Below are 72089 nucleotides of genomic sequence, written 5' to 3' on the forward strand. Positions count from 1 at the left end.
TGAATCAATGTTGTCATAAAGTCAAGCAAATTCACAACTGGGAGGTCTCTTGCGTGCTTGTTTGCTGCATTTACTGATTCCGCAATATTCGATGTCATGGTCATGGTTCTATTTGCCTTGGAATGCGCCCGGGACCATTTATCATATCCAATATCCATCAGGTATATTTTTACTCTACTATCAATAGATTCTACCTCTGCCATATGTCTGTTGAATTCTTCAACAGTGTATGCTCTTGCTAACGCAAAGTATACTTCTTTGATTTATTTTTGGTTCTTCCTGAAGTTCGTCTTTATGTTGTTCCACAGATGGAACATACATGCACAATGAGGGACTTCTGGATAGACAATCGAAGTTGCTCTCCATATACTATCATGCATGTCTGATACAATGCATATTCCCTCTCTTTGTCCATAGGTTTCTCTGAATTGCACGAAGAACCACTCCCACGATGCATCGTTTTCCGAATCAACAATTGCATATGTAAGGGGCAGAATTTGTCCTGTAAAATTAAAGGAAAAAATATTAGTTACAACACACAATGTTAATTTATCATTTCATATAGTAGTATAGTCATAGGTAGGTGCAGGTATGTAGCAAAATAATTATATACTCTGTTGGTATACTTGTATACCATATTGGTATCATATGATATTTGAAAATCTTTTTTGCAGCTTTAACTGAATGTAATTGAATCAGTACTGATAAAGCACATCCAAAAAGCATATGGTATGGACTTAAGCTACATGGAAGCATGGAGATCAAAATAAAAAGCAACGCAATTGTCGAGAGGACACCAAGTGAGTCATACAAGAAAATACCAACATATCTTTATATGTTAGAGTACGCTAACCCAGGATCACTAACACGACTACACACTGAAGTAGATGGGAGCTTCTTGTATGCATTCATAGCTATATATGCATCGATTAGAGGATGAATCTATTGTAGGCCAACAATTGTAGTTGATGGAAGTTTTTTAAAGTCAACATATAGAGGGACCATACTCACGGCTTCCACGCAAGACGCAGAGGGTAAGAATACAATCCAATTACATTCAGTTAAAGAAACAAAAAATATTTTCAAATATTTATGATACAAGTATACCAACAGAGTATATAGTTGTTTTGCTACACACCTGCACGTACCTATAACTATACTACTATATGAAATACTAAATTAATATTTTGTGTACAATCCAATCCATCCTCTAATCGATGCATATATAGCTATGAATACATACAAAAAGCTTTCATCTACTTCAGTGTGTAGTCGTGTTAGCAATCCTGGGTTAGCGTACTCTAACATATAAAGATATGTTGGTATTTTCTTCTATGACTCACTTGGTGTTCCTCTCAACAATTGCATTGCTTTTTCTTTTGATCTCCATGCTTCCATGTAGCTTAAGTCCATACCATATGCTTTTTGGATGTCTCTCTAGATATCTGTTGGTGTATATATGGTTTTTGGGTCAACAAGTTTATCTTATACTACAACTGCAACAAAAGCTGAGACAACTTATTTTTGTGAACAAAATCTCTTATCATTTAAACAACTGTGGACAGAATTGAAATCCGTCACTTTGAAAAGATTTGATGCTCGCAGGCTTGATGCTTTAAGTCTCCAAGTGCATCTTTCATCCACGCATTCAAGGGTATACCTGTTTATAATACAAATACATTTATATATCATATTTTATTGATAAAAAAAACACACAAATCCGTACAATTCTATACTCACATAGTATACTCATATAACATACCTATATACTATATCAGTATCATGTTTTACTGATAAAAAGCATAGACAAACCATCACAATTCTATACTCACATAGTATACCGATTATACATATATATTATATTGGTATCATATTGTACAGTTAATAACAAACACACAAATCAGTACAATTATATACTCACATAGTATACTGATATAACATACTTATATACTATATCAATATCATCTTTTACTGATAAAAAACACAAACAAACTAGTATAATTCTATACTCGCATAGTATACTGATTTAGCATACTTATATACTATATCTATATCATCTTTTACTGATAAAAAAATACAAACACAAACCAATATAATTCTATACTTACATAGTATACTGATATAGCATAGTGATATACTATATCGGTATCATATTTTACTGATTAAAAAACACACACAAACCAGTAGAATTATATACTCACATAGTATACCGATATAGCATCCTGATATACTATATAGGTATCACATAGTTATTTACTTGAAATAATGCAGACGAACCTTCTTGGGCATGATTTATTAACCCGATATTGATATTTTTCTTTAACGACATACTGTTTCATAACGAGAGCCAACAGGTTCTTGTCTTTGTGAATTTGTCCTTTTTCAACTTTTTGATGAAATTGATTAGTTATGATGTTTGTATCATCAAGTTCTATACCGGTGTCATCTCCTTCTTGCACATCAAAAGTACTAATCATATCACTGCTTTCAAATTGTGTAATTTCTGATGAAATTGTAGCAACATCGAAACTGGAGGTGCTTACAGCTATAGTATTTTTAGCAAACGACACACATAGTGTGAGTGTTGTCATCCCTGCACTTGATTTTTTCAATTTCATGTAAACACTAATACTCATATTGCTGTAAATTGTAATTGGTGGATATTCTTGAGCAATAGCATACTGAATAACTATTGTGTTACTGTCCTTTTGCAGTTGCTTTGCAATTTCTCTAAGAAGTTGTTCAAATTTCCAACAGGTCTTTATTAGAATTGCATCAACATGAAAGTTTATGAAATTATGGTTATCATCCCATTCTCCACTATACTGCAGCAGAATTGGTATATTTTCCATGATTCTAAAGTTATAACTACTTTTATGTCCAAAATTGAATCTCGACAATGCAAATTTCAACAGTGTTGATATCAAATACTGAATTTCAACAGAAGATTTTTCGAAATCAAATCAGCTGTTATGATTCAAACCTTCAGATCTCCAGATATCCAAACTGAGAACAGAACTTTCAGCTAAAAATTCAGAAGTTTGAGCGTTAAACTTCTGTAATCTACGAAATTAATAAGATGCGAATTTGAGCATCAAAAGTTTTAGCATCTCCCAAAGTCAAATCAGAAACTTCTACAAAATTTAAGGAGAAAAACTCGAATTTTAAAGAGAAATCAGCATCTTCGCTCTATTTTTTCACACTTCCGATCTTCAAATTAGGGTGGCGATTTTCAAATCTTCAACAGATGCTGGTGGAAATCTCAATTTTTGTGCGCTAATTTATGAAATTTTGAGCAGCTTTTGCGTTTTATAGGTAGGGCATTAGCGTGAGATAGTTATTTTGAGATACTCATTTGTTTATTAAATGGGTATAAGATTATAATTATTTAATGGGTAGAATTCTTTTATGGGTAGAGCAGGATAAATATTTTAACTTTTATAGGTACTCCTATTTTTTCCCCTTTAAAGAAGTTGGAAGCGTTGCGGTCCCCCCTCTTTGTTTTTCCAAGAAAAAGGAAAAAGAAAGAGACGTTCACTTGCCCAACCACCCAAAAGAAATGGGTATTCACTTTTAGCTTGCATTCCGTAGTCGAAAAATATATAATTTTTTTATAATTTTTGTATATATATATATATATATATATATATATATATATATATATATATATATATATATATATTCGACTATTATTTTGAGAGCGACTATACAATGTCATTGTACCCAAAAAATAGTATGGGTAGCCATCTTTTTATTGAAAATTTTCAAGTCAATTATAATACTCGCCTTATTTGTCCATGAAGGCTAGTTTTTCTATACCTTTTCACTTCAAGGTGGACGAAAAGATGATTCTAGAAAAGCAAAAATTAAAAAGAAATAGTAAAAGGGAGATGATTCTTTACTCTTGCTTTTTATACGTTAGAGGTCGGAAAGGCTATTATTTTCTAAAAACATAATAGTCGATAACATGTATATATATGTATATGTATGTGTGTGTATTATATACATACAAAATAATATTCTTATACGTTTTTTGACTAGCGAATACAATTAGTTTCGACCGACCGGATAATTTTATATTTGGAATTTTTTCCTTCTTATACAATATTTGAAACTTATTTATCAAAATTGTCCTAGTTTTATATATTACCCGTCCTAAACAAGAATTATTTATAAATTATATATAATCTATTATTAGTGTCTTAAATTAGGGAGTTTAGTTATACCATTTTTCTTTTTTCTCTCTTCTCTTTTCTTATTCTTGTAACATTTCCGTAGTTGTCACCGTCAAGAAATTACATTGCTTGGAACCTACTTTACTTTGGAACCTACTTTACTTTTTGGGCGTGTACTCCTTTTTATTGTTATCATCGAGTAATTGTTGGTCTTGCTGCAGTGATATTTTGCATTTGTACATCTTTTGGTAGGATTACCTTTACACTTGTGATCTTATTAGTTACTGCATTATTATTCTAATTGAATTACTGAGTCATAGCACTGATGCCAATCCATACCAAATCTGAGACTTTTGCTTGTAATTTAAAGTTCTTATACTATTTTTGTAGAAGCGTGCGACATTCTAGGGCTATATAGGCTTTATCTTGTTGATTTTATCCTATACTCTACACCCAATTTTAAAGTATGTAAACTATAAGTAACCTTTCTAATATTTCTTTTTCAAGGTTAGCAAAATTAAGAAGAACGAAACTAATGAACTTGGGACCAAAAAAAAAAGAAGCGGGTAAGTTTGGAAAAACATGTAACACATATGGTATTTTTTTTAGCTTTATTACATAGTTGCAATTCTCCTTTTATGTGATTCTTTGCAGAACTTCTGAAGGATGTAAGATCAATTATTGGTAAAGAATACTTGGCTTGTGGAAAGATGAATCCTTAAAGCCTTGCTGCAGAATTTATTTTGGAATTTAAGGGAATTCGTTTAGATTAGGAGTGAATTTGACATAGTTCCATGTTAAAACTAGTGAATTTGACATAGTTCCATGTTAAAACTACTTTATCTTTTATGATTTAGTTTGAAATACGTTTTATTTGAGATATAACAGGTCATTTGATTTAAACTCTTAACTTGTAAGGAGAAACCTTATTATGTCAGTTACTATGTTCTTTAAATACAACGGCAGAAGAAAATATTTCTTTTTCATATTTGTTACATTGTGTATAAAAATTGACATTTATGAATGCCCAAATCGAATTAATATATATTTGAGTCACGACGAAAAAATAAATAAAAGATTATTATTCATATTTTAGAAATTTGATATGCAAATTTTAAAGTGACATTTTAGAAGATTTAAAAAAATGTCACCAAAAAACATTATGCGACATTTATTTAACATCGTCGTACCCTTACTTTCTTGTAGTGTTTCTTTCTTTTTCAAGTTTTAATTTGAAATTCAGCCAAAATCAAGTCTAATCTTCACCAAACACCCTCAAAATTGAGATATAAACTGTACACAATATTCCCAATTGCTTGCAACAATACTCCATCTAAATAAATAATGGATTTTAAAAATCTAAGTTCGAATTCAAAGTTTCAAAGCTTTTTAATGGCTGTCAATGGTGGAGCGTCAAACACCTTCAAAATTTATTGATTGGCAATTTCAATTTGAATACCAATTGTGCAACATGAAAGAAAATTGCTAAGTTAAAACTCTATAGTAAAACGATTGAAATCCATTGATGAATTCCATTAAAACTATATATAACATGAAAGGATAAAAAGTAGAGAACATCAAAGGAAAAAAAATTGGGGAAAGAACAGAGACGGAGAGATAGAGAGACGGAGAGAGAGATGTGGGAGAGAGAGAGAGAGAGAGAGAGAGAGAGAGAGAGAGAGAGAGCATGAGAGAGAGAATATGGATGGGAAATAACTGATTCCTTATTCGATTCCTAATATAAAAAGATACTCATTTAAAACTTATTTGTATATAATGGGTAAATTGTATATGGCCATGTAATTAGGTTAAAACTTGATTAGAGAGGGTAATAAAGTTTCATATATAGTATAAGAAGGTAAAAATTCCTTTATTTATATTTAAAAATTTTACCTCCTATAGCAAAGGTATACAACCTATTTATTATAAATCAAAACTATTTTAAAATATTATTTTTAAAGCTACTTTTTATATTTTATAACAAAATAGGTATTTATGGTATACCCTACCATTAAGGCGTGAAATACGCTATTTATGTGTCACGACCCAAAATCTAACCATGGTCGTGATGGCGCCTATCGTGTTACAAGGCAAGCCCATTTCCCAAAATATTACTACTAAATCGATTATAAGAATTTAATAAAACAATACCAATATTTAAATTTCTCATAAACTAAATCAACTCTAAATATAATATAGAAAATACGGAAACGAGCCCCAAACATCGGGGTGTCACTAAGTCATGGGCATCTAAAACTAAGAACTAAGATATATAAGCTGTCTAATTGTCCAAAAGAAGAAATGACAAGAGGAGTAACAAGGTCCTGCGGACGCTAACAACTACCTTGCAGTCTCCAAAGAGAGCCGGCCTGAACTCAACGATCGCCGAGCTCTAACTCACCTGGATCTGCACATAAAGTGCAGGGTGTAGTATTAGTATAACCGACTCAGTAGTAATAGAAATAACTAAGGAACTAAGCAGTAGTGACGAGCTAAGTAAAACAATCCAATTATTTATTTTTACAATTTAAAAATAAACAGAAATAAACAGGTAAATTCCATAACTCAGTAAATGCCACAAAGAAGTTTAACAGATAAATACAGTAACAACACAAATAAATACAACCTCATAGGAGTGTCACTCCATCACTCGCACTCAACACTCAATACTTAAAACACTCAACACTCTGCGCTCACTGGGTGTGTACAGACTCCGGAGGGGCTCCCAAAGCCCAAGCGCTAAGCACGGACAACTCATGTGCCATCATATCAATACCTAGATCCGCACGGTCAACTCACGTGCTACGCGGGTAACTCACGTGCTACGCGGGTAACTCACGTGCTATGGTATCAATACCTGAACCCGCATGGTCAACTCACGTGCTACGCGGACAACTCACGCGCTATGATATTAATATCCTTACAACCAGGCCCTCGGCCTCACTCAATCATGCACCTCACTAGCCTCACCATCATCAACAAATAAGGGAACACAACCCATATCAAGTATCACAACATATTAGTAAATAATAGAGACTAAGGTAAACATGTACAATAATTTTTATGACCGAGTACAAATAATGTGAGCATGAATAAAGTCTAAGCATGATCTCTAACATGAAGGCAAACAAGTTCAACAACAAGTAACTACGTAAACACAGATGATGGCCATGAGGCCTCACGGGACGGACCAAGTCTCAATCTCTCGAGGTATACATCCACTCGCCCGTCACCTAGCGTGGGTATCACCTCCAAACAGTCATACGAAATCAAATTCTCCGGGTTTATACACTCAAAGCCAGAGTTAAAACTGTTACTTATCTTAACAGCGTAAAATCCTACTCCGGGATGCCCTCGTCTCTGGACTCGGTCTCCAAAAGCTCCGAATCTAACCAAAAATCAGAATACTACTATCAACATAGTCTAAAGAATCGAATTCCACAATAAAAACTACATAAATATGCCAAAAATCCGAAACCGGCCAAAACCCGGCCCCCGGACCCACGTCTCAAAATCAGTCAAAAATAGTAGAATAATAAATCTCGTCCTCTTTTCAATCTAACCATATAAAATTCATCAAAATCGGACTCCGTTTGGTCCCTCAAATCCTCACTTAAACTCTCAAAACTCAAACCCTAACTCCCTCAATTTCACTTTGAAATCATCAATCAAATCTCAAAAATGAAGATGGATTTATGAAATATAACCAAAATTGAGTAGAGAACACTTACCCCAATCCTTATGGTGAAAATCGCCCAAATCCGAGCTCCCCAACTCAAAATATGACCGAATGAACAAACCCTCATTTTATATATTTTTTTGTCAGTTATTCTGCCTCGTTTCTTATGTCAAACGATCCCGAAACTCGCATTTTATGTCTCCAATGGTTTCCTTGTGAAATTTTAGTCAAGTTAGGCTTTTGAATCACTCAATTTGACCTTATAATGAAGGAGATATGTAGGTTTTAATATTTGCAAATCGGGCAGATTTTTAAATACACCGTCAGTGGCAATTTCGTAATTAATCTGAACAATCTGGCAACCTAATTCTTAATAAAATTACCATAAAATCCTCATACGATGTCCAAATTCGATAATTATTTTTGCTACGGGTCCGGAATTACGATACGGGTCTAATGTTTCAATCAAAAAAGAAATGGAGCTCATTTGTTCAATATGATATCATTTATGCATGAAGAAACGATGTCGAAACATAAGAAAAACGAGCGCAACACAACCCAAACCTATCTGAAACTTACCCGAGGCCCTCGGGACCTCAACCAATAATTCCAACAAGTCATATAACACTATCCGAACTTAGTCGAACCTTCGGAACACCCAAAACGACACCAAAACACCAAATCAACCTCGGATTCAAGCCTAAGAACTTCTAAACTTCCAACTTTCGCCAATTCAAGCCTAATTCTACCACGGACCTTCAAATTATATTTCGGACACACTCCTAAGTCTAAAATCACCCAACGAAGCTAATCGGACCATAAAAATCCACATCCGAATTCGTTTATTCATAAGTCAACTTCCGGTTGACTTTTCTAACTTAACTTTCTAACTAAGAGACTAAGTGTTCATTTCACTCCAAAACTACTCCGGACACAAACCTACTAACACAATAAAACTCAACACCGCTGAACAACACATAAAGAAGCAAGAATGGGAAAATAAGGCTATAACTCTCGAAACGACTGGCCAGGTCGTTACATCCCCCCCTCTTAAACAAACATTCGTCCTCGAACATGCCAAGAGTTGTTCTCAAAACCATCAAGAACTCTCTCCGAACCCCAATGGCAGAAAACCAATCCGTCAGGATTAAATCCTTCTAACTCAACCAAGCTACGCAAACCACTAAAAATCCAAGGACATTGCCACAAAACACATGTAGAACTCATTACCTGATACACACCCCAAGAACTAATCATACCCATTACCATACCGATCTAACCTACTACCAAGATGTCCTTTCTATCCGAGTTCCTTCTGAATTACCTTCAAATTAATACTTTGCCCCGCCATAACACCACAATCCTCACCCCAGACTCACCACACGAGACCCAAGCATAAAATCACACTGCCCTAAGGCTCATAAGCCGCTGAATACTCTATTAAATAACCCCAAAATTACCACAAGCATGCGCTCACACAATCAACACCTCAGTGCTCAAGGTACAGTCAAAACTCAGCCTCATGTCCTCCAGACTTGCCCGATATCAACACAATGAAATCACATCTCGCACCTCATCTAGAGAAACAAGCCGTCGATACACAACTGATATCGAGCACTCATGTGCGCATACAAATGCGTGGAAGGAATTCAAAGAGTTACACTTCAAGATGAATCAATACCACACGAAAAGAATTCAAGAATGTGAAATTTTCCTAAAGGTTTGCACCCTCTCGAAGATAAGTACAGATGTCTCAGTACCGATCCGCAAGACTCTACTAAACCAACTCATAACTCGTGAGACCTATGTAACCTAGGCTCTGATACCAACTTATCACGACCCAAAATCTAACCATGGTCGTGATGGCGCCTATCGTAATACGAGGCAAGCCTATTTCCCAAAATATTACTACTAAATCGATTATAGGAATTTAATAAAACAATACCAACATTTAAATTTCTCATAAACTAAATCAACTCTAAATATAATATAGAAAATACGGAAACGAGCCCCAAACATCGGGGTGTCACTAAGTCATGAGCATCTAAAACTATGAACTGAGATATATAAGCTGTCTAACTGTCCAAAAGAAGAAATGACAAGAGGAGTAACAAGGTCGTGCGGACGCTAACAACTACCTTGCAGACTCCAAAGATAGCCGGCCTGAAATCAAGGATCGCCGTGCTCTAACTCACCTGGATCTGCACATAAAGTGCAGGGTGTAGTATGAGTACAACCGACTCAGTAGTAATAGAAATAACTAAGGAACTGAGCAGTAGTGACGAGCTAAGTAAAACAGTCCAATTATTTATTTTCGTAATTTAAAAATAAATAAAAATAAACAGGTAAATTCCATAACTCAGTAAATGCCACAAAGAAGTTTAACAGATAAATGCAGCAACAACACAAATAAATACAACCTCACAGCAGTGTCACTCCATCACTCATTACTCGCACTCAGCACTCAATACTCAAAACATTCAACACTTTGTGCTCACTGGGGGTGTGTACAGACTCCGGAGGGGCTCCCAAAGCCCAAGCGCTAAGCACGGACAACTCACGTGCCATCATATCAATACCTGGATCCGCACGGTCAACTCACATGCTACGCAGGCAACTCACGCGCTTTGGTATCAATACCTGAACCCGCACGGTCAACTCACGCGCTACGCGGATAACTCACGCGCTATGGTATTAATATCCTCACAACCAGGACCTCGGCCTCACTCAATCATGTACCTCACTAGCCTCACCATCATCAACAAATAAAGGAACATAGCCTACATCAAGTATCACAGCATATTAGCAAATAATAGAGACTGAGGTAAAAATATACAATAATTTCTATGACCGAGTACAAATAATGTGAGCATAAATAAAGTCTAAGCATGATCTCTAACATGAAGGCAGACAAGTTCAACAACAAGTAACTACGTAAACACAGATGATGGCCATGAGGCCTTACGGGATGGACCAAGTCTGAATCCCTCGAGGTATACACCCACACACCCGTCACCTAGTATGGGTATCACCTCCAAATAGTCACACGATATCAAATTCTTCGGGTTTATACCCTCAAAGCCAGAGTTAAAACTGTTACTTACCTTAACAGCATAAAATCCTACTCCGGGATGCCCTCGTCTCTGGACTCGGTCTCCAAAAGCTCCGAATCTAACCAAAAATCAGAATACTACTATCAACATAGTCTAAAGAATCGAATTTCACAATAAAAACTACATAAATATGCCAAAAATCTGAAACCGGCCAAAACCCGGCCCCCGAGCCCACGTTTTGAAATCAGTCAAAAATAATAGAATAATAAATCTCGTCCTCTCCCGAGTCTAACCATATAAAATTTATCAAAATCGGATTCCGTTTGGTCCCTCAAATCCTCACTTAAACTCTCCAAAACTCAAACTCTAGCTCCCTCAATTTCACTTTGAAATCATCAATCAAATCTCAAAAACGAAGATGGATTCTTGTAATATAACCAAAACTGAGTAGAGAACACTTACCCCAATCCTTATGATGAAAATCGCCCCCAAAATCGCCCAAATCCGAGCTCTCCAATTCAAAATATGACCGAATGAACAAACCCTCATTTTATATATTTTTCAGCCATCTATTCTGCCTCGTTTCTCATACCAAACAATCCCGAAACTCGTATTTTATACCTCCAATGGATTTTTTGTGAAATTTTAGTCAAGTTAGGCTTTTGAATCACTCAATTTGACCTTATAATGAAGGAGATATGTAGGTTTTAATATTTGCAATTAGTGGCAATTCCGTAATTAATCTAAAAAAATCTGGCAACCTAATTCTTAGTAAAATGACCATAAAATCCTCATACGATGTCCAAATTCGACAATTCTTTTTGCTACAGGTCCATAATTACGATACGGATCTAATGCTTCAATCAAAAAAGAAATGGAGCTCATTTGTTCAATATGATATTATTTATGCTTGAAGAAATAGTGTTGAAACATAAGAAAAACGAGCGCAACACAACCCAAACCTATCCGAAACTAACCCGAGGCCCTCAGGATGTCAACCAATAATTCCAACAAGTCATATAATACTATCTGAACATAGTCGAACCTTCGAAACACCCAAAACGACACCAAAACACCAAATCAACCTCGGATTCAAGCCTAAGAAATTCTAAACTTCCAACTTTTGCCAATTCAAGCCTAATTCTATCACGGACCTCCAAATTATATTCTGAACACACTTCTAAGTCTAAAATCACCCAACGAAGCTAATCAAATCATAAAAATCCACATCCGAATTTGTTTATTCATAAGTCAACTTCCGGTTGACTTTCTAACTTAACTTTCTAACTAAGAGACTAAGTGTTCATTTCACTTCAAAACTACTCCGGACCCAAACCTACTAACTCGATACAACTCAACACCGCTGAACAACACATAAAGAAGCAGAAATGGGAAAACATGGCTATAACTCTCGAAACGACTGGCCGAGTCGTTACATCATGTTTTTTCTCTCTCTTTCTTTTAGTTAATACACGATTCTCTCTCAAAATCTCAGCAAAAAATTTCTTCAATCTCTCTCTCTTCCTTCTCTCTCTTCGAGCAAAATTCCTCCTAATCTGGTTGAATGCTGGAATCGCTGAACACGATTGCTAGATCTTAATTTTGCTCAAACTAATTAAAACAAGAACATGATTCACTTCTTGAGATGAAATTCTGCTAATTTTCATGAGGCAGATTGCGAACAAGAAGGTCATGCTTTGGCATAGGAGAAGCATGGAACACAATCTTCTCATCTGGAAGCATGGAACTTTTTTCTCTTTTTTGTTTTTTTAGTCACATACAATGATATAAATGTATTGTATTCTGTACAAATACACTCAAATATATTATATTTTTATATAAATATATTATTTTTCACCTGTATTTATGTATTCCCAATATCTGTATTTTTTTAATACAACCGAATATCACCGTGTTTTGTGATTTTTTGTTATTTGAATAGAGTCGAATTGAATAAGGTGAATTGAATACAATGTATAATAGTGAATATCTGTGAATTAAATACAACGTATACAATTAAATTGAATAGAACAATATACACCCCATTTTCTTGATTTTTTGTTATTTGAATACAACTGAATTTAATATAGTGAAATTGAATACAATTCAATATTGCGCTTTCTGTTATTAAACACCCGTAATCACTATTTTTAGGCGGATTACCTCACTATATTTATAAATACAGTCGCGCGAATACATGAAATACATAATTAAACATCTGTAATCCCTGTGTTTTTACCTCATTGTATTTATAAATACAGTCGCGTGAATACATAAAATACAGAACAATAGCAGCGAAATTTATGTAGAATTGATTTTGTTGAGTTATATTAGGAATGTATCACGTTAATTGATCCTCTTTCCGTTATCAGATAGCTGGACATGCCTATTTTAAAGGTGATTGTCGTTATTGTATTCATGAATACATGACGCGAATACATTTGAATACAGTCGCGTACAGCTGGACTCCCCTGTTTTTAGGCAATTTTTGCTACTGTACTCATGAATATAGTAGCGCGAATACAACGAATACACAACCGTAACAACTGAATAGTAGATATAGGAAGTAATTATGTATATGTTAGCTATAGAAAGTTAATAGTCAGTAAACAATAGTGGTTTCTGAAAATTCCTCTTTATATTTTGCCCAAATTTTGTGACCGTCTGGTCGGCAGAGCATCCAGCCCAACCCATTTCTATCCCTTTGTGGACCGTAAACATCCAGCCCAGGAAGAAAATATGAAGTCACTCTATACTAGTCATTCCTCTTTATCTCTTACCAAATTTGTTATTCGTTAAAATAAAAATAAAAAAACATGTGTTGTTACGCTCAACTTTACCTTATATTGGGAAACCAAAAATCAAGGAAAAGGGTAATCTAATTTATCACACTAGTAATTCTATGTTGGATTAAATTAATTTCATGCTAATCATTTACTCAAACTTAGTTGATGCTGATTAGCTGGAGTATATAATCCCTATTATTTTCTATTAAATAATGCTGAAAACTACTACGTAATATTATGGTTAGCGTACAATTAAACCACATAACTCTCTCTCTTTCTCTCTCTATTTTGAGCATGAAATAATGCAAGTGTACAACGTCAATCATTTAAAATTTGAGATAGACTAACCAAAAGTTTTCCACTCACAAGTGTCACAACCACTTAATCGAATCTTGAATAGTTAGTGTTTGAGGGGAAGCTAATTTGACAAGAAAATAAACCAATCATTATGACAACCCAGATAATAACACAAATGATTATCATCTACTTTTGATTAAATTAACTAACCTTTTGTACAATCAACATATATGAAAAAAAGCTCTTTCCCTTTTGTCAGTTACACATTCGGCTCAATAGAAATTGATACTCTATCCGTTCACTTTTAATTGTCCACTATTGATTTTGCATATCCCTTAAGAAATAGTAATAAATAAAATATATAATTTATCATGATACTCATATTAATTGGTGTATAGTCTTGAAAAATGATTTAAAATAAGTAATTAATGCTAAGAGCAAAACCGAAAAAATAAATTATTTTTACCTTGATAAAGTGACAAGTAAAAATAAAAATTTATTTTTGAAATACTTGATAACTAAAAGTGAACGAATGAAATACTATTTTAATACTAGAAAAGTAAATCTTTCTATGTATAGTATAGAGAAAATTGAAATCCATTGAATACATTATAATATAATAGACGTACAAAATAAATGATAAAGATACCAACTCCTTTTTAAGAGAGATCAACTGGCTACTACCCCTCGGAAAATTATTTTAAGCTAATGTAGATGGTTTTCCATTGGAATCTCTAGCCAAAAAGACATAGGAGGAAAAAAATTCTATCTTGTGCTTACGTCAAATCATACTATTAAATTGGTTTCAACATTAGCAAATTGATTTTTGTTAGCAAATTTTAAGTAGTTAGTAATTGGTCCATGGCAAGAGGACAAGGATAGTGGAAAGAACGTAAAAAGATGATCCATTTTTCAAACACTTGATCACCAAGAAAAATCCAAGAATAGATATAAATGGGAAAGATAGATCCAAAATATGTTGACAAATTCCATGTCTCTCTCTTCCCATGTCAGTTAGTACTAATTATTCTTCTCTCTCTCTCTCCTTTGTACAGAGACACAGTGGTCCCACCAGATCCAAAATACTCCATCCTTTCCGCATTTCGATTTTTGCCATGACTTTGGACAATCTAACAAGCTTCCTTTTTTCTTGGCTTTATAGACTCTTTTTTGTTAAGTTCCAGTTTTCTCTGAGTTAAATTTTACTCTTTTTGAGCTATCTCCTCTTTCTGGTTGATGGGGTTTCTTGGATTTCTTTGGTGTTAGCTAGGAGCTGGAGCTAGCGTTGAATGAGATACATCTTGCTGGTTTTTTTTTTTGTTCTGAAGCTGAGCATTTTGAAAAAGACTTGATCTTTGGTAATTTCTTGAAATTCTGTTCATTGTCTTATTTCTGATGACAATCTTAGTGGATTTCTCTTGTAAAGGTCCTCTTTTTATATGTTTTATCCTCTCGTTGTTGCATCTTTGCTTGTGTATATTTGCTGTATTGGGAAGTTGGTGTTGTTTCATCTCTCCTCTTTCTATTTTTTGAGTGTCTTGTCTTTATCTCTACCTTTTGTGTGTGCAAGTTTTGTGACTGTTAGTTCTGTCTTTGGATCTGTGCATTGTGATCTTTTTACCCTTTTCAACGATTTTGTTCTGAATTTTGGTTTCAAAGTACTTGCATTTTCAATTCTTTATCTTAAGACTATGATGTATGTTTACAAGTTTTTGAGGTAAAAAGTCAGATGGGGTTTTCTAGTGTTGTCTCCAACAAGTTCTTAATTACTCTAATTGGGTGTTTCAAGGATGAGAGCAAGTGTAATTTTCTTTTGCCAAGTGCCAACAACTAATAATATCTCCAAAATTCCTTACCATATTTTGTTGTCTACTTAGTTGGAGAAAATTGCTTGGTAATATTTGGCTTTTCTTTTTCAAAAATTTTCTGCTTTTCTTTTTCAATATGTGCTGCTAAGGCTACATTGCTGAGTGCTTTTTCCCTGGTTTTTGCTTGCTTAACTGTGGTGTTCTTCTACATCTCCTTCTATGCCTCTCTGCCTTCTTAAAGTTAAGGGTAAGGTCTGCGTACACACTACCCTCCCCAGACCCCACTTGTGGGGGCTGCAATGGGTATGTTGTTGTTGTTGTTGTTCTACATCTCCTTCGTTCTATTTCCACATTGAGTTTGGACGAGTTTACATATCTTGTTAATTGGCTTTATGTTTTTTTGAACTCCAACTTGTGGCAGATGACTCGGATTGAATCTGAAACAACCACGACATATTACATTCTTAAACATGAAAAATGATGACAATTATTCTTATGAAAACCAATACATGCCAACCAAGCATAAACTTAGTTATATTTCAATGTAATTGCTTTGTTGTGTGAGAGTTGTCAAAAAGGAAAAATATAGGTGACCTTACTTCGTGATGCAGATGATGCTCTTTATTTAGGCTGGAGCTTAACCTCTGTTAAATTCTGTATCAAGTACTTGTTTTGTTAGCAAATTTTATTATCCAATAGAAAGAAAGGTATCAATTTTAAAGTGCTAACACTAATTTGACACACATTCCTCTCCCTCTGATAGTTTGCTCTTAACCGAATCTCTTGATGCTCTAAATTAGTCTTTCATGCTTCCTTCACCAGGTTCCAAGTATTCTGCATCCGTTCTGACCTTAAGCTCAGTGAAGCAGAGAAAACAATGGAGAAAATGAAACATGCATCTTTTAATTTAGTATGAGATTGCATATTCTTGACAACAGTTGATCTTCTTTTCGATATAATTCTCCTCATCACATGAAAGTCAGAGCAAGACTCAAGTAAATCTTTTGGTGTTGTAAACAAGAAAATTGAATCTTGAAGGAGAGAGAAAATACGTCAAATAGAAGATATCTCGAGAGTGGGAAGCTTTTCATCTCTCTCCCTCAAAGGAGGGAAAGAAACATGCGTGACCACTTTGTGAGCACTTCATTATATGCAGTTTTATTAGTACTTAAAAGGGGTTCCCCGTTTCTTAAGTTATGTGATGAACGTAATGTGCACTATCGTGTTTTATTTGCATGTTACAATCTAAATTCTATAGCCTTTTGTGTTTCAGGGAGGGTAGAAAGATGCAGTGCACTGGATATCTCCCCGAATATTACTACCCAAGAGATCATAGTGCAGCCCCGAGTGGTAGTTCATGGTCAATATCTCACAATGATATTACCTGGAACAGTAGCAGAGGCTTCAATATTTCATTGCCTCAATTCATGCTGAACCAGAACCAGGATTTAGTTCATCAAAAGGAAATATTGAGACAGATGATACTCAGGCATGAATCAACATTTAGATATCAGGTATACACCTGAGCTGTTTACTGTCATTGAAACAGATTATAGTCATGTTCTACAAAAGTGTCTTTATTTGACTGAATCTTCAGTTTGCTTTTTATGCAAGTGAATTATACTTATATATATCTATTCCTGTTCTCATGTTTTAAAATAAACCTTCTGAGATGTTACTAGATTTGGTGATTCTTCTTCCTAGATTCTCTCTCCTTCATTTCATTTTTTTGGTTGACAAATCTAGTTATTCAGTAAGGACTCATATTGCCGACCCAAACTTGCTTGGGACTGAGGCATAGTCGTTGTTGTTGACAAATCTAGTGTATGCCTGCTATATGTAAGTTTGCATTTAGTTTCTGATCAAAGTTGGGTCTTTCTCAATGGTAACCTTGAGAGAGTGCTTCATTACATGGTGATTCACTAAATGCATCATGATTGAGCAGATATCTAAATGTGTTCTCTTCAGGTTATGGAACTCCATCGCGTATATGGAAGACAAAGGGAATTAATGGATGAGATTAAAAGGAGAAAACTAGTGGAGGATCATTTACACTTTCAGGCCGAGTCAAATACATTTATGTCTCAGTTAAGGTCCGAAATTTCCGGCAAAAGCTATTGGCCCATAGTAAACCTCACAAGCATCGAGCCATATGCACCAAGTAAAGAAATGTTTCAAGAGTCTTCTAATTCTACCGGTAAGACTGTGCAACAAGGTGGTGATTATTTTTCAGGACGAAATGTCTCAAAAGAATGCAACTTATCATCATCGAAAAGCAATGTATCAAGAAAGAGAATGTTGGATCTTGAAGTTCCAGCAGAAGAATACATAGACAATGAAGATGGGGAGCCATTTGAAGAGGAAAATCCTGTTAAAAAGCCCAATATTATGATCGCAGAGCTTCAACCTCAGTGTTATTCTAAAGTCAACTTTGGAGATTCATCGATTTCTCTCTCAAGTTGCAGGGGCACTTCTCTTTTGTTTGACCTAAATGAACCCGTACAGCCTGTTGAATCAGAGTGGCAGAATTCTGCATTTGAATCTGAAAACATTCACGAGGAAATCAGGGAAAATACATGTGAACACATCGCTGCTGTTAAAGACAATAAGGTCTCTAACTGCACTAGTTCAGGGAAAGGCATGGACTTAAATTTGACACCTCCTAACCATTTGTCTGAATACCAGTCTGCGTCTACCTCCAACATTTCCCGTCTTAATTTCCCTGAAGGAAGAAATGTAGAGATTCATAAAAATTCTGAGGTTCTTGACATTAGCGTTGTTCCTGATTCTACAACTGAATCTAGAAAATGTACCAGGGATAATCACCTTATAGCTGCTAGAATTGATAGCAAGCTTTCAACAACTAATATTTGCATTGACTTAAACTCTTGCATCAAAGAAGAGTTTTTATCGTCTAGTCCAAGTGAAGCAACAACGCCTACTGCAGAAAGAGATATGGAAGTGGAAGGTCCTGTTAGCCCCGAAAATAAGGAGTGTTCTCCACCTAGAGGAGATTCTCAGGACATTATGATTGGTACATCACTCCATTTGTCAAAAGGAGGCCATAGTGATCTCGTTGAGGAACTTGACAAGGTTGCAGCTGATATACTTATTTTTATTTCATCATCTGCCGTTCAGGGGTATTCAAAGACTGCCATCAGTGAATCATCTGAAGCTTCTAATAACTATCTAGGTTGGCTTGCTGAAGTTGCTGCTGCTTTGGCAAGATTTCCAGAGAATGAGGTTGAACAACGCATGGAAGTCCATTTTGAGCGTGATATATCTCTTTCCGATAGGAATGATTGCAGTCGGACTGTGAAGCTTAATCTGAGAGAGTCAGTACCTGCAGTTGACTCTCTTTTGCATCAGGCAAATGAAAAAGATATTTCTCCAAAAACATGTACGTGGAGGAAAACTCCGAGTAGGATGAGTTCCAGAGCTAGGAGACGGTCCAATGATGGAAAGAGGACAATGTGCTCACTCCTGCAGCATACTCTGGATACCAAGCATGGAATCACAGACAGATTTTTGAAAGGCTGGGGGCTGACAAAAAGGCGGCAAAGGGCTCGGAGAGCTCAGTCTTATATTTGGTCTTCTTTTTCTTTTTTAGCTGATGAGTAATTTAATGGAGATTATGGTGGTGACACCACCTATATTATAGCCTCATAAGTTAAGTTATAGACTTAATAGTACAGAAAGTTGATTGCCAGTATTATCAATTTTTGTCTTAGAAATGTTATGTACAGATATTTAGCCTAGAATTCATACAGGATACTTCACTTAGTCCTATGGAACTGTTCACATTCAAGTTGTTAATTACAGAAAAAACCACATTTTGGTTCATGGCACTTATTGAATTACTCCACATTAGTTTGGAGTGAACTGTTTCTTTTCCTTTTTCCCCAGGGACTGTTCATCCCAAGTTAATGAAGCTAGATAATAGTATCCTGGGGCCAAATTTGAAATTCAAAGATAACAAGTTCATTTTTGACTGCATCATTTTGTTCCTTACTTATTAGGTAATCTCAATGAGTTTGTTTAAAAAATGAGTTTAATCATAAAATCCTAATTCAAAATTTTATAAACTTAGTCTGAGAAAAAAGCTTGTAAAAAGGAAAATTGATAATAATACAAAATATGTGTTTGCAATAAATCAATGAATATAAGACGCGTGTCTTGCATATGAACTTTTATCACTTGATATGATTAAATAATATTAATATCACTTTAATTTGTAAGTCTTTAGGTTAAATTTCTTTTGATTTAGTATAAACACCAAGTACACAGTATAAGTATTTTCCTTTTCCTTTACTTATGGGCAAGTTTTCTTCTTTAGGTTAGATTTATTAAACGCTTGGTTCAGTTTCAAAACTTTGGAATCAAACCAACTAATATTAAATGATTGACAAAACTCAAACGGTTTGATATGAATTAAAATCTACAATGCACAAGGATTAGGACTTTTTCTATTTTCACTTTCTATGTTATTGGAATTATTCTGTGATTTTCTCTTTCAACAAAAATAATCTCCTCTGCTATAATTACGCTTGTTCTCACATAAATTTATCAATTCTGATTTCTAACAATAATAAGATCAAGCTCCTTTCCACCACTAGATTATGAAGTTCATAATTCTAAACCTCCCCCTTCTTTCTTATTCCTTTCTTTTCACAAAATAAAATTTCAACCAATTGTTTGGGGTCCCTCTTCCTTACATGTAAGGAACAGGTACAATTTCGACTCCTCCCTTCAACTAAACATTTTAAAAAAATAAATAATTCCAGATGTTTTTTATTTTCTTTATTTGGTAGTTATAAGCTTCTTGATTGTCTTGTTTGTAGAATTGAGTTATGTTTTTTGATGATCAAAAACAATTCTGTATCTATTTAACTCTATGATAATAATCTTTTATTTTGGTTGAATATTGCTAACACCTTTGCTACTTGCATGAATGTCTCAATGGTATGATTTATTTATAGCCCTCTCATCCAAGCCATATTCATCCTTTCAATTTTTAGATTTTATTTTTTGAATATATAATCTGATTTTAAGGGTAAGCTAAAGAAGGGGAGGACAATTGGGAGATATAGTTCTTGGAATATAATCTTTTTATCATTTAGATGAAGGGAATTATAGAATATTTTATTTTATCGTCGGAATGTCATGAACAAGAAGGAATATAAAATTTCTGTCAAAAATGGATAAGTTGATTAAATCTTGATACAGAAACATCTGTGCTAGATCGATGTTCTCAGCCTCGATAATGCAACAATAACAAACCCAGTGTAATCCCACAAAGTGGGGTCTGGGAGGGTAGAGTGTATGTAGACGTTATTCTTATCTTGTGAAGGTAGAGAGGTTGTTTCCGATAAAGTTAGTAATAATTGTGAGCGCGGGGATTTTTCAATTTATTGTTCATTAGGTGATGACAGTTGTGAATCCTCCAGTTTATCTTAGCTACTGTAGGTTATGAATGTTATTAACTATGCGGAACTAAATGTCTATCATTTTCCTTTTTATCTGCATTTTATGACAGAATGTAGACTTAAGTCATACAAAGCAATGGATGAAAAAGCATCCCCACCTGATCTTCAACAGTTAACATGTCCTTGTTTCTATCTATTTAGGATGCCAAACTTGTGAGGTTGACGGTTCAAACAGCACTCGGCTACTTCTTGCTTCCAAGTCCTGGTGAGTACTCTTTGTTTTGGATCATATCTTTTAGAAGTAAACAAGAAAACAATCACAACAAAGTATATTCTTAATATTATTCTAATATTGGATTTGGATGCGTTTAAATGAAGCAACATGGACGACAGTGAGGATTCATCTAGCGGACACCAACTTGCTTGTGATTTAGGCGTTGTTGTTGTTTCTGTAAACAGAAAAACAACCACAAGAAGATTTTTTGTTGCTTACTCTGAACCCTCTATATCATATTGAACTTATCTGCAGGGGTGTTGGTTTGTGATTTCATTTCCTTCTCTTAGTACAATGGCTGATATGTCTTGTGGTATACCTGAAAACCTGGACAAAATTGAGCGTGTAGTCAGTCGTGTGAGAAGGAACTCAACCGGTAGCCTAGGATTTGAAATGGGTGGATCCAAGGTCTTGTCACGTTATCTTGGCGTTCCAACAGGTTCTTGTCACGATATGTGCAAGTCTGGTTTTGACCATGATTCTCCAACAAAGGCAAAGATTCCCCGGCCCACAAGATGTGGAGCAACATTAGGAAAAATCTCAGAAACGAAGAAACTACCAAACTCAACTAAACAATCTTCAGAGATCAAGAGCCAGAAAACATGTCAAGTCAATGGACGTGAAATCCCAACATCCACCAAAAGATCAGATGCTTTTGTAAGTCATCAATGTGATTCCAAGCTGAAGCCTTTAGAAGAAAATGCATCAAGAAGACATCACAGAAGATACAGCGACATCTTTATACCGGGTAGGTCTTCAAAACTTCACGAGTCTTTATCGGAAGGATCAAGCAGTAGACAAAACCACAGCTGTAAAATGGACAAGGACGGTGGATCCTCCGTGCTAAGCAAGAAAAAGAGTGTTGTTACCTCAACTGTTTCATTGTCTCCAAAATCTTCAGTGAAGAAGGTATCAAGCACAACATCCACTAACAACTCCCCAAGAAAGGCATCTCAACTTAACAGTAGGACTAGTCTTACACCAAGCAAGACTGCACAAATCAATCATGAAAATGTTCCAAAGAAGACGTTGCATCTTAAAGAAAATAAAAGCCACACTTCAGGGCTTTCTCAGGAAAATAGTAATGCCAAAGAATTTTCTTTGGATCGAGATAGTCCAACACGAGGTAAGACGGCTTCATCACCATTTTGCAACCGATCTTCTCCTCTATCTTCAGGTGGCAGTAGCTCAAGAAACATTGGTACCACCCAATCTTCCATTTCCTCGTCTTCAGTGGTATCGCTACCATCAACTTCAGCAAATGAGTCTTTTAACAGTGATGCAGCAGGCATTAGCACCGGACAAACTGGAACTACAAACCAGAAACAAGACATAAAACATCAAAGGGGGGCTAGACAAGTTGGCCTAGAAAATGAAGATTGCAGTCCTAAGATGCTCAAGTTCAAAGGGGGAAAGACAACTGATTCCCAGTATGAGAAAGACAGTAGTCCAAGGAGACTAAAATATAGGCAAGTCTCCATACAAGATCATGAGCGCGAAAATGAAAATGGTGATCTTAGAGGAAAAGGCTTGAGCAGATCTATTGCTGATGACCATTCAGGTACTGCTAAAGACCAAGTTATGAAAGTAAATCTTCGGCCCCAGTCTATAGAAGACATTAAAGAAGCTCCAAGTTTGTTCAACAATGTGATTGAAGTTACTGCAAGCAAGCTTGCCGAGACCAGGAGAAGCAAGGTCAAGGCTTTGGTGGGTGCTTTTGAAACTATAATTTCCCTTCAGCATCCAAAATCCTCTCCAGCAATTGGGAGATCATAAACTTACTTTTCTCTTTTTGACACAAGGAATCTGCGAGGGAAGTGCAGGAATTTAAGCAGTATTTGTATGATACTAATACGTTGTTACTGTCGTTGTGACTATATTACTTTAGCTAGTTATAGGGATTGATCACTCAAATTTGATTTCTGATCGAGTTAATGAGTGCTTAGGACAGTCAATTTGGTTGAGTCTTAAGACATTCTTGGATGAGTAACTCACCCATGTTAAGCTTTCAGTAGCTGAGGCACTTGTTAGCGTATTAACTCTTAACATCAAGTACTGGATTTTTTTCTGCATAAAATCATAGTCCAGATTTCTCTGTTGAGGGGCACATGCCGTTATTTGCTTCTTAGTCTTGAATTCTATATGTCCACAAAGAGGGGTGTGTGGGGGAAAGAAACTTTGTATCATGTTTTCCTGTTATTGTTAGTCCAAAATGAAAGAGTTTCTGCTGTTATTCTAATTCTTTAGCCTGTAAGTATTTGTTCAATGAACATCAGAAATTGAGAAGAATTACTCTGAAGCCAAGTAGAAACCAAAATGCTGAATTTATATGCCTGTTTATCAAACATTTTGTAACTTTACAAGACAGGAAAATGAAAAAGAAATTCCATCAATAAGCAGAACATAATTAACTGCTTGCAGTAGTAAGATTTTCACTCTATTTTAAAAATTAAGAGTTTTGCTTCATTTCATCTCCCGTTAAAGAGTCCACTAAAAACCACACTGTCTCCTCCTAATGATGCCTCCCATTCTGTGGACGAGGTCCTGATTTGAGATAACGCAACAACCACCTCCCGCATTTCTGGTCTGTTAATTGCATTTTCACTTAGGCACCAGTCTGCAATTTCTCCCATCTGTAGAGAGTAATCAGAAAGTAAATGTCAGCTCTAAATTCATAGTTTACTGGATTTATAAAAGGCGTAAGAGACTTGAACATCAAGATATATTTAGATGGCCAACCTTGTATACATCTTCCAAGGGATAGCATCCCTTTATATTTCCATCTATAAAGGATTCCAATGCTGACTCTGGATCCTCATCTTGGAATATTTCTTGAATCTGACCATTCAGCGGACACACTCTTTTGTTAATGAAAGACTAACTATGTTGAAATAAACATTGGCCTATATAAACTTAAGCTGTAACAAGCAAGACAGTGATCTCCTGACATCTCAGTTATTCTCGTTTTAGGTTCTTTTTGTTTTTTCATATAAAATTTTTGCTATTCCATCATGTTCTAAAAAGTGTCAATTTTCTATGCTAGTCAAGTAGTCGTTGATGTGATAGTGTTTCATTCTCTATGCTAAATGGTTGACTTACAATTGAGATGAGTGATTTCATCTTGTTAGGATCTCCATTTTCACGAATGAGTGCACGTTTGCCAGTTATTAGTTCTGCAAGAACTACTCCAAATGCAAAAACATCTGTTTTGGTAGTTATCTGCAGCTCTTTCACAGATCTGTAACATATATGAGACATCAAAATGGATTTGACATTGCTAGACAATGAGGCATTCCATTATAAAAAACAAATAGATTGACTAACAAGATGTGTAAATTCAGATGCTTACTCAGGGGGAAGATATCCTGGTGTTCCAACTAGGCGAGTCGCTAAGAATTCATCTTCATTGGTTCGACCAACTAGTTTTGCCAGACCAAAATCTGCAACCTATTAGAGACAACTTTCTTGGATGTATGTTTAATGAAAACTATAAGAAGTTCTAGTCCACTTCTGATTAAAAAAATATACACGTTCTGTTAGTCCCGCCAATATTGCTGTATTTGAAAATAATAATTCTGGGAAATATAAGTTATCGTAATGAAACAGTAATTAATTCGAGCCCACTGAATTCACAGTGTTTCCTTAAGGAATTTAATCCTCTCCTAGTACCCAAGGTTATTGATTATTTCCTCCCAGGATAGAACGAATCACACACTGGTGTAGCGGTACTTCAAACTCCAGTGTTTCAGCGAACACAAAGTTCGGTAGCAAATCACACTTACAGTTGCTTTGTTTGAAGTTAAAACAATGCAGAACAAAGGAGTAGAAACTCAGAAAATCGTATGGAAATGCTGAGAGGAAGGAGTGCAATGTATAGCCAAAGTTGAGCGTTTTCAGTTTTGTGTATCTTTCTTCAACAGCTGCTGCACATATTTATAGTAGTCAGCTTTGAAGATGAACGACCCTCCACCCTCCATGGTGGAACATGCACTAGCTTGTTTGTGGAGCAAGCACTTGGCCATGGTGGGAAGAGCATTAGGCGGCTGCTATTGCAGCTGGTGGTCAATACACGGATTGGAACATATCCGTTACAAATGCGGATAATCTTACGTTAATATTTACTATTAACAAATAAATTTGGTCCAAAAAATTAATCAATCAATTGATCATTTGACCAAATCCAAATCCAAATCCAAATCCAAATCCATCCGAAACCGAAGCCGAAACCGAAGCCGAAGCCGAGCAGAGTGAGCGACGACGACGACAGCGCGAGGCTTGCTTTCTTCTTAACGCTTTAAGAGCTACAAGAAGAGCAATTATATATATACCCACCAAAAATCTTTTCCTCTTCCAATATGGGACAATGTCTCATTGTCAAGAGGGAAAAACTTAAAATTTTACTCAAAAATTTTATTTTTCCCTCCATTTCCTATTCACCCCCATTTTAAGACTATTTCATCTTAAATAACAAAAACCTCAACAATCCCCCACATGAATGGGAAATGGCTATATCACGGAAGTATGCATGGAAAAATTGTGTGATTTGCAAGCAAGGATTAATCGCATCTGGATAAGTAGGTTTCCCTTTGAACTTTCCGTAGTGAACTTATGTCGGATATACTCGGTCAATCGGTAGATTTGATATCTTTGAACCGTCGATCTTTGGTTTAAACATAAGTCACACAATCAACCCTTAACCGTCTTTGGTTCTCATTGATGTGTTCGTTTCAACCATGAACACCGCCTAGTTTTATAAGTGCGTAAAGAACTGGCCTTACAAAGTTCTCCTTGAAGCGGCTAACACTTCACACTTACATAGGTGATTCCTAAACGTGTCATCTTGTAGATACACTATTTGATATACTCCGTATCAAATTTAGAAATCATGAAAAAACCTTAATGCTTTATCCTTGGTACTGAACATTGTCTCATCATGAGAACGGACTAAAATTTTATTTGACAATGTTGAACCGTCATTAATGACTTTGTTTGATCTCCTTGAACCTAGATCTTGGGATCTCCAGTCTCCTTTAATGTACGATTCTTTCTTTCCGCAATCCCATTAGATTGGGGCGTGTAAGGGGCTGTTGTTTGATGAATAATTCCATATTCTAAACATATTTCGTCAAAAGGAGATTCATATTCACCACCCCTATCACTTCTTATCATTTTTACTTTCTTGTTAAGTTGTGTTTCAACTTCATTTTTGTATTGCCTAAATGCGTCTATTGCATCATCTTTACTATTCAGTAAATAAACATAGCAATATCGAGTACCATCGTCAATAAAAGTTATGAAATACTTCTTTCCACCGCGAGATGGTATTGACTTCATGTCACAAATATCTGTGTGAATTAAGTCTAAAAGATTTGAATTCCTTTCAACTGACTTATAAGGATGTTTAACATACTTAGATTCCACACATGTTTGACATTTTGATTTTTCGCATTCAAACTTAGGCAGTACTTCCAAGTTAATCATTTTCCGCAAGGTTTTGTAATTGACATGACCCAAATGTACATGCCATAAATCATTTGACTCAAGTAAGTAAAAAGAAGCTGAAATATTATTATTGTTTTCCACAACCATTACATTTAGATTGAAAAGGCCCTCGGTGAGGTAACCTTTTCCTACAAATATTTCATTCTTACTTATGACAATATTGTCGGATACAAAAACGCACTTAAAACCGTACTTAACAAGAAGTCCAGTAGAGACTAAATTCTTTCTCATTTCTGGAACATGAAGGACATTGTTCAAAGTCATGACCTTGCCAGAAGTCATTTTCAGAAATATCTTCCCATATCCTTCAACTTTTGCTGTTGAAGCATTTCCCATATAAACTATCTTTTCGGGTCCAGCAGGAGCATAAGTAGCAAAAGCTTCTCTAACTACACAAACATGGCGAGTGGCTCCAGAATCAAACCACCACTGTTTAGGATTTCCCACCAACTTACATTCAGAAAGCATGGCACAAAAGTTATCAATATCGTCATGCTTTACTACCATGTTTGCTTGACCCCTTTTCTTGTCTTTCTTCGGAGCACGACACTCCGTAGATTTGTGTCCGATTTTCCCATAGTTGTAGCAGTTTCCACTGAACCGCTTCTTGCTTGGGTTGTATTTCGGAACAAAAGCCTTCTTCCTCTTTTTGTTATCTTCAACAATATTTGCTCCCATTATTGTTGAATTTCCACGGCCTCTCCTTTCAGCAGCTTTATTGTCCTCTTCGATTCTCAACCGAACAATGAGATCTTCAAGAGACATTTCCTTTCGTTTGTGTTTCAAATAATTTTTGAAGTCCTTCCACAACGGAGGCAACTTCTCAATCATTACTGCTACTTGGAATGCTTCATTGATGACAAGACCTTCAGCAAGTAGATCATGAATAATCACTTGCAATTCCTGGAATTGGGTAATAACAGACTTGCTATCTACCATTTTGCAGTCCAAAAATTTTGCGGCAACGAATTTCTTCATCCCGGCATCTTCAGTTTTATATTTCTTTTCAAGCGTATTCCATAATTCTTTTGACGTCTCCACGCCACTGTATACATTATACAGATTATCATCCAGTCCGCTAAGAATATAATTCTTGCATAAAAAAATCAGAATGCTTTCACGCTTCAATCACGACAAAGTGTTCATTCTCTGGAGTTTTATCTGGCAGATCAAGAACATCTTCCTTGATGAACTTCTGTAGACATAACGTAGTTAAGTAGAAGAGCATCTTCTGCTGCCAGCGCTTGAAATCAATCCCGAAAATTTTTTCGGGTTTTTCTGCCGGTGCCAACACCGGTGTTCGGCTTGTCGATGCGTTGGCAGTCACCATCGGAACAGCTTGGTTTTCGCTTTCAGTCGTCATTTTTTTCTGTAAAAGAATGACACAAACAAACGTTTAATAAACGTTTTCAAACTGGAGTAAAAATCACGTAGATTTTAATCTCCAACAAAACGCCACGAAGGCTTTACTCTCCAAAACGGGAGTACACAAAACCACAAAGGTTTTAGTTTGCAGAATAATAAGAATAACACAAATACAGAAATAAATATTAAATTTCTTAAGATTGTTAGTCCCGCCAATATTGCTGTATTTGTAAATAATAATTCTGGGAAATATAAGTTATCGTAATGAAACAGTAATTAATTCGAGCCCACTAAATTCACAGTGTTTCCTTAAGGAATTTAATCCCCTCCTAGTACCCAAGGTTATGGATTATTTTCTCCCAGGATAGAACGAATCACACACTGGTGTAGCGGTACTTCAAACCCCAGTGTTTCAGCGAACACAAAGTTCGGTAGCAAATCACACTTACAGTTGCTTTGTTTGAAGTTAAAATAATCTAGAACGAAGGAGTAGAAACTCAGAAAATCGTACGGAAATGCTGAGAGGAAGGAGTGCAATGTATAGCCAAATCTATTGAGCGATTTCAGTTTTGTGTCTTGTGTATTGTGTGTGTCTTTCTTCAACAGCTGCTGCACATATATATAAATAAATTTGGTCCAAAAAATTAATCAATCAATCATTTGACCGAAGCCGAGCAGAGCGAGCGACGACGACGACGGCGCGAGGCTTGCTTTCTTCTTAACTCTTTAAGAGCTACAAGAAGAGCAATTATATATATACCCACCAAAAATCTTTTCCTCTTCCAATATGGGATAATGTCTCATTCTCAAGAGGGGAAAACTTAAAATTTTACTCAAAAGTTTCATTTTTCCCTCCATTTCTCATTCACCTTCATTTTAAGACTATTTCATCTTAAATAACAAAAACCTCAACAATCCCCCACATGAATGGGGAATGGCTATATCACGGAAGTATGCATGGAAAAACTGTGTGATTTGCAAGCAAGGATTAATCGTATCTGGATAAGTAGGTTTCCCCTTTGAACTTTCCGTAGTGAACTTATGTCGGATATACTCGGTCAATCGGTAGATTTGATATCTTTGAACCGTCGATCTTTGGTGTATACCTAGACAAACATAAGTCACACAATCAACCCTTAACCGTCTTTGGTTCTCATTGTTGTGTTCGTTTCAGCCATGAACACCGCCTGGTTTCATAAGTGCGTAGAGAACTGACCTTACAAAGTTCTCCTTGAAGCGGCTAACACTTCACACTTACATAGGTGATTCCTAAACGTGTCATCCTGTAGATACACTATTTGATATACCCCGTATCAAATTTAGAAATTATTAAAAAGCCTTAATGCTTTATCCTTGGTACTGAACATTGTCTCATCACGAGAACGGACTAAAATTTTATTTGACAATGTTGAACCGTCATTAATGACTTTGTTTGATCTCCTTGAACCTAGATTTTGGGATCTCCAGTCTTCTAGGTAGAGTTACCGCCACAATGACTTGTTCTCGGCCATAGCCCCATTCCCGTTGATGATTTCTCAACTACCTCTCTAGTTAGGCCTTTTGTAAGTGGATCCGACATATTATCACTTGACTTTACATAGTCAATCGTGATAATTCCTCTAGAGAGTAATTGCCTAACGGTTTTATGTCTTCGTCATATATGACGAGATTTACCATTATACATAACGCTCCCAGCCCTTCCAATTTTCGCTTGACTATCACAATGTATGCATATTGGTGCCAACGGTTTGGGCCAAAATGGAATGTCTTCCAAGAAATTCCGGAGCCATTCAACTTCTTCACCGGCTTTATCTAAGGCTATGAATTCAGCCTCCATTGTAGAGCGGGCAATACATGTTTGTTTGGACGACTTCCAAGATACCGCTCCTCCACCAATAGTGAATACATATCCACTCGTGGACTTAGAATCAGTTGAACCGGTGATTCAATTTGCATCACAGTATCCCTCAATCACCGCAGGGAATTTACTGTAGTGCAAGTCAAAGTTCTGGGTATGTTCTAAATATCCCAAAACTCGTTTCATTGCCATCCAATGAGATTGGCCTGGATTGCTCGTATATCGACTCAGTTTACTTATAGCACAAGCTATATCTGGTCGTGTACAATTCATGATATACATTAAGCATCCCAACACACGAGCATAATCCAATTGTGATATGCTTTGGCCTTTATTCTTTGCTAATGCAAGATTCACGTCAATTGGAGTCTTTGCAACTTTAAAGCTCAAGTGCTTGAATTTTTCAAGTACTGTCTTAATATAATGAGATTGTGACAATGCCAGACCTTGAGGAGTCTTATGGATCTTAATTCCCAGAATTAAATCAGCAACTCCCAAGTCTTTCATATCAAACTTGCTATTGAGCATACGCTTAGTAGCATTTATGTTGGCAATGTCATTACTCATTATCAGCATATCATCCACATATAGGCAAACAATGACTATGTGATTTGGAACATTTTTAATGTACACACATTTATCATATTCATTTATCTTAAAATCATTTGACAATATTGTTTGGTCAAATTTCGCATGCCATTGTTTGGGTGCTTGTTTTAGTCCGTAAAGAGACTTAACAAGTCTACATACCTTCTTTTCTTTACCTGGAACCACAAACTCTTTAGGTTGTTCCATGTAAATTTCTTCCTCCAACTCTCTATTTAAGAAGGCCGTCTTAACATCCATTTGATGAATTTCAAGACCATACACTGCAGCTAATACTACTAACATCCGTATGGACGTAATTCTTGTAACTGGAGAGTATGTATCAAAGTAGTCTAGACCTTCTCGTTGTCTATACCCTTTGACTACGAGTCTTGCCTTGAATTTATCAATAGTACCATCATCTTTGATTTTTCTCTTAAAAATTCATTTAAAACCCAAAGGTTTATTTCCAGGAGGAAGATAAACCAATTCCCATGTATGGTTGTTCAATATGGATTCTATTTCATTGTTGACTGCCTCTTTCCAAAACAATGATTCGGAAGAAGTCATAACTTCTTTAAATGTTTGAGGCTCATTCTCCAATAAGAAAGTCACAAAATCTGGTCCAAATGAAGTAGACGTTCTTTGACGTTTACTACGTCTTGGATCCTCCTGATTACATATACTTTCTTTTGTTTCTTCCCGAGGTCGTTTAGATCCTTCACCAAACGACTCACATTCCTTTTTATACGGATATATATTTTCAAAGAGCTCAGCATTATCTGATTCTATAACCGTATTATTATGAATGTCGGGATTTTCTGATTTATGAACCAAAAATCGATATGCTTTACTATTTGTCGCATATCCTATGAAAACACAATCAACGGTTTTCGGTCCTATCTTTACCCTTTTGGGTTTAGGAACTTGCACTTTTGCCAAACACCCCCACACTTTAAAATAATTCAAGTTGGGCTTCCTTCCTTTCCATTTTTCATATGGAATGGATTGTGTTTTGCTATGGGGCACTCGATTTAATATTCGATTAGCCGTAAGAATGGCTTCCCCCACAAGTTCTGTGGCAAACCAGAACTTATCAACAACGCGTTCATCATCTCCTTTAATGTGCGATTCTTTCTTTCCGCAATCCCATTAGATTGGGGCGTGTAAGGGGTTGTTGTTTGATGAATAATTCCATATTCTAAACATATTTCTTCAAAAGGAGATTCATATTCACCACCCTATCACTTCTTATCATTTTTACTTTCTTGTTAAGTTGCGTTTCAACTTTATTTTTGTATTGCCTGAATGCGTTTATTACTTCATCTTTACTATTCAGTAAGTAAATATAGCAATATCGAGTACCATCGTCAATAAAAGTTATGAAATACTTCTTTCCACCGCGAGATGGTATTGACTTCATGTCACAAATTTCTGTGTGAATTAAGTCTAAAGGATTTGAATTCCTTTCAACTAACTTATAAGAATGTTTAATATACTTAGATTCCACATATGTTTGGCATTTTGATTTTTCGCATTCAAACTTAGGCAGTACTTCCAAGTTAATTATTTTCCGCAAGGTTTTGTAATTGACATGACCCAAACGTACATGCCATAAATTATTTGACTCAAGTAAGTAAGAAGAAGCTAAAATATTATTATTGTTTTCCACAACCATTACATTTAGATTGAAAAGGCCCTCGGTGAGGTAACCTTTTCCTACAAATATTTCATTCTTACTTATGACAACATTGTCGGACACAAAAACGCACTTAAAACCGTACTTAACAAAAAGTCCAGTAGAGACTAAATTCTTTCTCATTTCTGGAACATGAAGGACATTGTTCAAAGTCATGACCTTGCCAGAAGTCATTTTCAGAAATATCTTCCCATATCCTTCAACTTTTGCTGTTGAAGCATTTTCCATATAAACTGTCTTTCCGAGTCCAGCAGGAGCATAAGTAGCAAAAGCTTCTCTAACTGCACAAACATGGCGAGTGGCTCCAGAATCAAACCACCACTATTTAGGATTTCCCACCAAGTTACATTTCAGAAAGCATGACACACAAGTTATCAACATCATCATGTTTTACTACCATGTTTGCTTGACCCCTTTTCTTGTCTTTCTTCGGAGCACGACACTCCGTAGATTTGTGTCCGATTTTCCCACAGTTATAGCAGTTTCTACTGAACCGCTTCTTGCTTGGGTTGTATTTCGGAACAGAAGCCTTCTTCCTCTTTTTGTTATCTTCAACAATATTTGCTTCCATTATTGTTGAATTTCCACGGCCTCTCCTTTCAACAGCTTTATTGTCCTCTTCGATTTATCAACCGAACAATAAGATCTTCAAGGGACATTTTCTTTCGTTTGTGTTTCAAATAATTTTTGAAGTCCTTCCACAACGGAGGCAACTTCTCAATCATTGCTGCTACTTGGAATGCTTCATTGATGACAAGACCTTCAGCAAATAGATCATGAATAATCACTTGCAATTCCTGAACTTGGGTAATAACAGACTTGCTATCTACCATTTTGTAGTCCAAAAATTTTGCGGCAACGAATTTCTTCATCCCAGCATCTTCAGTTTTATATTTCTTTTCAAGCGCATTCCACAATTCTTTTGACGTCTCCACGCCACTGTATACATTATACAGATTTTCATCCAGTCCGCTAAGAATATAATTCTTGCATAAAAAAATCAAAATGCTTCCACGCTTCAATCACGACAAAGCGTTCATTCTCTGGAGTTTTATCTGGCAGATCAGGAACATCTTTCTTGATGAACTTCTGTAGACATAACGTAGTTAAGCTACCGGAAAATTTTTCGGGTTTTTCTGCCGGTGCCAACGCCGGTGTTCGGCTTGTCGATGCGTTGGCAGTCACCGTCGGAACAGCTTGGTTTTTGCTTTCAGTCGTCATTTTTTTCTGTAAAAGAATGACACAAACAAACGTTTTCAAACTGGAGTAAAAATCACGTAGATTTTTATCTCCAACAAAATGCCACGAAGGCTTTACTCTCCAAAACGGGAGTACACAAAACCACAAAGGTTTTAGTTTGCAGAATAATAAGAATAACACAAATACAAAAATAAATATTAAATTTCTTAAGATTGTTAGTCCCGCCAATATTGCTGTATTTGTAAATAATAATTCTGGGAAATATAAGTTATCGTAATGAAACAGTAATTAATTCGAGCCCACTAAATTCACAGTGTTTCCTTAAGGAATTTAATCCCCTCCTAGTACCCAAGGTTATGGATTATTTTCTCCCAGGATAGAACGAATCACACACTGGTGTAGCGGTACTTCAAACCCCAGTGTTTCAGCGAACACAAAGTTCGGTAGCAAATCACACTTACAGTTACTTTGTTTGAAATTAAAACAATGCAGAACAAAGGAGTAGAAACTCAGAAAATCGTATGGAAATGCTGAGAGGAAGGAGTGGAATGTAGTTTTCAGTTTTGTGTATCTTTCTTCAACAGCTGCTGCACATATTTATAGCAGTCAACTTTGAAGATGCATGAACGACTATTAACAAATAAATTTGGTCCAAAAAATTAATTAATCAATCATTTGACCGAAGCCGAAGCCGAAGCCGAGCCGGAGCCGGAGCAGAGCGACGACGACGGCGCGAGGCTTGCTTTCTTCTTAACTCTTTAAGAGCTACAAGAAGAACAATTATATATATACCCACCAAAAATCTTTTCCTCTTCCAATATGGGACAATGTCTCATTGTCAAGAGGGAAAAACTTAAAATTTACTCAAAATTTTTATTTTTTCCTAACAAAAACCTCAACAAGTTCTAAATGTTATATCGGTGTACTTGAAGGAAGAGTCGAAAGAAGGCACCTTTGCTCTCATGGCTTCGTCCAGTAGAATGTTGCTCGTTTTTATATCACGATGAACATACCGAGATTTTGTATGGTCATGGATATACTCAATACCCCTTGCAGTATCTAAAGCAATCTGTGTTCTTGTAGTCCAACTTAGAGGTTTATTACCTGGTTCACAACAAGTTGATGTAAGCTACCTAATTATTCTGCATAATTTTTCTTTTTTTGCTTTTCGAAATCTTAGTTTTCGATGTGCTTTGCAGGGTTATAACTTATACAGTTTGTGAACTTCAGTTATACTACATGTCACATTAAATCCTGTAGCAAAATGAGGTCAAAGTTTGAATTTACATGTTATAAAGAGTACCTTTTAGCACTGGTTGATGAAGATGTTCATTGAGAGAACCATTTGGGATGTACTCATAGACCAAGTAGAGGTGATCATCCCCACTGGCATAACCCAACAGCTCCACCTACAGGATGAAACTCTTCATAAATTCTGGATCTTCATCAAAAGTAAAAAAGGCAGCCCGGTGCACTAAGCTCCCGCTATGCGCGAGGTCCGGGGAAGGGCCGGACCACAAGGGTCAATTGTACGCAGCCTCATCCTGCATTTCTGCAAGAGGCTATTTCCACGGCTTGAACCCGTGACCTCTTAGTCACATGGCAGCAACTTTACGAGTTATGCTAAAAGTAAGTACCTAACAATTTGACTTACTTACCACATTTATGTGGTGGATCTTGCATAAGACTTTGAGCTCTGCAATAAACTCCTTGGACTTGTTAGACCTCATCTTCTTTATTGCAACTTCCTAATATCAGTGTGGTAATTGCCTTTTAATTGCATCTGATGGGCAAAAATGAAGAAATGAAAACAAAAGGAATTGCTATATATATACCTGCTTCCCAATTGTCCCATAATATACACTCCCATATCCACCTTGTCCAATTATTCTAGACTCGTCAAAATCACACGTAGCTTCTGCAATTTCTTCAAGACTGTATATTACTGGCCTTTCTGATTCAAAAACTGGGATGTCTGTCAGAGTTGGAATCAATTGATTTTGTTAATTTTTCTATAATTCAATCTTCTCCTGTTATCATAATAAATTGACAAACAGTAATTAAACCTTCAGTTTGATCTTTATACATGTACTGCCTCTGCAAAGACATGGTTTTGTTAGTACTTAAGCTTTTGGAAATAGCTGCACGATCTTCCTTGGCGCGTTTCTGCAATCTATTTCTCCTGATAATAAATATCATCACTGTACACATTGACAGTACTGTCACAGCTGATAATATTCCAACTAATATCGTCCATTTGTGCGCCTCGTGCTTCTTTCCTGCTGAATGATGGGGAAAATGAGGCAGTGGAAAGTAAATTTCTATGTAATAATTGTAGATATAGACAGACTTCTCTATAACAACATCGATATATAACAACCCTTCACTATAAAAGTCAATTCCTTTTGGAACCAATTTTCATGCTATGTTATAATATATATTCCCTGTAATAGCACTTCGCTATAACGACCAAAAAAATCTGGAACAAACGAAGCTATTATAGAGAGATTTGACTGTATAACTAACCGGTATTTGGTAGAGGAACTCCATTTTTATACATGGGCACATATAAAAGCCATCCAATATCTACAAACTGTGGACTTGTCAAGGAAGGATTCAACTTCTCTATATCACTAACTTGAGAAGAAAGTGAATCTCCAATACTTGATAGCGTATCGCGCTGCTGAACAGTATATGTCACTACAGTTTTTTGGCCATCTTCTACACATCCACACAAGAGATGCATAGTTACTACATCCTCAGCTTTGTAACTTTCTTCTTCTCCTCCAACTTTCCAAGCCTGGCCACTATATATGTTATTAGAAACATTTGCAAATGTATCCAATAGCTGTAGTTTGTAACTTGTGTCATAGAAATATCCAACAGTTTCATTAACATTTTTACAAGTACAAGGTACAGTTACTAGGTAGTCTTGTCTGTCATCGTAGCTAATCGGCTTAATTGCTGATGCATTGACAGAGTAAAGTTTGGTTATATTCTGTTTTGATAGGCCATTATGCTGATAGAGGAAAGCGCTGCACGTCTTGATGTGATCCGAGCATGGAAAAGGGTAGATATTAGTTAACTGTGTAGGTGCACCAGAAGCCAAATTTCTTGTAATTTTAGGGGAAATCAGAGGAAACAAGAAATAAAGAATAAGGATGTAACCCCAAGAAGCCATAAGTTTTGGAGTGAAATGAAATGAAATGAAAACATATCAGATCAAGAAAATTATGCTATTCTAAGAGAACACTTCTTTGTCATTGCTTATTTGTTGCTTTGTCTTTGACGTATAATACATAGTAACATAATGCTTTTTAGTTATATTTTGATTATCTTTTCAAATAGTAAACTGCCATATATTGAAACATAGTATTGTATCATATTGTATTTTACAATGTCTGTTTCAGGATACTGCATCAGTTGGAATTTATGGTTTTTAATATTCTACTGCTTACAATGCACACTTGCCGATTTTTACAATGCATAAATGGAAATATATGAGAGTCAAGAAGTAATGTTAGGGCTTCTATATTTTGTTTTTGCTTTTTAAGGCTAAATTACAAGTTTTATTGTAAGCTGTTTAAACCAATGTAAGTGGAGGTGGAGTTTCCAAGTGAGGAGGACAATTCATTTAGAATTGGATAGAACATTTCATGAAAATGAAAAATTATCTGAAAGAATCATATATTCCTGAGCCAAGGTTCTTCCGGAAAGGGTATGTTGTTGTTGTATCTAAAATAATCAAATAAATACTCATTTCATTACAATGTATACGACCAGAAGCGATTTTGTCTTTAATTTACGAGGATTTGACTGAACCAATTGCTTTTTCTCTGTTCATGTATATCTATGAAAAAATTTACAAATGGCGCATAAAAAACAGATCACACCTACTCCATAAACCGAACTCATTAACTCTAAGGATGGTTTGGTAGGAGGTATTAGAAAAAATAATGCAAGCATTAGCTCTATTCATTACTAATACCTTGTTTAGTATATTTTTTCAACCTTGTATTAGTTATACATCATACTTGGTATTATCCTATGTATAAGTAATGCATAGAAAACCATGGCATTAGTAATATCAAGGCTACTAATGCATGCATTAGGTTGGTTAAAGATAAAATTATCCTTAAAGTCCCTTAAAGCTTGAGAATATGGAGGGCATTTTTGTAAACTAACTATTTTTATTAAAAATTATGCAATGCATTATAATTTTAATACACCACACCAAACAATAGATAAGAAATAATATCTGCATAACTAATGCTTGTATTACTAATCCATGCATTACTAATACACCTTATTCCACACTATTCTTGTACACCCTACCAAACGACCCCTAAATTCATATCCATCTTTGTACATGACACTTTTTTTGTTTGAAAGTCTCAAAGTTTCTGACACCAATTACACTAATAACACTAGTCTATACAACTTTCAATAGCTCTTCACCTTTTAAAATTTCAGTTCTCTATCAGATTAATGTTCAGTCATTATTTTCATATGTTCGTTTACTACCACTATATAATATCTAAGTCAAATTAGCAAATTAAGTGTTTGCCTAACCACACGCCATCACATAAAAATAAGATCTGAGTATAAGAAAAGAGAAAAATTTACATTGTCTTTTTTAACCTCCCGGCATACCCCGCTCCTAAAACATGACTGATTCAAAGAATTAACTTTTGTAAATTGTATTCTGCAGGAACATAACCCTGACCTTAAGCTCTAAATCCTACTTAATATATATAGCTCATGTCATTATCACCATCACCTATTGCTACACTGAGTTTACTATATTAATGAAGACTAAAGCCTACGGCAAAATCAAACCTAAGTACTCAATATTTGTGGAACATTTGGCGGACTTTTGTGGTGCCGGCGAACCAAATTATCTTTGGATTTAAGGAGATGAATGCAAGCCAAAGATTAACATGTGATACTAGCAGTAAGTCACTGTTAGTCATATGCCGGCCATCTTTTTGTGATATGTTATAGTACTATCGATATATCTGTATATCAGAGTAGTTTAACATGTGATATTACACTTGTTAGGAGCCGACCCTAATTTTTTTGGGATTGAGCACAATAGTAATAGTAGTTGTTGTTTTTATAAGATAAATTTGAACTATTCAAAGTATGAAGTTATTGACAATCTACTTAGTGGTTAAAAATGTAGATCACCAGATGAGAGCTTGGAAAAAACATGAACCAAGCCATTTTCCTATTTCACAATATGCTATTCAAAATGTACGAAATCATTTTTAACATTCTATTTACTATTAAAAGTTTTTGATTACTAGGATGAGAATTTTAAAAAACATAATATTGAATACTTCTTGAAACATTACACAAGTCTTTGTCAATGGTAGAGAAGTGTGTAAGATGCATGGTTCGAATACCATTGTTATAAACTAGTTCAAATAAAAATATATGCATACTCCATTGTATTAGTTCAAATAAATTTTGAATAAAATGCGGTAAAACATTTATCTGTATAGTTTAGCAATGTCGAGAAATTATTGTTGGAAGATGAAACTCTAACTCCATTAAACACTTGGTTTATGCTCATATTTGAGATTGAGGGCCTTCAATGACTGCTCGGCGTGGATGTATTTCAGTGTCGAGAAATTGTTGTTGCTAAAATCATAAACTGACACTAACAAGAAGTTAGAGACTAAAACTACACCGATGATCTAGAACAAAGAAAAAAAAAACATGATTCTGAATCAGCCACGTCACTTCGACGGGCAAAAATAACGAAAAACTCCCGCAAAAAAGCTCCCAGAAAATCTCCCATCAATTCCAATACTTCTCAATTGCAAATGTGATTTCAAAAAACATATTAACTTGATACACAAAACAAAGAACTTGAAAAACACAAAAAAGATGAAAACCGCTACAACTTATGTTTTTAGCTACTTAGTATTTTTTTAATCGTTTGGACATAAAAAATCTGATATTATATTTGTAATATAATTAAGTTGAAAATAATATTTGGTGTTTTCATTTATAAAAGTATTTAAATATTGTCCCAATTTTGATATTTGTACCAAAATGGCCTTTAAGTTTAATGAATTGCTCGGTGAAGCTTATCAATTCGGTACCGTTGGAATTGAAGGCCTCCCTTCTTATTCGTATAAAGGATGCTTTAACTTTCCCAAGAGTATCTTGAGCAATTAATATCGTTAATATACTACAGGGGGCTTAACAAAACAATCAATAGAAATTAGAAAGAAAGGAATCTAGTATCACCCCACCTGAAGTGAAGTTCCTAATCCAGTCCATGAGTACGAAAAAGGGAAAAATATGCAAAATTATATAGTTAATTAATTGTTTAAGAAATGGAAAAACAAAGAAAAGAAATAAAAATAGTTTTAAGAACTGTTTGTAAGTCATGACTCATAATAAATTAGTAGAACTTCATGCTATATCCAATTTAGCTATTCTGTTGGATAACTCACAAACTCTATGACTTTGTACTTGTTAAATTGCTTGCAACTCCAACCCAATTGGTATGAATTTGTGTTATCTGCATTCTCCCTTAGAGAAATTTTCAGAAACCACTATTGTTTAGTGGCTATTAACTTCCTATAGCTACCATATACATAATTACTTCCTATAGCTACTATTAAGTTGTTAAGGTAGTGTATTCGCGCTGCTGTATTCATGAATACAACATCAAAAAGTAGCTAAACATCAAGACAGTCCGGCTGTACGTGCATGTATTCACATGCATTCGCGCCATGTATTCATGAATACAACAACAAAAATCCCTTAAAATCAGGGCAGTCTAGGTGTACGCGCATATATTCGCGTTGTTGTATTCATGAATACAGCAGCAAGAAACGGCCTAAAATCAGGGCAGTCCAGTTGTACGCGCATGTATTCGAGCCATGTATTCATGAATACAGTAACACCAATTACCTTAAAAATAGGTATGTTCAGCTGTCTAATAACGGAAATAATATCAATTAGCATGATACACTCATAATATAGCTCAATAAAATCAATTCTAACATGACTCATTATCAACCCATTAATTTTGGGAGAGAATAACTGAAAGAATGAGAGAGAAAAATGGTACATAGCGTATTTAATGCTTTAATGGTAGTGTATACCATAAATACATATTTTGCTATAAAAAATAAAAGATAACTATAAAAAATAATATTTTAAAGGGTTTTGATTTATAATAAACAGGGTGTAAACCTTTGCTATAAGAGGTAAAATTTCCCTTATGAGAAATCTTCAGAAACCACTATTGTTTAGTGGCTATTAACTTCCTATACCTACCATATACATAATTACTTCCTATAGCTACTATTAAGTTGTTAAGGTAGTGTATTCGCTGTATTCGCGCTGCTGTATTCATGAATAGAACATTAAAAAGTGTCTAACAATCAGGGCAGTCCGGCTGTACGTGCATGTATTCACATGCATTCGCGCCATGTATGCCTAAAATTAGAGCAGTCTAGCTATACGTGCATGTATTCACATGTATTTGCACTGCTGTACTCATGAATACAACAGCAAAAAAGGCCTAAAATCAGGGCAGTCCAGCTGTACGCGCATGTATTCGAGCCATGTATTCATGAATACAGTAACATCAATTACCTTAAAAATAAGTATGTTCAGCTGTCTAATAACGGGAATAATATCAATTAGCATGATACACTCCTAATATAGCTCAACAAAATCAACTCTAACATGCCTCATTATCAACCCATTAATTTTGGGAGAGAATAACTGAAAGAATGAGAGAGAAAAATGGTACATAGCGTATTTAATGCCTTAATGGTAGTGTATACCATAAATACCTATTTTGCTATAAAAAATAAAAAATAGCTATAGAAAATAATTTTTTAAACGGGTTTTGATTTATAATAAATAGGGTGTAAACCTTTGCTATAAGAGGTAAAATTCCCCTTATGAAAAATCTTCAGAAACCACTATTGTTTAGTGGCTATTAACTTTCTATAGCTACCATATACATAATTATTTCCTATAGCTACTATTAAGTTGTTAAGGTAGTGTATTCGCTGTACTCGTGCTGTTGTATTCATGAATACAACACCAAAAAGTGCCTAAAATCAGGGCAGTCCGGCTGTACGTGCATGTATTCACATGCATTCGCACTATGTATTCATGAATACAACAACAAAAATCGCCTAAAATCAGTGCAATCTAAGTATATGCGCATGTATTCACATGTATTCGCGCTGCTGTATTCATGAATACAACAGCAAAAAAAGGGCCTAAAATCAGGGCAATCCAGCTGTACGCGCATGTATTCACATGTATTCACGCCATGTATTCATGAATACAGTAACGTCAATCACCTTAAAAATAGGTATGTTCAGCTGTCTAATAACGAGAATAATATCAATTAGCGTGATACACTCCTAATATAGCTCAACAAAATCAATTCTAATATACCTCATTATCAACCCATTAATTAGAATGATTTTTCAGTTCTATATAACTTTTGTATTTAGTGTGTTTTAATTTTTTTTTACTATTGCATTCATTAGATTCAATGTTTGTATTTACGGTATATGCTATTTTATATATAGTATATTCAAATATATTTATATTAATAATATTTTAGTTATTCTTAATACATGTTATTACTGATGTATTCAGTAACTTTCATTGGTTGTATTCACTGTATTTCTATTTGTATTTAGTATATTTTACTGTATTTCACTGTATTTTAAAATTAAATATATTCACTGTTTATATTTTGTTCTATTTTAATGTTTGTATTCAGTTTATTTCAATATTTATATCATGTATTCATGCATGAATACAAATGTATTCAGCTGTACTGAAAAAATACAAACCTTCGAAATACATAAATACAAGCAAAAATAAATGTAGTTATGCAAAAATACAATGTATTTGAGTGAATTTGTACAGAATGCAATGTATTTGTATCATTGTATGTGACTAAATAGCAAAAAAGATAAGAAAGTTCGGTGGAGATTGCGTTTTCCGGCCAAGAAAAATATTGTATACATTGTGATAAAACTAAAAATGGAGATGAACAAAAACCCTGGCCCTCGAATCTTCTCACACGTAAAAAATATTGCAGTATCCGTGTAGAGAAATCCATTGCAATATCCGGCGTAGAAGAAAGCCGCAGTGGCCCTCTTTTTTCAAAGTTGTTGAATCAGCCATTGAAGAGGAAATTTGAAGTTTTCTGCTGAAAATCTAAGAATGGTGAAGATTTAAAAAAAAAGTGAAGTGAAAAAGAAGAAGCTTGAACCGACCAAAAACCCAAAAACTTTAATATTTACCATGAATTTTTGGAGCAAAAACGTTGAAAGTGAGAGAGAGAATAGTATTGTGAGAGAATCGTATTGTGAGAGAATCGTGCTTCAAAAATCGCGAATACAATCTTGTTGTGAGAGAGAGATCGTGGAGAGAGAAAGAAGAAATATTTTGGTGTGATTTTGGGAGAGAATAACTGAAAGAATGAGAGAGAAAAATGGTACATAGCGTATTTAATGCCTTAATGGTAGTGTATACCATAAATACCTATTTTGCTATAAAAAATAAAAGATAGCTATAGAAAATAATATTTTAAAAGGGTTTTGATTTATAATAAATAGGGTGTAAACCTTTGCTATAAGAGGTAAAATTTTCTAATTTAAATAAAATCTCCAATAAGGGGTGGATGTAGCATTACGACATGAATTCAGCCTGAAAAAATCCGTAATTTCAAAAATACCCTTCTGCCAGACAGGCATGTTGACGAAGAGATCCTTGCTTTCCCTCTTATTAGAAACTACTAATAAGGTAGTGCACGGGCCTAACCTCAAGAGAATGTCAAAATATTTTATTTGTTGTTACTCAGATTGACACCGATTATATGAGTACCTTATTTTAGAAGTTAAATAAATATACATCATATGCTAGAATTTACTTCTCATTTTTTATTTTTCATTTGAGTTGTAAAAAAAACAAAATATTTGTTGTATATTTGTGTCACGACCCGAAATTCCCACCTTCGGGACCGTGATGACGCCTAACATTTCACTTGCTAGGCAAGCCAATGTTAGAATAATTTAAACCATTTTTAATAATTCATTTTTATTAATTAGTAAAGAAACCAAATAACTGGAAAAAAAATGTCTAAATTAAAGTGAACAAACCAAAATAATAACGATATCTAAATACCATTCCAGAACTAGAGTTACAAGTGTACGAGCTTATAGAATAATACAAATAAGGGTTTAAATAAAAATAAAGTTGTCTGAAAGAAAGCATACAACTAAGATAAAGTAGAAGGGGACTTCAGAGCTACGAACGCTGTGCAGCTATACCTCAAGTCTCCTCTGATAGCTGAATCCGAGCAATTCTACAGTACGCCATTGGGACCAACTCCGGTATCTGCATGAGAATTACAGAGTGTAGTATGAGTGCAACCGACCCCATGTACTCTGTAAGTGCCGAGTCTAACCTCGACGAAGTAGTGACGAGGCTAAGGCAAGTCGCTTACATTTAACCTGTACGAAATAATAATAATAATAACAGGAATAGAGGTAAGACATGTAAATCATATCAATAATTGAAATCATTTCAGCAGTCACAATCAGTTATTTCTTTCTCATTCTGTTGCGGCGTGCAACCCGTTCCAACAATAAAATTCTTTAATAAATTTCCGTTGCAGCGTACAACCCGCTCCAACAATATAAACTTAAAATATAATCCGTTGCGACGTACAAACTGATCCCCTAATATATTCATTTTTATTTCCTTTGCGGCGTGCAACCCGCTCCAACAATATAAATTAACAACTCTTAAATATTATAAAAAAATACTCCAATAATTGCCACATTCAATAAGAAATTATTAGGCAACAAAGCATACAATGATTATAATTTATTCAGGAAACAAGTAATGACAATTAGCAATTAATTATGAAAAATTAGGGAGAAAATAGACAATTTAATATTTAATATGCTAAATGTCAAGTAGCAATTAGGACACATAAATCAAATAAGCATGTAGCAATTATAACATGAATTCAAGAATTAATATTTGGCAAGGAATATGAGAGAAATAATTAATATAATAATTAACTCATGATAAAGAAAATAGTTTATGATTTCCAGATAATTATGCAAACAATCAATTTGACAATGTATAGGTACTCGTCACCTTGCCTGTACATCGTTACACATGAAATTCACGTAACAAATAATTCAAGGGTTCTATTCCCTCAAGTCAAGGTTAACCACGACACATATCTTGCTTCGCAATCAAATTCAAGATTCCAATAAACCTTTGCCTCGCAAATTGGTGTCCAAAAGTTTTAAATCTTTTCACAAACAATTCAATATACTCAACACGAATCGTAGGAATTAATTCCATATGAAATTACTAATCTTCCGAATAAAAATCCAAAATTCATCTCAAAATTCAAGAGTGTGACCCACATCTTGAATCTCGAAAAAACTCACGAAATCCGAACACCCATTCCGAGACGAGTCCAACCATACAAAAATTATCAAATTCCGACATCAGATTGCCTTTCAAATCTTCATTTTACATTTTTGGAAGATTTTATAAAAATCTGATTTTTCTTCCATTAATTCACGGATTCATAATGTATTTAAGTATGGGATCATGAAATATAATCAATATAGGATAATGAACACTTACCCTAATATTTTCCCTTAAAAATCTCTCAAACATTGTCCTTTCCCGAGCTCCAAATCGTTAAAAATGGAAAATGGGATCCATTTTCAGAACTCAAATGTGCTGCCTATTCATTTACCCTATGCGATCGCGGCCAAACTCCCGCGATTGCGAAGCAAAAAAAATTTTCATCATTTTTTTACTCTATGTGATCGCGGCCATTCTCCCGCGGTCGCGAAGAACAAATTTTTCTAACAGCCTTCTCCAACTCTTCCAGATAGCCTCTAGTATAATAGTCATAACATTTTGTATAAAACTTCGAATAATAAATGGTTTAACATTTTGAAAACTAGACATCAAGATCTACAACTTTTATGTTTCGGTCATCTCCCAATTCCTTATAGATTTTGAGATATAAGCTGTCAAAGTCAGCCCTGTGCAACATAAATATTTTCTTCGCAATTTCCAAACATCTTCCCGGATAGCCTGTAGTATACTAACCATAACTTTTTGTACACAATTCAAAATGCCAAATGGTTTAATTTTCTAAAAACTAGACACAAAGGGATACAACTTTTATTTTTGGATCATCTCCAAATTCCTTATAGGTTGCGAGATATAAGCTTCCAAATTCGGGTTAGTGCAACAGAAAGTTTCCTCTACGCGATCGCGAAAGGTCATCCGCGATCGCGAATCACTGGCCAATTTCTCCCATTTTACTCATCGCGATCGCTGCCAATTACCCGCGATCGCATAGCACATTACTGTAGCCAGAAACCAACAACTAAAAATGGCCTAGAAATGGTCCGAAACTACCTCGAAACTCACCCGAGCCCCTCGGGACCCCGTCCGAACATAACAACAAGTCTCAAAACATATCAGGGACTTAGTCGAGGACTCAAATCACATCAAACAATGCTAAAAACACGAATCATACCCCAGTTCAAGTCTAATGAAATTAAAAAATTCCAACTTCTACATTCAATGCCGAAACCTATCAAATCAATTCTGATTGACCTCAAATTTGGCACACAAGTCATAAATGACATAATGGAGCTATTTCAATTTCTAGAATCGGGTCCCTACTCCTATATCAATAAAGTCAAATTCGCGGTCAAACTTTGGAAACCTTTAGCCTTTAGATTTGTAGTTTCCTTTAAATGGCGATAATTTGAGTTAGGGACCTCCGAATTCGATTTCGGGCATATGCCCAGGTCTCAAATCACGATACAGACCTACTGGAACTGTCAAAACACTGATCCGGATCCGTTTTCTCAAAACATTGACCAAAGTCAACTCAGTTGAGTGTTAAAGCTTTATTTTACATTTTAATCAATTTTTTACATAAAAACTTTCTGGAAAATTATACGGATTGAGCACGCAAGTCGAGTAGTAATGAATAGTGCTATTTGAGGTCTTAAAACACAGAAATTGAATATTTAAAATTAAAGATGACATTTTGGATCATCACATTCTCCACCTCTAAAACAAACGTTCGTCCTCGAACGGAATTAGAAAAGTACCTGAGCTGGTGAAAAGGTGTGGATATCTACTCTGCATGTCTGGCTCGGACTCCCAGGTAGCTGCCTCAATCGGGTGACTTCTCCATTGCACCCGAACTGAAGGATAACTCTTAGACCTCAACTGTCGGGCCTGCCGGTCTAGAATAGCTACCGGCTCCTCCTCATAAGTCAAATCTTTGTCCAATTGGACTGAGTTGAAGTCTAATACATGGGACGAATCACCATGGTATTTCCAGAACATGGATACATGGAACACCAGATGAACTGCTGATAAACTAGGTGGTAGTGCAAGCCTGTAGGCTACCTCACCCACCCTTTCAAGAATTTTAAAGGGTCTGATATACCTAGGACTCAACTTGCTCTTCTTTTCGAATCTCATTACACCCTTCATAGGTGAAACCCGTTGCAATACTCTTTCCCCTGCCATGAATGCAATATCACAAACCTTACGGTCAGCATAACTCTTTTGCCTAGATTAAGCTGTGCGAAATCGATCCTAAATAATCTTGTCCTTATCCAAGGCATTATGTACCAAATTAGTACCCAACAACCGAGTCTCTCCCGGTTCAAACCAGCCAACTGGCGAATGACATCGCCTTCCGTATAATAATTCATATAGAGCGATCTTATCACGACACAAAATTCAACTAGCCGTGATGGCACCTAACCCAACCCGTTAGGTAAGCCAATTCACAAATATTCGATTCAATTAATATTTAACTGAATCTAATACACTCTCTAAGAACTGATAGTACAAATCATGAGCTTCTAAGATTAGAAATTTCAAAGCTGGTATGAAATAAATACATCATCTGTTTGAAATGTACATAAAAAGATTTTTATAAATCAAAGGCTGCCATGAACAAGAGGCAGCTACGACTGGAATGCAGGTGTGTCTTCAAATCCGGCTCCCGTCGATCACATCGACATCATCATCCAATATCTGCACGCAAGGTGCAGAAGTGTAGTATGAGTACAACCGACCCCATGTACTCAATAAGTAACAAACCTAACCTTAGGTTGAAAGTAGTGACGAGGTGGAACAAAGGTTAGGGTCCAACACCAATAGCCAACAACAGTTCATAACAACATAATAGAAGTAATAAAAGAAGTAGCTTAGAGATAAAGTGCTCAGCTCGTTCAAAATTCTGGAAAAATACACATTTTCTTTTCAAGTATGACAGTAAAACTCAAATATTTTGCCGAAAGTCACCGAAATATGAGTAAGTTTGAGATCTGTGATTTTTCTCAAAGCTTTCAATAGGTAAATGTTTCATTTTCAAATGGCATGAGGAAAATACATCTCTATGCCTACATGTAAATATGTATTAAAAGTCATGAATGACGTGATACCGTACAACATGAGGAAAAATGCATCTCTATGCATGTATGTCAAGTATGCATGTCGCATGCGATGCAACTCAGTGATAAAACCATATGCATACTCTCGGAGTATCAATTCACTCAATCCTCCCAATCACTCGGCACTCGGCACTCGCACTCAGTAGGTACCTGCGCTCACTGGGGCTGTGTACAGACTCTGGAGGGGCTCCTTCTGCCCAAGCGCTATAATCCGCACGGACAACTCACATGTCGCACGGACAACTCACGTGCTATAATATCAATATCTGGATCTGCACGGAAAACTCACGTGCTTCACGGACAACTTACATGCTATAGTATCAAGATCTGGATCTGCACGGACAACTCACGTGCTTCACGGACAACTCACATGCTATAGTATCAAGATCTGGATCCGCACGGACAACTCACGTGCTATAGTATCAAGATCTGGATCCGCACGGACAACTCACGTGCTGCACGGACAACTCACGTGCTATAGTATCAATATCTTAAAATTAGGCCCTCGGCCTCACTCAGTCATCAATCTCTCCAGTCTCTCGGGCTCACAATGTCATGAACTAGCCCAAATTTATGATATGATGTATCAATAGATAACAACAGAGACTGAGATATGATATGCAATGAATGTATGTGACTGAGTATGAAATTACAATTTAAATATATAATTCAACATTAGAAATGACCTCAGTGGGTCCCAATAATACCAACATTTTCCTAAGCATGATTTCTAACATGGGTCACAGCTCAGTTTCTCTAACGCATAAAAATACATGGAAAAATACAAGTTAATTGATTATACAGCTCTACGGAATCAACCGAGTCTTAATTTCTACGGTGCACGCCCACACGCCCGTCACCTAGCATGTGAATCACCTCCAAACAAATCACATAACATGTATAATCTGGGTTCATACCCTCAGCTCCAAGTTTAGAAGTGTTACTTACCTCGAACAAGCCGAATCTAATGTCAAGAAAGCTAAACAATACTCCGAAAATTCCATTCTAATCGTATCAACTTCCAAACGGCTCGAATCTAGTCACAATTATTTTGATTCAGTCATCACAAATTATAGGTATTAATTCCATATCAAAATACTAATTTTCCCACAAAATCCGAAATTACACTCAAAAATCGCCCATGGGGCCCACGTCTCGGAACCCGATAAAAGTTATAAAATATGAACTCACATTCAACCACGAGTCTAACCATACAAATTTTACTCAAATCTGACATCAACTCGACCCTCAAATCTTCAAATTAAACCAAGAGGGTTTTCTAAATTTTCCAACTTAATTCACCGATTAAATGTTAAAAACAACCATGGATTTGGGTAATTTGACCAAAATTGAGTTAAGAACACTTACCCCCTTGTTTTTCTTGAAAATCTCCCGGAAATCGCCTCATCCCGAGCTCCAATTCGTCAAAAATGGAAAATGGGACAAAGTCCCATTTTCAGAACTTAAAGTTTCTGCCCAGGCTTTTCTTCTTCGCGAACGCGGCCCTTGCCACGCATTCGCGAATCCTTCCGATCTCTGACCTAGGTGTTTGCCAGGCAGTCCCCCAACTCCCTTTCCTTTTCGCGTTCCCAACAGCCCACTCGCATTCACGTAGGCTTGCCCAACTTCTGCTCCTCGTTCGCATCTACAGCATCGCGTTCGGGATGGGAAAATTCCCAGCACCACAAAATCCTTCTTCGCGAACGCGTGAGACCCTTCGCGTTCGCGAAGAACAACAACAGACACCAGCTCCAACAGTTGCAAAATAAGGAAAAAGGGTCTGAAACCACTCCGAATCACACCCGAGGTCCTCGGGACCTCAACCAAACATACCAACAAGTCTCAAAATATCATACGAATTTAGTCGAAATCTCAAATCACATCAAACAATGCTAAAACCATGAATCATACCCCAATTCAAGCTTAACAAAACTAAGAAATTCCAACTTCTACATTCGATGTCGAAACCTATCTAATCAAGTCAGATTGACCTCTAATTTTGCACACAAGTCATAAATGACATACAAAATTATGAAAATTTTCAGAACTGGATTCCGACCTCGATATCAAAAATTCAACTCCCCAGTTAAACTTCCAACTTAAACTTCCTATTTTCGCCAGTTCAAGCCTAATTTAACTACAGGCTTCCAAATAATTTACCGGACGCACTTCTAAGTCCAAAATCACCATACGAAACTATTGGAATTATCAAAACTATATTCCGGGGTCGTTTACACATAAGTCAACATCCGGTTAACCTTTTCAACTTAAGCTTTCATCCTTGAGACTAAGTGTATCAATTTATTCCGAAACCTCACAGGACCCGAACCAATTACCCCGGCAAGTCACATAACAGTTGTAAAGCACAAATTAAGTAGTAAATGGTGGAACGGGGCTGTAATACTCAAAGTGACCGGCCGGGTCATTACATTCTCCCCCACTTAAACATACGTTCGTCCTCGAACGTGCCAACAATTGTTTCCAAGCCATCAAATCACTATTCCATCTTACCACGCACGTACCCGGGGGTGATCACACGCCACCCTATTCCATATAGGCCTGACAATACAACATAATTGAAGATCATTATTATAACTTTAGTCCAAAAACTTGGAGCCCAATTTCTAACATCCAGAATTCTTTTCAAGACCCGAATCTCACATCTACACCCTGTATAAGTCTGAACAAGATGTATCAAGCCATAGCCATAACCCTAGATATAATCACTGTCTAAGCCGACTTTCAATGTCATCCTCCCAAATATACCGTTATCAAACCTGATAGTACCCATTCTAGATCCAATGACCATATATTATTAAACACAACTATCCCACAGACATGCCACACCAATATAACCCAAGCCACAACTGCGCAATCCGTGTACCCAAAAATAAAAAAAATGTCTCAAAGAAGAGAACCGTATTGCAAGTTCAACAAGCATCACCACAACTGCAATGCTATAAGCTCATCATATATAGTAGAACTAAGACACACGAATCTAATAACGATAACCAGCTCTTCTAGAGCTCACATTAACATCAACCGCACGACATGGTCACAGGCCTCCGGTCCAAGCATATCATACATGAGCAGTCAAATAAGTATACATGTATGTGATAAATGAAATAAGACTCTTATGCTCATGGACTGGTATAAATAACACGCCATAGAGTAGGCATGTGCAAAGTGTGCTATCACAACTCAATTTGGCAAGTTAACGTAGAAATAGCAACTATCAAGTTTATTCAGGGAATTAGCCTCTTTGTAACCTCAGGTATAGCCCAGGTAGTTCTCAATAAAGGTACGGATATGAGAAATGCTGTAACTTTATGCTTAACAGTCAACTCTAGGCATATCATAAACCAAGGCATTCTTCCAAGTATGAATACTTGCCCCGATGCCCGTACATGTGCTCAAACCTCACATATATGCACATTCATAGAGCGTAGCTATCACAAATAATTAACGCAACTATTGCCTCCACTGAGTTTAAATAAAATACTCACCTTAAACAGGTCGCAACCCTGAAACAATATGCTTCTGAGAACTCCCAGTTTCCAAATTCATAGAACACATGAATCACCGTAACTTATCCCGACTCCAGCACTCGAATGACTAACACATCTTTCATGCACGATCATCCCACGAGGAATACTTTCATAATTCTTCCGTGCCACATAATAATATTTTGCATATCAGTAGTCTATCAACCAGGTGAGTACCACAATACCGATAAACATCCGTAAGTCAAAATACAATGCGCTTTCTGAAATATGCACCCTTCTCAGGGATTACCGAGCAGTTATAACATTCCTCTAAATATTTGAAACTGACCATTTTGTCCAAAATTTGTAACCTTCCCTTCAAGACTGAACTGCCACCTTGTACATGTAAATCTTAATCCCACACAACACACCTTATCTATTATGCCATCATGTGACAAGCACGAGAATCCCACTATCAACTCTGAGTCACCAACAAATTACATACCCGGTCAGTTAAAAACCTTCTATTTGCTTTCTTCCAGGAGGAAGTCACAATGCACAATATGTTCCCCACACCGGTAGAAAATATCCGGTTCAAACCATGGTAGAAACCATCAAGAACACTTTGAAATCCATTTGCACATAATCAAGCTATTAGAACTAAATTCCTCTAACTCGACCAAACCACGTAGGTCACCAAACCCAAGAATATTGCCACTAAAACATCTGTAGGGCCTCACCACATCATAATTACCCAAAAGAACCGAGCATACCATTGCCATACTGGTCTAGCCCACTACCCAGTTGTCCTATTTTCTCCGAGTTACTTTTGAATTACCCTCAAATTGACACTTCTCCTTGTCAGAACACTACGATCCTTACCCAAAGCTCACTACAACACATCCTAACATAAAACGACACCGCCCTAAGGCCCATAAATCATAGTATTCTTCTTAAGCACCCCATAAGTACCACAACCGAAACGCCCACTCTGAAAATACCTTATGTGAATTTAAAATTGTTCTTTTACCTTTCTTATACTGGAATGTAGAATCCATAGTCGTACAGAATTACCGCAAGTCCATGCACCATCAAATGCAAATCTCAGATTTTATCTATACATAAGTCTGGAGAAATTCTCAATTACTATACATAAATCTCGAATCCATTAGAACTTTCTCGAGAGTCACCCACTTTGCTCAAATCCAAATTGCACTGCCCGAATGGGCCGAAAGACACATGTCCCATTAGTACAATGATACTCAAAGAAGTAACCCTGCTATAATACCACCGATCAAATTCATACTCCATGCGCACTACATCCTTTAGAAATAACAACTCACTCATCCCGTGATATTCAGATTTTCATAAATTGCAATGTAACCCGTGTTCAAGAATTTTCTTGCTCGAGTCATCCCCGATCTCAACTTCTACAGTCATAACTGATCCACAAGTATGCCTCGGACCAAAACCAATACAACACATAATCGTGCAATCAAATCATAGATAGCAGACTCCCCCACTTGGCTCAAAGACATATAACAAAACATCTGATAACTCACCATACCCATACTCTACTATTGTCATAATCCCGCAGTCAATTCAATGAAAATTCTTCATAAGTTCACGTAACACAAACCATAAAATACCTCAAATCATATGCTAGGCTCACATTCATTCTCTTGACAGTTAAGTCAACTTTCTCAACCATATTCAAATTCAAATCTCAACACATACACCCCGCTGGTAGAAAAGAAACTCCCCCCACCACATTATAGGGAACACGCCAACATAGATTACTCCGCATGAGATAACCCATATGCTTAGTATCAAATTGGTATCTTGCTATACCCTTTCGCAGCCAAAATTACTACGCAATCACTTAATCTTTCTGAGTCCAAACTCATTAACAAGACATGGGAATTTAATTTGTCCCCACAATTTAATGACGTGAAAGATCTTTCAATACACTCATAACTCGAGACTATACATCAAATCAAGACGGAAATCAAGCACCCAATGGCCCTTTTTTACATATCGAGAAACTCTTCTCGTCACATTCAAACCATCTGAACACATTCCGTAATCGCATCAAAATTATCATTTAGTCATTCCACCGCCCATCGAGCCACAAATTCCACCCATAGGGACACTACCGGACGCATAAGTCCAAATATACAAGTTCACACAACTGAAGCTACCGAGCCTAAGCTGCGGTCTAAACCTGGCCTCAAGTCCTTTAGACTGGCCGATCACCAAAACACAAAATACACATCTCGAACCTCGTTCTTGAAATCACAAGCCAGCGATGCACGGCTGATACCGAGTGCTCACATGCACACACAAATGCGTTGAAGGAATTCAAAGAGTTATGTTTCAAGCTGAATCAATTCCGCACTATGAGGAAAGAAAGATGGGAAATTATCCTAAATGCCATGTAGCCTCTCAAAGATAAGAATGGACGTCATCATACTGATCCGCAAGACTCTACTAGACACTTATTCATGACTTATAGAACCTATGAACCTAGAGCTCTGATACCAACTTGTCACGACTCAAAATTCAACGCACCTAACCCAACCCGTTAGGTAAGCCAATTCACAAATATCCGATTCAATTAATATTTAACTGACTCTAATACATTCCCCAAGAACCAATAGTAAAAATCATGAGCTTCTAAGATTAGAAATTTTAAAGCTGGCATGAAATAAATACATCATCTTTTCGAAATGTACATAAACAAATTTTTATAAATCTAAGGCTATCATTAACAAGAGTCAGTTACGACCGGAGCGCAGATGCGTCTTCAAATCCGGCTCCCATCAATCACAGTGACATCAACATCTAATATCTGCACGCAAGGTACAGAAGTGTAGTATGAGTACAACCGACCCCATGTACTCAATAAGTGACAAACCTAACCTTAGGTTGAAAGTAGTGGCGAGCTAGAACAAAGTTCAGGGTCCAACACCAATAGCCAACAACAGTTCATAACAATATAATAGAAGTAATAAAAAACTAGCTCAGAGATAAAATGCTCAGCTCGTTCACAATTCTGGAAAAATAAACATTTTCTTTTCAAGTATGATAGTAAAACTCAAATCTTTTGCCGAAAGTCACCGAAATATGAGTAAGTCTGAGATTTGTGATTTTTCTCAAAGCTTTGAACATGTAAATGTTTCATTTTCAAATGGCATGAGGAAAATACATTTCTATGCCTACGTGTAAATATGTATGAAAAGTCATGAATGATGTGATACCGTACAACATGAGGAAAAATGCATCTATATGCTTGTATGTCAAGTGTGCATGTCACATGCGATGCAACTCAGTGATAAAACCATATACATACTCTCAGAGTATCAATTCACTCAGTCCTCCCAATCACTCGGCACTCGCACTCAGTAGGTACCTGCACTCACTGGGGGTCTGTACAGACTCCGGAGGGGCTCTATAATCCGTATGGACAACTCACATGCTATAGTATCAATATCTGGATCCGCACAGACAACTCACGTGCTATAGTATCAAGATCTGGATCCGCACAGACAACTCACGTGCTGCACGGACAACTCGCATGCTATAGTATCAAGATCTTGATCCGCACGGACAACTCACATGCTGTACGGACAACTCACGTGCTATAGTATCAGTATCTTAAAAACAGGCCCTTGGCCTCACTCGGTCATCAATCTCTCCAGTCTCTCGGGCTCACAATGTCATGAACTAGTCCAAAATGATGATATGATGTATCAATAAATAACAACAGAGACTGAGATATGATATGCAATGAATGTATATGACTGAGTATGAAATTACAATTTAAACATATAATTCGACATCAGAAATGACCTCAGTGGATCCCAATAATACCAACATTTGCCTAAGCATGATTTCTAACATGGGTCATAGCTCAGTTTCTCTAACACATAAAAATACATGGGAAAATTCAAGTTAATTGACTATACAACTTTACAAAATCAGCCAACACAAATTATAGGAATTAATTCCATATCAAAATACTAATTTCCCCACAAAATCCGAAATTACACTCAAAAATCGCCCGTGTGGCCCACGTCTTAGAACCCGACAAAAGTTATAAAATATGAACGCACATTCAACCACGAGTCCAACCATATAAATTTTACTCAAATCCGACATCAACTCGACCCTCAAATCTTAAATTTAAACCAAGAGGGTTTTCTAAATTTTCCAACTTAATTCACCAATTAAATGTTAAAATTAACCATGGATTCGGGTAATTTGACCAAAATTGAGTTAAGAACACTTACCCCATTGTTTTCCTTGAAAATCTCTCGGAAATCGCCTCTTCCTGAGCTCCAATTCGTCAAAAATGGAAAATGGGACAAAGTCCCATTTTCAGAACTTAAAGTTTTTGCCCAGGCTTTTCTTTTTCGCGAACATGGCCCTTGCCTCGCGTTCGCAAAGCACAAAAATATGCTGCCATAATTTCCTGCTTCGCGTTCGCGACCTCCTTGTAGCATTCGCGAAGCCTTCTAATCTCTGCCCTACGCGTTTGCGAGCCACGAGCCGCGTTCGCGAAGGCTTAACGCTAGGCAGGCCTCCAGCTCCCCTTCCTCTTCGCGTTCGCAATAGCCCACTCGCGTTCGCGTAGGCTTGCCTATCCTCTGCTCTACATTTGCATCTACTGCATCGCATTTGCAATGGGCAAATTCTCAGCACCCCAAAATCCTTCTTCGCGAACACGTGAGACCCTTCGCGTTCGCGAAGAACAACACCAGACACAAGCTCCAGCAGTTGCAAAACAAGGAAAAATGGTCTGAAACCACTCCGAATCACACCCGAGGCTCGGGACCTTAACCAAACATACAACAAGTCCCAAAATATCATACGAAATTAGTCGAAACCTCAAATCACATCAAATAACGTTAAAACCAGGAATCATACCCCAATTCAAGCTTAACGAAACTAAGAAATTCCAACTTCTACATTCGATGCCGAAACCTTTCAAATCAAGTCCGATTGACCTCCAATTTTGCACAGAAGTCATAAATGACATAACATACCTATAAATATTTTCAGAACTGGATTACGACCCCGATATCAAAAAGTCAACTCCATGGTCAAATTTTTAACTTATAACTACAGTCTTCCAAATAAATTTTCGGACACACTCTTAAGACCAAAATCGCCATACGAAGATATTGGAATCATCAAAACTCTATTCCGGGTTCGTTGACACAAAAGTCAACATCCGGTCAACCTTTTCAACTTAAGCTTTCATCATTGAGACTAAGTGTATCAATTCTTTTCGAAACCTCACCGGACCCAAACCTATTACCCCGAAAAGTCACATAACAGTTGTAAAGCACAAATTGAGCAGTAAATAGGGAAACGAGGTTATAATACTCAAAATGACCGGCTGGGTCATTACACATATATATGCTCGACTGGTAGCTATTATTATAGGTAAACTCTGCAAGTGGCAAGAATTGATCCGAAGAACCTCCAAAATCTATAACATAAGCGCAAAGCATAACTTCCAATATATGAATAATGCGCTCTGACTGTCCGTCTGTCTGAGGATGGAATGCTATACTCAACTCAACCCGTGTGCCTAACTCATGCTGTACAGCCCTCAAGAAGTGTGAGGTAAACTGCGTACCTCGATCAAAAATGATAGACACGGGCACACCGTGAAGGCGGTTAATCTCGCAGATGTAAATCTCTACTAACCGCTCTGAAGAATAGGTAACTGCTACTGGAATGAAATGTGCTGACTTGGTCAACCTGTCCACAATGACCCATACTGCGTCAAACTTTCTCTGAGTCCATGGGAGCCCAACAACAAAATCCACAGTGATACGCTCCCACTTCCACTAAGGAATTTCTACCTTCTGAAGCAAACCATCAGGTCTCTGATGCTCATACTTGACTTGCTGACAATTTAAACACCGAGCTACATATGCAACTATATCCTTCTTCATTCTCCTCCACCAATAATGTTGCCGCAAATCTTGATACATTTTTACGGCACCTGGATGAATAGAATATCGGGAACTGTGGGCCTCTTCGAGAATTAATTTACGAAGCCCATCCACATTAGGCACACAAATACGACCCTACATCCGCATAACTCCATCTTCCCCCACAACAACCTGTTTGGCACCACCGTGTCGTACCATGTCCTTAAGGACAAGCAAATGAGGATCATCATACTGTCGCTATCTGATACACTCATATAAAGAAGACCAAGCTACTGCACAAGCTAGAACCTGATTGGGCTCTGAAACATCTAACCTCATGAACTGATTGGCCAAAGTTTGAACATCTGCAGCTAACAGCCTCTCACCAACCAGAATATATGCAAGGCTGCCCATACTCACAACCTTTCTACTCAAATCATCGGTCACCACATTGGCCTTTCCGGGGTGATACAAAATGGTGATATCATAGTCTTTCAACAACTCCAACCATCTTCTATGCCTCTAATTGAGATCTTTTTGTTTGAACAGATATTGTAGGCTACGATGATCAGTAAATACCTCACACGAGACACCGTAAAGGTAATGCCTCCAAATCTTCAGCGCATGAACAATGCCTGCCAATTTGACGAGCGCAAAACTGGTGTACAAAATGTAGGCTCGCTAGCCAAAGATAGTATAGAATTAAATCGTCTCCACAAGGATTGATTTCAATAATGTTCTATTAATTCTTTAGCTTAACACTATTCAGGATAATAAACATTTTGATTTATGTTATTATTGACTATAAATAAACTAAGATTATCAGCTGTAAGAAACTGGTGATACCTGAATGATTAGTAATAAAAAAGGAATATCAATGAGAGAGTCAAGGGAGATGACAAGATATGTGATCAACTATTGTTCTGGATACTCTGTGCTAAATTCAATCTTAACTTCTATTGATTCTTTCGAGTTCAATAAATGATCAAGCTACTTCAGGGATTCCAATTCTTCTTCCGAATAAATTCGAATCCTTTAGCTAACCTAATGAAAATTCCTATGAATATATGCACTAAATTAGTGAATGAATGATCTTTCAAAGAACACCTCTCGGTTATTCTCCTGAACTGGGTAAATCGATACCTGCTTAAGCTCTTTCGATTACCTAGAAGAGGCGTAAAATCAACCAAATTAAGATGGAACAAAGAAAATAGCAGCAAACTTCTCTTTCGATTAAAGTAAAACTACAATAAACCTTGCAATTCAATTAATAACTCATTCAGTAACGTTGAGCAATTAACATAGAGTAAAACCCAAAACAATAATCAATTCACAACATCCGTCAACAACCCTGAGGAGAATTACTCAACAACCCTGGGCTTCATATAAGTCAAGGAAAGTCGCCCCCAGAATTATAATTTTAGCCCTAAAAAAGTTTTTCTCGGAAGGACGTGCACAGCCACGCACCTGGGCAGCTGACCGCGCATCTGGCTACGCACTTTGGCCAGTCTCTGCTTGACTTGCGCGGCCCAGTGCGCGGTCCATGCACGGCCGCACACCTGGGCAATTTTCTGCACTCTTCTTCGTTCTTCTTTTTAAGTGTGCTATCCTCCTTTGATCCTCAAACGAACTTCCAATTTACTCCATAAGATTTTACTTGACCTTCAACACTCCATATTAGCTCAAAAATGCTCCCTAACCTCATTGTAGCCATGAAATTGATCCTGCAAAACATAAAGTACTTAGTCAGCAATTTACTACCATTTAACGCTCAAACATCAATAAAGTGCAGCGAATTAGAGTGCAAATAGTGGCCAAAATACATAGTTATAGCTTACCATCAACACCCCACACTTAACCATTGCTCATCCTTGAGCAATCAAACCACACTTTACATAGACGCAACCTCACTAAGCGAATTTCCTAACTCATCCCACCAAGAATATTTAAAATAGACTAAGCACAATAGTGTAATATCTTCACCTCAAGAATTGACTCACAAGCACCGCGTACTATTCACAACTTACTCACTTACTCTAACACAGAAGTCAAGAATTACCTTTCCTTCATGAATCAAGTGACCTCCCTTAACAAAAGAGAATAGTTCCATAATCAATAACATTCAAGAACAATTGGGAACTCAAGATAGAAAGAATTCACTCACTCTCAGAAACGACATTCATGTGCCATAAAAGATGCACCATAGGCTTGCCCGTAGTGTACTACTATACTAATTGAGCTCATTCGGTCAAGGATCAAATAGGACTTTTAACTGGTTGTAATGTAGGCTGCGGGCTGGGTAGAATACATTTATAGATATAAGAGTGACTACACCTCCCTCAGCACTTTAATACATACAATTAAATAGTTGAAACCCCACACTTATATCAAACCATAACTCCACCTTCACATCAATATACATTAACTCCTAACTATTTAAGCTCATTTGCATCAAGAGTCACCACTATTTTCACAACAATACAACTTTTTTTTTCATACAAGTGTCTCTTACTTCTTTTCAGAACATTGCACCTTTCTCCTTATTTCACTAGTTCCACCCCACACTCCAATTTTTACAAAGTTCCTAACAATTTTAAGTGCTCATGGGAGGTAAGTAGTTCAAATAGATGGTCAATTCAAACAAAAAAGGGTAAGGCTTGTAATATAGTTGCCAACAAAACAGGATTACAGGCTCAAAGGGGTTAACTAAGATACATAACAATTAGGTGGTAAAAGCATATCACTGGCTCAACAAAGAAATGCCTATATCACTTCCTAGACTGAACAAAACTACTATTTCGCTTTGCAAACACACGGGGCAAGTTCTAGACATCAAATGCAATACACAGAATACAACAAACCTCACACGCACATGGCACATGACTCACTCAAGATTGGATCATCAAGACACTCTAGTCAAAGCAGTTAAGCAAAGTTAAGAACATACAACTTAAGGCACTTATACAAGAGCAAAAACCTGAGCCTAAGCATCACACTAAAGCACTCACTATTCTCAAGGCATAATGAAGTCAAGAGACCTTATTTTTATTTCAAACCACAGCACAAGGGTTCCTACTTCTAAAAAAAATAAAGCTAACTACACCTGATTCAAACGAAACCCTTGGAAAAGAACCGTGGCACAAAGAAAAGCCAAGGGGAAATTATTACACTAACTACACAAGAAAATAATTTTGCATTTTTCTTTCGATTTTAATCCCTCAAGAAACCCGCTGGATGATATCCATCATCGGGAAAAGTCGAAATTTTTAAGCTTTTATGTTTGTTTTTAAATCTCTACTACTCAAACTAACAAAAGAAACTAAAACTAATATACATTACTACATATATACAACATATCCCCCACCCCACACTTTAAATGGTGGCATGTCCCCATGTCACACAAAGAAAAATGTAAGGTAAAGAAACTTCCCTGATAGAGTCAGTCCGTGTTGGAGACAGTGCCGGGTTCTAGATGGCAAGCCCGGCCAAGTGCACGCAGCCATGCCATGACCTTCCTTTCATACTTGGCATTTTGTGTAGCAAGGGCATCCACTCGAGCTCCCAAGTCTGTGACAGAAGTACACATCCCCGTCATTTCCTTCTCTAAGGCGCTCATTATTGTATCCCATCTGACAACTGAGGTTCCCTCAACAACCTGCTCGTGTGGCGGTGAAGCAGCCACATCCTCAGCTTGCACTTCATTACCCTCTTCTGGTGCATCAGACTCATCGCTATTTGCCTCAACAGGTCCAACATGGTCCTTCCCAATTACTATTTTATCAGCCTGGAACTTTTGTTCCCTTTTTACTTTCCCATCCAAGTTCCTGTATTCTGATACACGTGCCTCATGTCATAACCGAGTGATTAAGGATGGAAAGAAAAACCCATACCTTTGCACTGGACATCGAATGAACATCTCGCCGTGAATAACCTAAGCCACATCAAAATCATAGCCATTGATAAAACACCAGATCAGTGCAACCCGAGGACCATTCACCTCAGTGGTATTTGAGGAAGGCAGCAGGCGGCTATTATAATGTAGAGCCAACACTTCCCTTCAAAGGTAAGCGATGCCGAATGAAACTTCCACCCCGGCGTAACCCACACTACCTCCTTGTTGGGCACACAAATTGTTCTGAATAACAATTGCCACAGGGGTGGTTCTCTGCTATATGTGTCATAGTAGTCATCTGCTTCAGGATTTTCCCCAAACACTGGCAAACGGTAGGCCCTCCGAATGGCCTCTATGGATGCATCTGCACTCTTTTTTCGAACCATGCAGACATGGTTAACATGTTCCGGGCCGTTCGCATAAAACTCCCGAGCAACCAGTAAGTTGGCTTCGTCAGGTTCTTCAAAAAATATCTCTAGCCATCGCCGGACCAATTAACGATACGTATTGGGACAGTCATTTTGGAGGGGCCCCATATCAATTCCCCTCTCCGGTATGGGTTTCTTGGGTGCCTTTTTACAAAAGCGTTCCTGGGCGGCACTGGATACATATTTGTTATTATCAAACAGGCGAGTAATGGCAGAAACGCGCGGTCAGGATGAGCCAGCGTGACTACTGGAGGAAGCACCCGTGGTTCTTCATTTCTTGGATGGTGTCATAATACCTGTAATAAACACCAATATCAGCTAAAAGCATGATGGGTGGAACAAGAGCGGTTGCTCAGACTTCACCAGCAAACTTGGTCACAAAATTACATTCTCAAACTCTTTGGGGCATTTACACAAACACCTGATATGCACAGTCCTGCCGAACCCCCAAACAACAATGTTATAACCCCAATTTGACGAAATATACACCAATGTCACACCTAACCCATCATGATAAAATTCAACTATCACCCCAACACAAGAACAATTATAACTAAAAAGAAAGAACTAACAAAAATCTACTACAATTTAAGAAAAGAAAAGAAAAGAAAATAAACTAAATTAAGAGAGGAAAAAACATGTCACTTACCTGATGAGAACTTGTAAGGATTTGGTTTGGGGAGAAGAGGAAGGAAAGCACTGTCAATTGATGGTGGGGATTTATGGAAGAGAAGAGATGAGAAAAGGGGGTAGGGTTGAGATTGTTGAGAAGAAGGGGAAAGGGTGGGATTTTTAAAATTGGGGGTGTTTGGGGGGGGGGGGGTTCGAATTTAGGTTAAGAAGAGGGGGGGGGGGAGGGGGGTCGGGATTTCTAAAGAGAAAAAAGAAGAAAGAAAAAAACACACACACACAAAACGAGTTACCAGTGCGTGGTTGGTGCGCGACCGCGCACGTGTGGCATTGAGGGGCCAAAAATGTGTGGCCAGATGTGTGGTCGATGCATGGCCGCACACGTTTGGCGGTGAAGGTCTAAAAATGCATGGTCAGGTGCACGGTCCATGTGTGGGCCCGCACATTTTCTTTTAAAGGTAAAACTACAATATAGTATACACTAATTTCTATCTATTCTATGCTGCGAAAAAATATGAAGTAGAAAGAAAAGAAAATCTAACTAGCAGAAGGGTTAGAGGTAGTTCTGAGTTATAGTTGTCAGCTTGACTTAACGGGCATCCTCAGTTGATTTTGATGCTCGAGGATTGCTGCGCAAATCCTCCAACAAGATACGGTTTTAGTCTGTGCCCATTTACTTTGAAACTTTCTATTCCATCTTTGTTCTGGATCTCAATTGCCCCGTATGGTGATACATGTTTCACCACATATGGTCCCGTCCATCTAGACTTGAATTTTCCGGGAAATAATGTGAGTCTACTGTTGTACAGTAAGACTCTGTCCCCTTCATGAAACTCCTTTGGCTTAATCATACGATCTTGCCACATTTTAGTCTTTTCATTGAAGATCCGCGCACTTTCATATGCGTCCAGTCCGAACTCTTCCAATTCATTCATCTGCTCCAACCTGTGATCACCTGCAAGACTAAGATCAAGATTAAGCATGTTAATTGCCCAATAAGATTATGTTCTATCTCAACAGGTAGGTGACAAGACTTACCATACACTAATTTGAATGGCGAAGTCCCTATGGTCATTTTGAACACAGTTCTATACGCCCATAGTGCTTCATCTAAATTGACAGACCAATCTTTACGAGAAGCACTAACCGTCTTTTCAAGAATTTGTTTTAGTTCCCAGTTAGCCACTTCGACTTGCCCACTATTTTGGGCATGGTACGGGGTTCCTGTTTTGTGTGTGACCCCATACTTGGACAGCAGTGTAGCAAACTGCTTATTCACAAAGTGTGACCCATTGTCACTGATAATCACTCAAGGTGTCCCAAAATGGGTAAATAAGATTTTTCCGCAAAAACTCACATACCACACGAGCATTATTGGTCCTGGTAGGGATTGCTTCGACCCATTTAGAGACGTAGTCAATGGCCACTAGGATATACTCATGAGAATGTAACATTGGGAAAGGACCCATGAAGTCGATGCCCCAAACGTCAAAAATTTCACATACTAGAATGTAGTTGAGCGGCATCTTGCTAATATTACCTTCTCTTTGACACTTGTCATATGCAGCTACATACGCCCTTGCATCTTTGTACAGAGTAGGCCAAAAGAAATCGGCTTCCATGACCTTTGCTGCAGTGCGATTTCCACCATAGTGACCTCCAGCTGCTCCATCATGGCAATGCGACAGAATGCTTGCCATTTCTCCTTCAGGCACACATTTTTGAATCACACCATCTGCATACAGTTTAAACAAGAAAGGGTCATCCCAAACGTAACTTTTTACCTCACCTTGAAGCTTCCTTCTTTGATCACGAGTGAGGTCACTGGGTAACCATCCACTAGCCAAAAAGTTGGCTACATCCGCATACCAAGGCGGCCTTTCGAAGACCGCTGCTATGGAAATATTTGCTCATCAGGGAACTCTTCCCTTATTTTGACTGTTTCAACTGGAGGTCTCTCAAGCCGAGATAGATGATCTGCGACTTGATTTTCTATGCCCTTCATATCTTTTATTTCCAAGTCAAACTCTTGGAGAAACAACACCCACCGCATCAGACGCGGCTTGGATTCCTTTTTACTCAATAGGTATTTCAACTCTGAGTGATCAATGTGTACAATCACCTTGCTTCCCACCATGTATGATCTAAACTTGTCAAAATCAAAGACCACAGCAAAAAACTCCTTCTCAGTAGTGGCATAATTGACTTGAGCATCATTCAATGTCCTTCTTGCATAGTAGATGGGCCTAAACATTTTATCTCTTCGTTGCCCCAGAACCGCTCCCACAGCTACATCAATCGCATCATACATTACCTCAAATGGCTGGCTCCAATCAGGTGTCACCATAATAGGAGCACTCACAAGCTTTTCCTTTATCAATTCGAATGCTCTTAAGCACCCCACATTGAAAATAAACTTGGCATCCTTCGCTAGCAATTGTGTCAACGGCTTGGTAATGATGAAAGTTTTTTTTATAAACCTCCTATAGAACCCAACATATCCCAAGAAGCTTTTTATTCTCTTCACCGAAGTCGGGGGAGGGAGCCTAGCAATAACATCCACCTTAGCCTTTTCAACTTCAATTCCATACGCAGTTACCTTGTGTCCCAGGACAATTCCCTCCTTTACCATGAAGTGACACTTCTCCCAGTTAAGAACCAAGTGAGTGGCTTCACAACGTTCAAGCACGAGCTTCAAATTCATCAAACAATCCTCAAAGTCATCACCAAAAATGGTGAAATCATCCATGAACACCTCTACACACTTCCCATTTAAATTAGAGAATATAGACATCATGCACCTCTAAAAAGTGACAGGTGCATTACATAGCCCAAACGACATCCTCCTGTAAGCAAAAATACCTGACGGGCAAGTGAATGTGGTCTTCTCAACATCTTCTAGGGCAATAGGTATCTGATTGTAGCCTGAATACCCATCAAGGAAGCAGTAGCATCCGTGTCCAACCACATTCTCGAGCATTTGATCAATAAAAGGGAGTGGAAAGTGGTCTTTCCTTGTTGCACCATTCAGCCTTCTATAATCAATGTACATTCTCCACTCGGTGACTGTTCTTGTGGGGATCAATTCATTATCTTCATTTTTCACCACTCTCATGCCCCCCTATTTAGGTTCAACTTGCACTGGACTAGTCCACTGGCTATCAGAGATGGGAAAAATCACTCCCGCATCTAGCAATTTGATGATCTCTTTATGCAGTACCTCCTCCAGAGTTTTGTTCAGCTTGCGTTGAGGCTGCACCACTGGCTTGCTATTTTCTTCCAACAGAATTGTGTGCATGCATATGGCTGGGCTGATTTCTTGAATATCAGCTATGCTCCAACCAATGGCATTCTTGTGCTTTGACAACAACTCCACCAATTTTTGTTCCTGTGTACCTGTCAAATAAGCAGAAATAATCATAGAAAAATTGTTAGTTTCGAGAAAAGCATATTTCAAGTGAGTGGGGAGGACTTTCAATTCCACATTGGGCTTAGAAGCCTCCTCTTTTAGTTCCTCCTCATCAACCACTTGATCCTCAGTTTCAAGAGCTTCAACCTCTTTTTTTATTTTCGGATCTTCATCGTCTACTGTGCTAGACTGAGTAATACACCTCTCTAGAGTATCCCCCACAAGCTTGTCAAACTTGTACTTCTCAGCCAACTCCCCAATGACATCTAGCTTGAAACACGAGTAGGAAGACACCTCATCACTGGGGTATTTCATCATTCTCTTCATCTGGAACACCACTTTCTCAGTACCCACTCTAAAAATAAGCTGCCCCTCATAAATATCAAGGATGGCTCTACCTGTACACAGATATGACCTCCCTAGAATTAAAGGCACCTCCTTGTTCACCTCCATATCCACCATACTAAAGTCTATAGGGAACACAAACTTGTCAACCCGTACTAGAATATCTTCAATGATTCCCTCAGGTAGAATGGTGGTCTAGTCGGCCAGTTGTAGGGACACTGGTATTGATTTGATCACTCCAAGTTCACTTTCCAGTTTCCTGAATACAGACAGAGGCATTAGATTTATAGACACATCTAAATCATAGAGGGCCTTCTCAAAATTTTCACTCCCCAACGAGTATGGTATGGTGGAGCTTCCTGGGTCCCTACACTTTTAGGAAATTTTATTTTGCAATATGGCACTGCAGTTGGCATTCAGCTTGACCATTGTTGTCTCCTCTAATTTTCTCTTGCTAGACAGGATTTCCTTCAGGAACTTTGCATAAGCGGGCATCTGAGTGAGTACCTCTGTGAAAGGGATGTTCATATAAAGTTGTTTGAGCATCTCTAAGAATCTCCCAAAACATTTGTCAAGTTTCTACCGCTTCTTCTTTTGAAGGAACGGTAGAGCTGGCATATGTCTACTTTCTTCATTTTCTTTTTGTACCCCGTTATTCTGGCTCTTTTGCTCTTCATTCTTTTCCTCTACTGGTGTCTCAGTCTGCTTGTTTACCACTTCTGATTTTTCCACTGCAGTCAATATTAGGTCATTCAATACTTTTCTGCTTCTCAGAGATACAACTTTGATTGTTTCCTTCGGGTTCTTTTCAGTGTCGGATGGGAGAGTCCTAGGAGCCCTCTCAGACAACAAATTTGCAATCTGTCCCATTTGCCTTTCTAAGTTTCGGATAGCCGTGCCCTGAGTCTCGAATTTTTCATCTGTTTTGTTAATGAATGCCTTCATGAGATCTTCCATATTTGACTAATTTGGTTGTGGTGGCTGGTATTGTTGCCTCTGCTGGTTCTGAAAACCTAATGGTCCCTGACCCTGGGTCTGAGATTATTTTGCTGCCATGAGTTCAAGCTCCCATTAGGTGAACTCTACGAAAAACCTGGATGTCTTTGACCCATAGCATTAAAGTTCCACCTTGGTAGTTTCCTCTATTAAATTTTCCCACAGCGTTGACCTCCTCAACTGTAGCTTGACACTCGTGTATAGGGTGTCCCATCCCACAGATGTCACAACCCACCTGTTGTTGAGTTTGTACCTGAGCCATAGTCAATTGCTTGATGTCCTTAGCCATTGCTGCAATTTGGGCCTGCATTTCTACAAATGATTCTACTTGGTGCACCCCTGCTGATTTTCTCTGATCCCCTTGGTCTGTGGACCATTGATCTACATATTCAGATAGTTCATTCAAGAGAGTAACAATCTCTTCCGGAGTTTTCTTCATCATAGGGCTTACAACTGCACTATTTAGCAATCTCCTTGATGACGGGTTTAAACCGTCCCAAAAGTCCTGAAGTTGCATCCATTGCTCCATTCCGTTGTGAGGGAACCTCCGCAGTAGCTCCTTAAATCTTTCCCATGCTTCGAACATTGTCTCTCCTTCGCCTTGGCTGAAATTATGAATCTCCTTCCTCATCCTTCCAGTCTTAGCAACCGAGAAATATTTTTCCAGAAACTTGGTGGTCATCTCCTCCCACGTATGGATTGACCCTGTAGGTAAACTTCTCAGCCACTGCTTTGCATCATCCTTCAGCGAGAACGGAAATGCTCTGAGGTATATAGAATTATGTGATGCTCCATTGTAGCGGAATGTGTTAATAATTTCATCAAAGTCCATTAGATGGTTGTTGGGATATTCATTGGGTTTGCCTCTGAAAATTCAATTATTCTGAATGGTTTGGATGTCTCCCTGTTTGAGTTCAAAATTGTTTGCATCAATGGGTGGGGGCCTCACACTAGACTGTTATTGGTTATACACCGGTCTAGCGTAATCTCCCAGTGATCTCTTAGGCCTAGGACCTGCATTTTCAAATGCATCCTCGATAATTCGGTTGGGATGGAGTCTTCGATCCCCATCAATTGTTTCATCAGCAATTCTGCGGGCCGCTTTAGCCGCTAATCATGCTTCCTGTTGTTGAGCCGCCTCTCTGGCAGCTAGGTCTACTATCTCTTCGTTGTTCACCATTTTATCCTGAGTTGAAGGCTGATCCAACAACAATCCACTCGATCCTTTCTCTCTCTTCAACTGCCTAAGGTGTTTGTCTAACTCTGGGTCGTATGGCACTAAGTCCTTTGAAGAGGATCGAGTTATACACTGCTAAACTTAACTTGTTGCTTGCACACAGATGAAAAGAGCGTAAAAAAGGAAAATAAAATAAAATAATTCTTAAATTAGCACTGAAAACTAATTTAAACACGACTAATCGCCAATCCCTGGGCAGCGCCAAAATTTGACGAGAACAAAACTGGTGTACAAAACATAGGCTCGCTAGTCAAAGATAGTATAGTATTAAATCGTCTCCACAGGGATTGGTTTCAATAATGTTCTATTAATTCTTCAGCTTAACACTATCCAAGATAATAAACCTTTTGATTTATGTTATTATTGAGTACCAATAAATTAAGATTATCAGCTGTAAGAAACTAGTGATACCCGAATGATTAGTAATAACAAAGGAATATCAATAAGAGAGGCAAGGGCGATGACAAGATATGTGATCAACTATTGTTCTAGGTACTCTGTGCTAAATTCAATCTTAACTTCTATTGATTCTTTCGAGGCTACTTCAGGGATTCCAATTTTTCTTCCGAATGAATTTGATTTCTTTAGCTAACCTACTGACAATTCCTATGAATATATGCACTAAATTAGTCAATGAATGATCTTTCGAAGAACACCTCTCGGTTATTCTCCTGAACTGGGTAAATCGATACCTGCTTAAGCTCTTTCGATTACCTAAAAGAGGCATAAAATCAACCTAATTAAGATGGTACAAAGCAAATAGCAGCAAACTTCTCTTCCAATTAAAGTAAAACTACGATAAACCTTGCAATTCAATTAATAACTCATTCAGTAAGGTGGAGCAATTAACATAGAGTAAAACCCAAAACAATAATCAATTCACAACATCTGTCAACAACCCTGAGGAGAATTACTCCATAACGAAGAAAGTATTCAAAACAAGAGTATTAGAAGAACAAGAAAACGTTACAATTCCCAAATTCAACCATACTTTCGTATTGAGTGAATTGGATCAAATATCTCGCTTTCCCGTTGCTTCCGTGCTTCTTCCCCATCCAAAGTTCTCCTAAAATCTAAGATACCCTTTTTTAGACGAGCTGGGCTTCATATAGGTCAAGGAAAGTCGCCCCCAAAATTATAATTTTAGCCATGGGAAATTTTTTCTCGGAAGGACGTGTGCGGCCGCGCACCTGGGTAGGTGACCGCGTATCTGGCCGCGCACTTTGGCTAGTTTTTGCTTGACTTGCATGAGCCAGTGCACGGTCCATGCGCGGCCGCGCACCTGGGCAATTTTATGCACTCTTCTTCGTTCTTCTTTTTAATTGTGCTATCCTCTGATCCTCGAACGAACTCCCAATTTATTCCATAAGCTTTTACTTGGCCTTCAACGCTCCATATTAGCTCAAACATGCTCCCTAACCTCATTGTAGCCCGGAATTGCTCATGCAAAGCATAAAGTACTCAGTCAGAGAAATTTACTACCATTTAACGCTCACACATAAGTAAAGTGCAGTGAATTAGAGTGAAAATAGTGGCCAAAATACATAGTTATAGCTTACCATCACAATTCTAAGTCATGAACAAGATAATTCTTCTCGTGAACTTTCAACTGCCGCGACGCATATGCAATCACCCTGCCATATTGCTTCAATACTGCACCAAGCCAAATGCGAGATGCATCACAATATACCGTATAAGATCTTGGACCTGTGGGTAATACAAACACTGCCGCCGTAGTCCAAGCAGTCTTGAGCTTGTGAAAGCTCAACTCACATTCGTCTAACCATCTGAATGGGGCACCCTTCTGGGTCAATTTGGTCAATGGAGATGCTATAGATGAAAATCCCTCCACAAACCGGCGATAATAACCTGCCAGACCTAGGAAACCCCGTATCTCTGTAGCTGAAGTAGATCTAGGCCAATTCTGAACTGCCTCAATCTTCTTAGGATCCACTTTTATGCCTTCTGCCGATACAACATGCCCCAAATAGGCAATTGAGTCTAACCAAAATTCGCATTTTGAAAATTTGGCATATAACTGATTATTCTTCAAAGTTGGAAGCACAATTCGAAGATGTTGCTCATGCTCCTCTCGACTGCTGGAGTAAATCAAGATATCATCAATGAATAGCTCCACAAAAGAATCCAAATAAGGTTTGAATACCCAGTTCATCAAATCCATAAATGCTGCTGGGGCATTTGTTAGCCCAAATGACATCACTAGGAATTCTTAATCCCCATACCGAGTTCGAAATGCTGTCTTAGGGACATCGAATGCCCTAATCTTCAACTGATGGTAACTAGACCTCAAATCGATATTTGAAAAACCTTGGCACCCTGAAGTTAATCAAATAAGTCACCAATTCTTGGAAACATATATTTGTTTTTGATAGTGGCTTTGTTCAACTACCAATAATCTATACACATCCGCATTGAACCATCTTTCTTCTTTACAAATAACACTGGTGCACCCCAGGGCGAGACGCTAGGTCTTATGAATCCCTGATCAAGCAAGTCTTGTAACTGCTCCTTCAACTCCTTTAGTTCCGGCGGAGCCATGCGGTATGGTAGAATAGAAATGGGATGGGTGCCCGGAGCCAAATCAATACAGAAGTCAATATCTCTATCGGGTAGCATCCCCAGCAAATCTGCAGGAAATACATCTGGAAACGCACGGACAACTGAAACTGAATCTATATAAGGAACTTCCGCGCTGGGATTGCGAAAATAAGCCAAATAAGCTAGACACCCCTTCTAGACCATACACCAAGCTTTCACATAAGAGATAACCTTGCTGATAGAATGGCCAAGAGTCCCTTTCCACTATATTCGAGGCAACCCTGGCATAGCTAAGGTCATCGGTTTGGCGTGACAATCCAATATAGCATGATAGGGTGACAGCCAATCCATACCCAAGATTACATCAAAATCTACCATATCAAGAAGTAGAATATCTTCCCAATAGTAACCACACACGAACGATAGACATGATCTACCACAACATAATCTCCCACCGGTGTAGATACACACACAGAAGCACTAAGAGAATCACAAGGCATAACCAGATATGAAGCAAAATAGGAGGACACACAAGAATAAGTAGATCCTGGATCAAATAGAACTGAAGCATCTCTGTGGCAAACTGGAACAATACTTATGATTACTGCATCAGATGACTCGGCCTCAGGCCTAGTTGGAAAGGCATAAAATCGGTGCTGAGCCCCATCACTCGGAGCTACATCTTTGGGACGGCCTATAAATGGCTGGCCTCCACCTCTAACGATCTGACCTCCACGTCTAGATGTATGACCCCTGCCTGTAGTTGGCTGAGCAGGCGGTGAAGCAACCAATGCCGGTATGATGGCAAGAGAATCCTACCGAGATATATTACTCGACAACCTAGGGCAATATCTCCTGATGTGACCAATGTTCCCACACTCATAACACCCATCCTGCTGTCGTGGCTATTGAA

The 72089-nt window shown here is 37.2% G+C and overlaps 3 protein-coding genes across 5 annotated transcripts; 2 read left to right on the forward strand and 1 right to left on the reverse strand.

Moving 5' to 3' along the window:
• The first annotated feature begins 15039 nt into the window (after positions 1–15039).
• LOC107765550 (uncharacterized) lies at positions 15040–19641 on the forward strand. 2 transcript variants are annotated; one of them, XM_016584214.2, is made up of 4 exons: positions 15040–15348; positions 16621–16932; positions 17072–17312; positions 17767–19641. In XM_016584214.2, exons 3-4 carry the CDS (start codon positions 17085–17087, stop codon positions 19417–19419), a joined length of 1881 nt encoding a protein of 626 aa, XP_016439700.2. In that variant the 5' UTR covers positions 15040–15348; positions 16621–16932; positions 17072–17084; the 3' UTR covers positions 19420–19641. The 2 variants fall into 2 exon arrangements, with proteins under 2 accessions (XP_016439700.2, XP_016439699.2); XM_016584213.2 differs by lacking the exon at positions 16621–16932 and having other exon boundaries at positions 15102–15348.
• A 756-nt stretch (positions 19642–20397) lies between these two features.
• On the forward strand, positions 20398–23731 carry LOC107765554 (uncharacterized). The gene is made up of 3 exons (XM_016584219.2): positions 20398–20526; positions 21426–21489; positions 21754–23731. Exon 3 carries the CDS (start codon positions 21793–21795, stop codon positions 23272–23274), a length of 1482 nt encoding a protein of 493 aa, XP_016439705.1. The 5' UTR covers positions 20398–20526; positions 21426–21489; positions 21754–21792; the 3' UTR covers positions 23275–23731.
• Positions 23732–23803: 72 nt separating this feature from the next.
• Positions 23804–36964, reverse strand: LOC107789968 (lysM domain receptor-like kinase 3). 2 transcript variants are annotated; one of them, XM_075245124.1, is made up of 10 exons: positions 36234–36964; positions 35774–35986; positions 35543–35682; positions 35366–35455; positions 35011–35116; positions 34660–34811; positions 24848–24945; positions 24598–24736; positions 24238–24336; positions 23804–24131 (listed from the first exon to the last, which is right to left on the reverse strand). In XM_075245124.1, the coding sequence occupies exons 1-10, from the start codon at positions 36886–36888 to the stop codon at positions 23967–23969; spliced, it is 1857 nt and encodes a 618-aa protein (XP_075101225.1). In that variant the 5' UTR covers positions 36889–36964; the 3' UTR covers positions 23804–23966. The 2 variants fall into 2 exon arrangements, with proteins under 2 accessions (XP_075101225.1, XP_075101224.1); XM_075245123.1 differs by having other exon boundaries at positions 35774–35989; positions 36234–36963.
• Between the last annotated feature and the right edge of the window lie 35125 nt (positions 36965–72089).

Source organism: Nicotiana tabacum, chromosome 22, assembly GCF_000715075.1.
Source record: "Nicotiana tabacum cultivar K326 chromosome 22, ASM71507v2, whole genome shotgun sequence".
Taxonomy (NCBI): domain Eukaryota; kingdom Viridiplantae; phylum Streptophyta; class Magnoliopsida; order Solanales; family Solanaceae; genus Nicotiana; species Nicotiana tabacum.

Excerpts from the sequence above, each read along its gene's own strand:
- LOC107765550 (XM_016584214.2), top strand. The coding sequence starts at position 17,085 with ATGCAGTGCACTGGATATCTCCCCGAATATTACTACCCAAGAGATCAT. Across the intron at positions 17,313-17,766 it reads AATCAACATTTAGATATCAG|GTTATGGAACTCCATCGCGT; the intron begins GTATACACCTGA and ends TGTTCTCTTCAG.
- LOC107765554 (XM_016584219.2), top strand. The coding sequence starts at position 21,793 with ATGGCTGATATGTCTTGTGGTATACCTGAAAACCTGGACAAAATTGAG.
- LOC107789968 (XM_075245123.1), bottom strand. The coding sequence starts at position 36,888 with ATGGCTTCTTGGGGTTACATCCTTATTCTTTATTTCTTGTTTCCTCTG. Across the intron at positions 35,990-36,233 it reads AGTTCCTCTACCAAATACCG|CAGGAAAGAAGCACGAGGCG; the intron begins GTTAGTTATACA and ends CCCATCATTCAG. Across the intron at positions 34,812-35,010 it reads TCATCAACCAGTGCTAAAAG|GTAATAAACCTCTAAGTTGG; the intron begins GTACTCTTTATA and ends GTTGTGAACCAG.